General features: G+C 43.1%; 1 long non-coding RNA gene across 1 annotated transcript; it reads right to left on the bottom strand.

Moving 5' to 3' along the window:
• Positions 1 to 35,378: 35,378 nt before the first annotated feature.
• Positions 35,379 to 61,394, bottom strand: LOC112665081 (uncharacterized). Its single transcript, XR_003140200.3, has 4 exons — positions 61,217 to 61,394; positions 56,089 to 56,180; positions 55,541 to 55,631; positions 35,379 to 36,270 (listed from the first exon to the last, which is right to left on the bottom strand). It is a non-coding gene; the product is annotated as an uncharacterized LOC112665081 (long non-coding RNA).
• Between the last annotated feature and the right edge of the window lie 10,695 nt (positions 61,395 to 72,089).

Below are 72,089 nucleotides of genomic sequence, written 5' to 3'. Positions count from 1 at the left end.
TGGGGATCCCTGGGTGGCGCAGCAGTTTGGCGCCTGCCTTTGGCCCAGGGCGCGATCCTGGAGACCCGGGATCGAATCCCACGTCGGGCTCCCGGCATGGAGCCTGCCTCTCCCTCTGCCTGTGTCTCTGCCTCTCTCTCTCTCTCTGTGTGACTATCATAAATAAATAAAAATTTAAAAAAATTAAAAAAAAATAAAAATCTAATATTGACTCATCTTCAATCCACTTCACCCTGAAATCCATTTCATAAGAGGAAACACGGAAGCGATGGTATTGCCTACCACTCTGTAGTGACCAGAGAGTGGCTTAATGGTTTTTAAACCTTTTTTCCCCCCAAAGGAAATATTACAGGGAAGTTCAATACATACAACAGCTAACGGCCAACAACTCTGGGTGAAATAAAGGGCTGACAGGAGCCCCACCCTTTGTTCTCACTCCTTCTGTCCTTCCCACACATCCCTGGGACATCCCTTCTGAACCCCATGGGCCCCATAGAGCATAGTTTGGAAATCACTGCATATGTAAAAAATGTGAGTGAGAAAACCACACGTGAAGAATTATTAGTAAGTGTTCCCATAGCATCATACTTTTACTTAGGGGAATCGTGATTCATTAACCAAATAAGAACTTATTGCCATTTTTTCAAGGGTACTTTATCCAAGGAATGCCGTGTACACAGAATAGATGTATTGCATTGCCATGGTGGCCATTTTAAATTTTAGTAAATACTGCCCCTTTGATTTGGTTCTGCTTAAATATGTAAATTAGATGCATTTTCATCGACCCAGACATGGTGGTAGACCTCACAGGAGTCATTAAAATGTTCAAAACACAGATGTATCTCAAGATACTCCCAATATAGACAGCTTGAAAAAACACAAATCAATATAAAGTATAATATCAGTAAAAAAAAAAAACAAAACAAAAAACTTAACAACTGAAGATAAATGAAGAGCTATTGTAGGATAACATGTGATTAAAAGCCAAAGCCATTGGCCAGGAAATAACCCGCTATACGTCCTCAGTGCTAAAACTGCCGTGGATTACACTGGCATCCTGAATACAGTATCTAGAAAAACAGAAAGGTCAACTTCCACTTCATTTGGGTCTGATCACATCTCATCTGGAATGTTGACTTAGTTCTGGGTATCTCACTTTCAGAGGAGCATGGTCCAAGGGTAATGAATGGGCTCTGATATGAATTCCCGTTCCGTGAAGAAGTGTTGATAGAATTGTAGCTACTTTGCCTGGAGAAGGTAGGGCATCAGTGTGATCTGTTACTTAACTAGGGATTTTTGTGAAAAAGAATATGGCCGATCTCTCTACAACTTTCTTCCCTTCCATCCCTAGTCACCTCTCCAGTAGGGCTAGCACCAGGTGGTGCCATTTACACAGGTTAAACCTTCAAGGGAGTCCCTTATAGCTCTGCCATGTGGTGGCCTGGTCACTGCCATTGCAAAAAGGGATGCGAGTTTTTGACTGGTGGCCCCAGAAAGGTAGCTGAAAATGTAAAGCCTGGAAGACAAGGGGAGTGAAATTTTCTTTTAAGATGAAGACATTCTAACAGTGGGAGAAGACAACTCTAAATGGAAGTATTTGGAAAGCAGTCCAAATCTTTATAGGTGAGCCCGTGCTTCTAGGATTGATAGTAATGGCAGCCATTTGTTAACTGGGCTTTAATGATGTGACTGGCCTTATGGCATTTGACTTTTTTTTTTCCCCACAAGTGATCTCCTTCTTAATCATCACTGCAATACTCCCAGGCAGGAACTACAATTATCTTTATTTTATAGGGAAAGAAATGAAGCTTGGACAAATAGCTTTACTTTTCTAAGGTCATAGAGAGAACTAATGAAAGAATTGGCATTTGAGCTCAGGTCTCTGACTCTAGAGTGTAAATTCTAAGCCATTATGCACACTGATTCTCAATAATGCGGTAACAAAATCCCTTCTTTCTGAATGTGTCCTTCTGCTTGATTGTAGCTAAACTTGATCTACAAATAAAATTGGATCTCGATATTGTACATCAAAGAGTAAGATCATGGAACAGAGGTAGATGAGGTGAGTCTGCCCTGCTCTCACCAGTCACCAATATCTGCATCTTGGACTCAGGGGCAAACCACACACCTGGGCTCCAGATGCGGAAAGCTGTCACACACCCAGCATACACTCCAAGATCCAATTCCATCACTTCAGGCACCCAGCGCATGAAGGATGTGCTGGGCTCACACTGGATATTTTTATTTTGTCATTTCCCAAATGCCCTCTCCAAAAATAACATCTCAGGAGGCAAGATGTGGCCTCAGTGGATATTTCAGAGCCTCTGGGGAGAGCTGAAGGGAGCGGAGCCCATCAGAGCACACCCAGTGGCCACTGTCAGTTTGGAGATGCTGAGATGAAAGGGAGAGCCAGAGCCCTTCACTACATGTGCACTGACAGCTGCCGCTCTGCCATTGCTAGAGCTGTGTCTGCCGTGAAGACCACGGGGAGGCCTCGCTGAGGCTCTGTTAGTGCTAAAACAGATGCTCCTTCAGCACGCACATCTTAGGTGGCCACTTTCACGGGGTGGAAAAGGATAATCTAAACCTTCCTGTTCTTGCCAAAATAACCATGTGTAGGTCTTTGTTCTGCAAGTCTCTGGAACACACAGATAGATTTCCAAGCAGTGGGAACCTCCTGTCCTGTTCAGTCTTTGGACAAACTTGTTCTGCCCATTTCACCCCAGTTTCCTGAAACCCTGGCTGTAGGGCTCCAGTGGCTGGAGCCCATGAGAGGTTCCTTTGTAAGGAGAGTGTTCACAGCCAAAGCCATCAAGGCAGGCAGTGAGGGACATCGGGCTTTAAGCCAATGACAGCAGTGACAGGTATTGCCTTGGCTTTCCTGGGCTGAGAGGTCACCCCCTGTAGGTCTGCTTGCCTCATCTGGCTCCTTTCCAGGAAGGAAGGCGGTAGAACCACTGCCCGTGGGCTGCGGTGGGTACTGCCTGGCTGGGGGAAGGTTGGCAGAGGAACAACTTGTGGCTGATTCACACATTTAGGGTTTCTTTTGCCCCTTAAACTGATGGAGAGAGAAGCTGTAGGGCAAGAAAGCTAATCCTTCCTAGCAAATAATTCAAATACAGAAGCCAGAAATCTATGTTCAGACCTTACCTCCATTTTCCTTCACGAATTTAGGGCATTTGCCAAAGAGAGAAAAAAAAATGGAATGATACATGGATTTAGAAAAGAGAGAGAAATCAGTTAGAGAGTTGTGTAGAGAGGCAATGTGATAAAGTAGAAAGAAAAATAGTCTTGGAGCAAGAAAACTCAGATTTGGCCCTCATTTCTGAGCCTGGTGGCCCTGAGCAAGTTGCCTTTCAGCTCTCGGACGTGGGTCTCTGAGGTCCCTTTCAGCTGTAAGACTAAAAGCTGAGAGTTCTTGATTCTATAAAGAGAGTTCTTCTAAGACCAGAATTATTCCCATAACCAAGAACTATTTATTAAATAATCAGTGTGTGAGTTTTCTGGAGATAAGAGCAAGAGCTGGTCCCTAAAGGTTAGGTAGATCAACAACTATGCATGTGAGAGTCTAAAAGTTCAGCTAAGCTCAGAATGTGAGTTAATAACATTAACATTGTTACAGTAGTTTCCCTCTTATCCACCATTTGGCTTTTCGTGGTTCCAGTTGCCCATGGTCAGCTGTGTGGTCTGGAAGCAGAGAGCCCTCTTTCCGATATATGGTCAGAAAGTCAGTGGTAGCCTAGTGCAACATCACAGTGCCTACATCATTCACCTTGCTTCACCTCATCGTGTAGGCACTTTGTACTTGACCTCGTCACAGGAAGGGGAAGAGTGAATACAATCAGTAAGATACTTGAGAGAGATCATATTCACACAATTCTTATTACAGTATACATTGTAAAAATTGTTCTATTTTATTATTGTTGTTAATCTCTTACTATGTCTAATTTGCAAATTAAACTGTATCATAGGTGTGCATTGCATAGGGAAACAGAATATGTAAGATTCAGTACTATCTATGGTTTCAGTCATCCGCTGGGGATCTCAGAACATCTACCCCAGATAAGGGGAGACTACTGTAGTAAGAATTTAATAAACACGGGTATCCCTTGGTGGGGAGGATTATGTTTTCTGATACTGCCCTTATATGTGGCAATGCTTCCTAATTCCAGGGTGCAGAACTAGCCGTGCCACACCTCCTAGCTATTCTCATTAACCAAGAAGATATCTTGACTACATTTTGCCTTATTTCTTGCCTGTCTCTCAAATACTTCAGAACTTAGATTGAGGGGAAAGAGGTATATATATTGACTTCTTAAATAAATCCCATCAGGACACGTGGGTGGCTCAGAGGCTGAGTGTCTGCCTTTGGCTCAAAGTGTGATCCCTGCGTCCTAGGATCAAGTCCGGCATCGAGCTCCCCACAGGGAGCCTGCTTCTCCCTCTGCTTATGTCTCTGTTTCTCTCTGCGTGTCTTTCATGAACAAATAAATAAAATCTTAAAAAAAAATAAATCGCATCAGTTCTCTTTCATATGGCATTTTCCCCTAGTTGGGTCTGCACAAAGCAAAAGAAAAAAGAAACTACTACAAATTCTCTCCCTACCCACACTATCCCCGTGCTGTACTACAACCCTCATTATATAATGCATTAGTTTTTATTGAAACAGTAATTACCAAACCATTTGTAATCCATATGTCTCTACCCAGGACTGGCAACCAGAACTTGAAGATTAATTGCGAGAGCTATAACGAGGCTTTTGGACATTTCCCCCGAGAGCCTCCACGAATAGCACTAAGATGAGTAGTAAAGACAAGTTCCGTGCTTCTCACTGCCATGTCAGGTCATGATGCCTTCTTTCCTAACCAGAGGCCAAGAGAAAAGGCTTTTCGGATCTTCCAGTGTATGTATGACACGAAGAGCTCATTCTAGTAAAGGGAACCAGACCCCTGTCATCTGACACTAATGAGGTGCCCCTTCCCTTGGCTCACCGGGATTTGGAGGAGGACATGCAGATAACCTTCAGCCTAAAGAGTAATATCATCACCGCTCTGGAATCTCTCTGAAGCATGCCCAGTGACGATGAGGAATTCCACAGGGCGCGTGTCCCTCCTGGATCCCTTCCAAAGGAGTAAGTTATCAGAAGGACCCCATTATAATGTGGGCCCCAGGGACAGTGTCAACCGGCAAGCTCTAGGGTAACTGGTAAAATTCTGCTGCTGGTCCATTCATCACTACATGCTGGCTCCTACAGCTGGGCCTTGGTCGCTTCGAGAAGCACTGGTCCAGCCTGTCACTCACCTCTCTCCCATCCCTTTGTGGCCGGGCTAGCTTCTAACTTGTTCCCAGGGCACCACCTGTGAGCGTCTGACAAAATGAGCCTCTTGCTGGAAATGCCTAATCCAGAGGATTTTCTCATGATCTCTTTGTTGCTTCTCTTACCTTTCCTTCGGCTTCAGGCCATTGGCTTGGCTGACGGAAGTCGCTGAAGGCCCGAGAATTCTACCCACAGACTTGGCCTCCCATAGGGGTCACATTTCTGCCAGGCAATGTCACGATAGTGAGAGGAAGAGCCCAGAAGACCAAGCCTTCAGAATCCGCCTTGAGGCTCTCGCTGGCCTGAGATTGGAAACCCTCTTGGCCGTGTCACCAGTGCAAGCGATTTAATGACAGCTTGAAGAGCTCTGAACTTAAACAGAGATGAGCACAAGGCAGGAATTTGGACCCTGGAAGAATTGCCTAAGCACGGATTATTTTTCTATGGTATTTGACGAGAACAAACGAAGTTAAGAAGTTTCCTTTTGTTCTGGCATTGTTTACTTTCCTTTTATTATTCTACACAGCACTTGGAGCTCTGGCAGTGTTTCTGTCCTAAAACCTTATTGTCAGGAGTTTATTTTTCAGCTGTTTCAAATCATATCTGATAGAGGGAGCGCTTTGCCTGGGCTCATCACTTTACCTCAGAAGAAATAAAGTTCATCCTTTTAAATGACAATCCTGATTGTCTACAGCTTTAAGTTTTCTACACTTAGGCTGTAGGCTTCATTTAAAAATCTGTTTTCCCTCATCAAAAAGGAGCTGTGGTGGAAGTCCTCACTCTGCCGGCGTCTGGGTAATGACCTAACACGGTGTTCTGGACGATCGCTGTGTTATGTCAGATTTTCACGGCATGTGGAGGAATTCTTTGTCAATGGTGGTTTTGTCAACTGTGGTTTTGAGGCAATGGGGTTTTATGCTTGTGCTTGAAGTTTTAAAAATATACAAGCTTTTAACATTTGCAAAGTTTAATTCGGTTCTCTTCTAAAAAGTGGCAATTTGCTATTAGTCCTCCTCCTCTGTCAAGGCGCATGTGGGATAACAGAGTAGAGTTTATGCACGGCCCTTCTGGAACACCGACCGGATATCAGCAAGGAAAAATCATCCCTTCAGCCTCGTGATGATTTGTGAAAAGCTCAGATTAATTTAGTAGGCATTTTCTTGACACCTGTGGAAAGTCAGTGTGTGTGAGGGCGCAGCATAATGGTGATGAGGCCACCCTCTGGAGCAAGACTGCCTGATGGAATCCCAGCTGCTTAGCTGTGGTGGTTTGAACAGGGGCCCTGATCTCTTAACCCCTGGGACCTGTGAATGTGACCTTATTTGGAAAAAAGGTCTTTGCAGATGTAAAACAAGAAGGATCTCTGAGGTGAGAGAGTCCTGGATTATGGGGCAGTGGGTGGGGTGGGGGTTCAACATCCAATGACAAGGGTCTTCATAAGAGACAGAACAAAAAAAAAAAAAAAAGAGACAGAACAGAAAACACAGACATGGAGCAGGGGAAGGCCACCTACAGACCTAGGTGGACATTGGAATAATGCAGCTACAAGTCAAGGAATGCCTGGAGCATCAGATGAGGAAGAGGAAAGAAAAGAGTCTCTGTTAGAGCCTTTGGGGCAAGTGTGGTCCTAGTGATACCTTCACTTTGGATTTCTGATGCTAGAACTGTGAGAGAAGAAAATTCTGTTGTCTTCAGCCATCCAGTTTGTGGCAATGTGCTACAGCAGCCCTAGGAAATGTATACCTCACTTATCAGCTGAGTGACCTTGGGCAAGTTATTTAACCTCCATAAATCAGTTCCTTCAAAGAAAAACTCTTGCCCCAGGTCTGTTGTAAGGATAAGATGCCTTCATTTAAGTGACTGACTTAGATCAGTAACATACCTACATGCTCTATAAATGCTGTATACATATAGCATGCTCTATTTCTATCTGCAGGCAAATGCCACAGATCCAGTAAAGTGCTGGTTGCAAGAATCACAATTCGAGAAATAGAAAACTTCTAGAAGAAACCACTTCCACTCATCTCAATGCCTCAGCCATAGCTCTCAAAGAGTATGAGAAAGGAGCAGGATTCCCTGCAAGAGCCATTACTTAAATGCCTCTAAATCTGAGCAGTTTGGTATAAGTAGGACTTCTGAAGGGTCGTGTGCTAAGACTTCACAAGTACATCTGGTACAGACCGTGTGTATTGTTCCTCCAACCTCCTGCTCTCCGTGAGGTTGGAGACTTCTGCCTTGGTAGCTGTAAGGACTCCAGTCTAGGGGCAAGGGAAGCATGGTGGTCTGCAGGGAGGGGATTTGTTAGAGCACTGGTGGGTGAACTGGTGTCTAGGAAGCTACACTTCCTGTCTTATGTCCCCCTTCCTATTATTACTGGGATCACTGTTCTATTTTGCTGTGGATCCTGATGTCTTAGTCCTTTCGTGTTACTATAACAAAATTATCACAAACAGGCTGGCTTACAAACAACAGAAATTTACTTCTCGTAGTTGGAGGGTAGGAGGTCCAAGATCAGGGTACTGGCAGATTAGGTGTCTGGTGAGGGTCCCTTTGTAATCTAACCTCCTGGCAGAAGGGCCAAGCTAGCTCTTCAGACCTCTTTTATAAGGGCACTAATTCCAACCATGAGGTCTCCACCTCCCAACAGGCCCCACCTTCTTTTTTAAAAAAATTTATTTATTTATTCAAGAGAGACACACAGAGAAAGGCAGAGACATAGACAGGGGGAGAAGCAGGCTCCCCGCGGGGAGCCCAACACAGGACTGGATCCTGGGACTCTGAGATCATGCCCTGAGCTGAAGGCAGATGCTCAGCCACTGAGCCACCCAGGTGTCTCCAGGCCCCACCTTCTAATACCACCACCCTGGGGGATAGGATTTCAACATATGAATCTGGGGAGACACAGACACTCAGACCATAGTACCCCAGAAGGCATGACTCTAAAATGAGAGTATCTTCCAAGAAGAAATCTTAGATATAAAACCTCATGTCAGGGAAGACTCAGGAAGTTTTAGAGCTCCAAAGATCATTGTTCAAATGTTCATCATGCTCAAATCATTTTGAACAACGTTCCCATTTTACAGATGAGGAGTGTGACTCTCAGCCAGGCACAACAGCTGATCCCAATGAACACAGGCTCTGGTGGCAGAAGCCAGCTGCATGTCAGATCCCCTGCTCTAGGGATGTTTGTTCTAGTAGGTAGACCTGGATTGGAAAATTGTGAGGGACCAGAGCAAACATTAGGACTTGGATACTTATTTCTGCTAGCCCTACAGCTTAGTCTTAGCATAGTCCAAACCAAAATTTGGTTTTGTTAATGGAGTGGGCCAACTCTCAGCTCTTTCAACATCTCTGACTTTTCTAGGGTCTCCAGAACAGTCTGGATCTGTGTAAGTGGGCATGTGAAATTCAGCCCTGGGCTTTGTATCCCTGAGCATATTTTCTAAAAGCAACAGCAACACTATTTCCCGTTGAGAATAATTGGGGGAAATTAGAGTATCCATGCCTCTTGACAGCGCCTGATGTATAGTGGGAGGGAGATATACATTAGCTATCATCATTTTTATTTCCACTCACTATGGCTTCACTTTGATCGAACTCCGCACTGTAAAGTGAAGGTCATAAAAATGGTCTACCGGAATAGAAGTGATGAGCATGAACTCAGGAACCAGACTGCCTGGGTTCAAATCCCAGTTACATCCTTTTAAGCTGTATAACCTTAGGTACATTATTTGATTTCCCTATGCTTCAGCTTCTTCATCCATAAAGGAAAAAAAGATAACAATGAATACATGCAAAGCTCTTAAAAGAATGCCTGACTCCTAGTATATGGTCAACTAAGTGTTTACTAGACTAGTTTTACTTATCCCACAGGACAGTCCTGAGATTTAAATGAGATGCATATTTAGAAGGCCCCAGTGTTTTCAGCTGTTAATCATCACTATCGTCATCATCAAGTGATTGAACCTTTCCCCCACCATGGTCTGTTTTTGTATTTGTTTAATACCTAAAGCTTACTGACATGCATTACTGATGCATTTGTGGAAAGCACTGTGCAAAGCCTGTGTACTTAGAACAATACTGAGCTGGAAGCCAGGTTTTCATGAGTTTTCTTAGGCAGCTTCTATCTTGCTGCTGGTGAAGCATGTAAGGTGAGACTGGTGCTCTGAGGGGACATGTCTATAGAAGACCCTAAGTGGAATGGCTGTGTGGTCCTCAGGGTTTCCTCTTTATTGGGAATGGGCTCAATGCAGAGAGTCTGAGATCCAGGGGTCATGTCTGTATAATATGCCATTATCCTCTGGCCATTGCTAACCTACTGTGTGGTGGGCCCCAACCCTGTCCCCAGTCCTGGATCTCAGGAAATAGGATCAGCCTATTTCAGCCTATTTCCCGTGGCATAGCTATGCAATGTGAGGTGGGGAATCTTTAGCTGCTAAGTTTCTTGCCCAGGCTATAGTAGGAGAGGAAGAAATTGATGCGAAGAAAAAACCAGAGTGAGCACATGAGGAGGGCCCTTAGAACATTCAAAGCCATGGGACTTCATAGTATCTTCCCAAATAACGTGGGAGAGCCTGTATCGTTCCAAAACATCTCCTGTTTGACCTATGTGGTATTTCTGCTACTTACAACCAAGAAATTCTTCCTTTTCCTCCTAGAACCAGCCCACATATTTCCAGTTCTAGAATAAATTTTCTGACCCCCTCCCCCACTCCAGCATCTTGAAACTCCCTCTCCATAGCACTCCCTAGACCCCTTACAGTACTAAGCTTTTTTTTTTTTTTTTTTTTTTTTTTTTTAGTACTAAGCTTTTTAAGGACAATGTCTGGGTCTTATTCGACTTAAATTTTCATCCAGTGCTGGTGTCCAATGATAGTTTGACCTTGTTTTTAAATGAATATGTGAATGAGGGCATGCAAATTGCAGCTGATTGACAGGTCAGATTATCTCTATGATCTTTCCCAAACTGGAGACTCTATGGGGCTAGGTTATTTGTGAAGGGGGGACTCTGAAGAGGCTCAATGGAAGGTTCTAGAACTCCAGAAGTTGAAAGTCTCAATTTCATACTATTCAAACTGTACTTCCTCATCTACGTCTTTCTGCTTCATGGCTCCAGGTTGTATCTAGCCACTCAGATGGTTTGGAGTTATGAATCACTAACATCCCTCTTAGACTTACAAATGGAGTAAGAGGAGATGACGAAGGGACAGAGATACTGAAATTGAGAACTGACTTCAAGAAAAGCTAAAAGGAAACGTGTGCTACATCTGTGGGAGAGAGAAATTTCCAGAAGGAGAAGTGAACTGAATTACAAGCTATGAAAGACAAGAGAGGAGCTGGTGCCTGAAGGAACCTCATCTCATCAGTCACTTCAGTGAAACAAACAACTAGATTGACCAAAGCTCTACGATGTTCGAGTTTTCTGTTCCCAGCAACCTAAAAGTTACATTCATCTGCATAGCTTGATCCCAGGGAAAGCCTGACTGGGGACAACCTGACTGCAAAGGGCCACAGATGACTAAGTCTACTTCCCTCAGAGGGAAAGACCTGGGGCTTTGGGCGATTTCTTTGAAGTCCCCCTAGAGGGCTCTAAAGATTGTTAGTGGCATCTGGTCTTTAATCCTGGACATTAAGCTTGTTGATTTTTGCCCCAGACCATCTGTTTCTCAGCTTTGCATGGAACCTCTCCTTTGTGACAAGTAGGGAAAGAAATACTGTATTTTTATTGTATTATATTTTTATTTCTTTCTGTTTTGCCTTTCATTCCAGTCACAGCATTAGAAAGGGAGTGTTTACCTGCCTGCTGATGCTCTGAAAGATTAGACACAAAGTGCTGACCTTGGTACCTAATGAACATTTCCTACAGAATGGGTGCCTTTGTCCTTCATGCTCTGAGAGGAAGTCAGGGATAGTGAGTGCACTCTTGTGACCATTTAATGTCTGTGCCCAGAGCACTGTTTGCACTACTTGCAGCCCTCATAGTTGTGAGGAGTGACTCTGGGACCTGACTACCTGTTTGGATTCCATCTGAGCCTATTCCTAAGCAAGTGTGTGGACAAGTTAGCTAACCCGTCAGCTCCTAGCTTACTAAGTGGAGTAATGACAGTACCTACCTTGCTGCAGCATTGTGAAGGTGAAGGAGATAATACATGCAAAGCATTTTGTTCAGTGTCTGCCACTTAGTAAATTCCCATGCACATCAGTTATTGTTATCTAATATAGTAATAGTATTCCTAATGTTAAAGTGCAGCAAGCTCTACACTTGCCAGAGAATTTGCAACAGGAACAGACCTTTCCTTGAGTTTATCTCACTCCAAAGAATTCAGTGTTGTCATATGTGAGACATGAAGATCAGGAATGGACATTTCCAAACTGGTGAATCCCTTAGGGATTTTTTATCCATTGTGGTTCATACAGTTGTGCCCTTCATTTTCAGTTATCAGGATCATTTCAAAGCAGCCATGAGCTGGGGGACCATCACTCTCTGGTAAACTCTGTGCCACCTTGAATCAAGCTTCTCCATTTCTACAAACCCTAGTGGTAAGTGGGACAGTTGATGCAGACTTCCCTGGCAAATGCTTGCTGGGCATTGTAAAGACCCCTACTCTGAGGGGATTGCACATACCATCACTCTGGCCATCAGAATGAAGGCTGCATTAATGGAGATACCCTTCTGGACAAAAATGGAGGCTCTCTCGTTGAAAATCTTAGAAGACTGATTTTTTTTTCCCCATTGCAACCACTATTTATTGCATGAGATTTCAGAAGACGAAACAAGTTTATAGAGACAGCATGAGATTGTGTAAATAAAATGAAGTCATATCTGGGAAAGATAGACCAAAGAAAATTGAACTTCAAATGTCTAAATTGCAGTTCGTACTCAGCCAAGAGTCCCATTGAATTAAAGCACAGACTGTATAACAGTGTACACAAAATGCCTTTAAAGTTCTTCCATAAATTTAGGGAAAAGGAATAGTCTATTTAGAGCTACTAAAGCAAAATTCTTACTGTGGATTTATAGGCACTAGTACAAGTGGTCCCCAAACACCGTTTTTAATTTTTTTTAATTATAAATAAGAAAGAACAGATTCTACCCCCACAACTTCCACCCCAGTACTTACGGCCTCCAGGCACGAAGGACAGAGTTCTTGGAAAAAAGGAAGGCTGCATTCCAGGCCTGTGATAGTGAAATTAGAGTCTAACTGAACATTAATTACATTTTAAATCCACTACATTTTTTCCTTTGAAATCCACAGATAATTCAACATCTTAGATGCTTTCTGCTGAATTTGTAGAAAAATTCTCCCAGAACTTTTAAGCCTTTATTTTTTTTCTTCATTGGTGAACTCTACTAAACATTTATTTTCTTCTGTATATTTTTTAATTGGAGTTCGATTTGTCAACATATAGTATAACACCCAGTGCTCATCTCGTCAAGTGCCCCCCTCAGGGCCCGTCACCCAGTCACTCCATCCCCCCACCCACCACCCTTTCTGCTATCCACTGTTCATTTCCCAGAGTTAGGAGTCCCTCATGTTTTGTCACCTTCACTGATTTTTCCTACTTATTTTCTCTCCTTTTCCCTATTATCCCTTTCACTATTTTTTATGTTCCCCATATGAGTGAAACCATATAATGATTGTCCTTCTCCAACTGACTTACTTCACTCAGCATAATACCCTCCAGTTCCATCCACGTTGAAGCAAATGGTGGGTATTAGTCGTTTCTAATGGCTGAGTAATATTCGATTGTATATATAGACCACATCTTCTTTATCCATTCATCTTTCAATGGACACCGAGGCTCCTTCCACAGTTTGGCTATTGTGGACATTGCTGCTATAAACATTGGGGTGCAGGTGTCTCAGCTTTTCACTGCCTTTGTATCCTTGGGGTAAATCCCCAGTAGTGCAATTGCTGGGTCATAGGGTAACTTTCCCTCTTCGCAAATGACATGATGCTGTACATAGAAAACCCAAAAGACTCCACCTCAAGATTGCAAGAAGTCATACAGCAATTCGGCAGTGTGGCAGGATACAAAATCAATGCCCAGAAATCAGTGGCATTTCTATACACTAACAATGAGACTGAAGAAAGAGAAATTAAAGAGTCAATCCCATTTACAATTGCACCCAAAAGCATAAGATACCTAAGAATAAACCTAACCAACAAGGTAAAGGACCTATACCTTAAAAACTATAGAACACTTCTGAAAGAAATTGAGGAAGACACAAAGAGATGGAAAAATATTCCATGCTCATGGATTGGAAGAATTAATGTTGTGAAAATGTCTATGCTACCCAGGGCAATTTACATGTTCAATGAAATCCCTATCAAAATACCATGGACTTTCTTCAGAGAGTTGGAACAAATCATCTTAAGATTTATGTAGAATCAGAAAAGACCCCAAATAGCCAGAGGAATATTGAAAAAGAAAACCAGAGCCAGGGACATCACAATGCTGGATTTCAAGTTGTACTACAAAACTGTGACCATCAAGACAGTGTGGTACTGGCACAAAAACAGACACATAGACCAATGGAACAGAATAGAGAACCCAGAAATGGGCCCTCAACTCTATGGTTAACTAGTATTTGACAAAGCAGGAAAGATTATTCACTGGAAAAAGGACAGTCTCTTCAATAAATGGTGCTGGGAAAATTAGACAGCCACATGCAGAAGAATGAAACTGGACCATTATCTCATACCACACACAAAGATAAACTCAAAATGGATGAAAGATCTAAATGTGAGACAAGAATCCATCAACCTCCTAGAGGAGAACACAGGCAACAACACCCTTTTTAAACTTGGCCACAGCAACTTCTTGCAAGATACATCTATGAAGGCAAGGGAAACAAAAGCAAAAATGAACTATTGGGACTTAATCAAGATAAAAAGATTCTGCACAGCAAAAGAAACAGTCAACAAAACTAAAAGACAATCTACAGAATGGGAGAAGATATTTGCAAATAACATATCATACAAAAGGTTAGTATCCAAGATCTATAAAGAACTTATTAAACTCAACAGCAAAGAAACAATCTAATCATGAAATGGGTAAAAGACATGAACAGAAATTTCACCAAAGAAGACATAGACATGGTCAACAAGCATATGAGAAAATGCTCTGCATCACTTGCCATCAGGGAAATACAAATCAAAACCACAATGAGATACCACCTCACACCAGTGAGAATGGGGAAAATTAACAAGACAGGAAACAACAAATGTTGGAGAGGATGTGGAGAAAGGGGAACCCTCTTGCACTGTTGGTGGGAATGTGAACTGGTAGAGCCACTCTGGAAAATTGTGTGAAGATTCCTCAAAGAGTTAAAAATTAAGCCTTTCATAACAGTTTTTATTTCTTAATTTTCCTTTTCAATTAAGTGAGAGGATCAAGTGAATAAGAAATAATATATGTCATCCATTTAATACATAAATTCTGAGAACTATAGCTTTCTCTTGGTGCTTGCCATCATTAAGAGTATTGAAATCAAGCAGTTTCTACATCCAGGCAGACCAGTCCTAGGCCGTGTTGAAAGAGGCATCTTAGTCCTTGCCATAGGAGAGTTTACTGTTGCTGAGACCCACATGTGAGCAGTGACTCGGGGACATGGCTGGTGAAAGAGGCGGCAGTGGCTCTCAAGAGTTATTGTTAAATAGCTAGGGCCACAAACAAACATCCATCCAATCAAGTCATCTCTCCCCTAACACCTGCCATTAGCAAGAGTAATAACATAGAAATAGCCATGCATCCTGCACAGGCCTATTTGCCATCTATGAGTATTCCTTCATTACAGCTCTTAATGCTACTGAATTCTGATTATATGACGTGGAAAAGTGTGGAATGAAGGAAGATTGGGGAGGATCTACCCTCAATCCTACAGCCTCACCATAGATTGACTTGTCTACATACAAAATAGCTATCAACTAAATGGAGACAATGATAGTTATATAAAGGTACCATATCACTGTGCTGGTAAAAAGAATTCACAATCATAATTTCATAAGTCTTCTCAATAACCCTGTGATGTGCATAGGCATTATTATTCTCAGTTTTCCAATGAGGATAGAGTATTAGTACTAAATGTAGGAAAAATCCTCTATATTGCTAGCAATATAAGAATGTGCATTAAAACAAGAGAGTGTATTTTAGCTATCAAACTAACACAGATATGTAGACCATCAAATGAGCAATATTTTAAAAAATAGATAATGTCTTATGCTGCCAAAGTTGCACTGAGATGGAAATTCTCTTTCTACTAGGGGAAGTACACATTGGATAAGCCTTTCTGAAGAGCAGTTTGCAGCATGCACCAGGACCTTTAAAAATATTCATAACTTTGGGTGCAGTAATTTTATGTCTGAGATTTCCTTCTAAGAAAATAATAGGGAACGTGGATAAATTTTATCTATAGAAATATCTCTTAGCAATATTCTTTATAAAGGCAAAAACTTGAAAATAACCTAAATATTTAACCATAGAAAAATAGTTCTGATTCACCTACATAATGGGATACTAGGGAGCCCCTAAAAGTGATGATTGGAAGAACTTTAATGGCATGAGAAAATGCTTAGAGTATAGTCTTAAGTGAAAAAGAGACATAAACGACATAGCACGATCACAGTTTATAAAAGCATGCATGTAAATCTATTCAAACTAGAATGGAAAAAATAGAACTGTAGTTATCTCAGGTTTCTGGGTTATGTATAATTTTGGATTTAAAAAAATTTTCTGTATGTTGCATATTTTTAGAAGGAGGTTGTATTATTTTTACACTCAGAAGAAAATCACAGCGAAAGATCTTAAAAATAAATTAAAATGTAAAAGAAGTATGCTCAGATAGATAAATTGACTTCCCAAGGTCACACAGCTGTCAGGCAGAGGAGCCAGCACCTGAACTCAGTTCTTCTGACTCTTATCTCAGTGTCTCCTTATCCATACCATGGTATTTCTGAAAACACTTAGCTTGAGCAATACATCATTGATGTTTGAGTCACTAGTGTATATATTCGTGGAATTATGCTGAAGTCCATTTACTACTTTGATTAGGTTAAGGATACAGGCAAGCTTTGTGGCCTTGCTCAAGTTTCCAAGTCCTGCAAGTTGCTAACATCCACATTTAAAATACTCAAGTATAAAAAAATAAAAAATAAAATAAATAAAATAAAATACTCAAGTATGTTAAATTCACTGCTAGGACTTGGTTTCCAAAATGTATTACCCAAATGAGATGTAACTCCCTTAACACAGACTGTCATGGAACTCCAACATAGAAGATGACCTGAAAAGCTTATTTATTCTAGCCACTTCCAAATTGAAATAAACAGCAAAATTACCAGGACAATTTTCTAAAAATACAGATCCAGGTCCCACCCTAGAGATTCTATTTTAGTAAGTCTGGAATGGAGCCCTTGGCCTCTGTATTTTTAAAAGCACTCTGGACAAGACCATCTTCAAACAATTCTAGCCAGTGGTAGAAATGTGTCTGAAGAGGTCCCTGTATGCACAGTGAGTCCCAAGTGGTGATTCCACTATTTAAGGTTTGAAAAAAAAATCTTCCTCAAATGAGAATTCACTTAGAATTTGAGTATACTGGCCACTGAGTCCTGTAACCACCTGGCTTATCACTCAATGGTCAATGGAGAGTCACCTTGTCTCTCATGGTTGCCTGTACTGGTTACCTGTTGTCACTTAGCAAATGACACCCAAAATTTAGTGTCTTCAAACAATAAACATTTATTATCTCATAGTTTCTGTCAATCAGGAATCTGAGCACAGTTTATCTGAGTGACTCTGAGTCAAGGACTCTCTAAGGTTGCTGGCAAGCTGTTGGCCAGGCCTGTGGTCTCATCTGAATGTTAGAAAGGGAACAAAAGGAGGAGGGAATCTGCTCACACCCACTTATGTAGTTACTGGCAGATCTCTGCCCTTCTCTGCCAGACTAACTCACAACATGACAGCTAACTCCACAGAAAAAAATGATCAGAGAGTAAGAGAGTGAGAGAGAGAAACAGAGTGAGAGAGGGAGTGCATTCAAGACAGAAGCCACAGCCTTTTTATGATCTACTCTCAGAAATGACAGCCCATTGCTCTTCTGTATTTGTTAGATATAAGGCAGCAAGTTCAGCACACAATAAGGGGAGCGCATTACACAAGGATATGAATACTAGGATGTAGGGGTTGCTGGGGGCCATCTTGGAGGATACTTGCCCCATTGCTCCTAGGCAAACAACAGAATTAAACTTCTATACCAAGCCCACCGTCACCTCTATCCTTCAACGTCTACTTGGTAGGTAGGCAGAGGTGGGGCTGAAGTGAACTCTGCCTGTTGATGGCAATTCAATCAATAGGCCCAAAGCAGGAGAACAAACTTTTGAGTTTAGCATAGGCCAATGCCTGAATTTTCACACATACTTCATGAGTTATGAATGTCACCTTAGGTATCAATGGAGACTCCATTAGTGAGCAGGGTCACTTGCTCTGTTTTTATCTTTTAAAGGATAAAAGGTCCTATTACATCTTTTTTGGCTCCAACTTGTGAAACAATATTCAATATTTTTAGAAAACATAGGACTGGAACTTCATGCCCTGACCTCAAATGCAACTTTCTCAGGGGCTAATATAACTATATATTCCAACTTCTTTGGTAGATAGACAACAAATTTTGAGCAAAAAGAAATATTTTTACTTATATTTAACATGCACACACACATATATATGTGCATTGCATACATACACCCCCTCCACACATGCACGTACTTCACTGGGATGACCTAGGGCACCTCAGTTTACCCCACTCCCTAGGGCACCCTCAGTAGCAGAGCCTTCTAGTAATGTGAACAAAGCTAGGCATCCAGGCACAACTAGTTGAGCCACTTGACCTGCCATCTAAAGTTAATTTCAACTTGCCATCTGTTTGCTGGCTGACCACTACTACACCATTTTCAGCATATCAACTTGTTCTTGAGCCACAAATTAAAGCAGCAACTACAGCTGTTTCATGGCTACTCTTCGAATGGGGTGTTTTCCATCTCTCCCTGTGAAATCACTGGCGAGGAAGGAGTCCCCATTGTCATTTCAGCTGCCAAGACATTTCACGCTAACGAACTGTGAAGGGGAAGTCGCTAATGATATGAAATCCCTTTTTATTGCCAGGGGTGGGTCAAGGCCACCAGCCGGGCCATATTTTTCCCATGCTGCTGGACCACTAGAAAACGTTCTTAACTGCTAAGACTGATCCCTCTGTTCATGGGAGGTGGGAGAAGGACAGGCCCATTCATAAGCAGTGCCCAGGGACTTTGGGGGCATTGGCATTATTCTATAAGCCACTATTTCCTTCCTCTCCAACACCTCAAAATTTTAGAAGGAAGCTTAAATTAGCTTCCGAGCAAAATAAAAGGAGAAATACTTTTGGCAGATCACCTAAGAAAATGAAAAGTAATTCTCAGGGTACCTGTTTGAGTTATGGAAAATCACATAAATATTGCTATCCCAATGGAGCCCCTCTCCATCCCTAATTCAAGCCAGCTGATGACCTGAAGACAAAGGAATTGCCAAGGGAAGCATTTGTGGTCCGATGGAAAGACCCCAGCTTTGGAGTCAGAGAAACTGCTTCCATGTTTCACTTTTATTTCCTGGCTGTGTGACCTTGTGTCACACTGGAACACTGGAACTTTCTGAATTTTGTATTCTTATCAATGTATCATTAACTACTTCATATAATTGTTACGGAATTCAGTGAGATCATAGCCATAGAAATATTAAATAATAAATATTAAATATTAAAATAATGTCACTATTAATATCTTTTACATCATTCTGTCTCTGTGGCAGAAATTCTGCAATGAAAGATATGACTCTCTGATAAAGGGCTGTTTTCCTCTTTTAAAAGCAAACTTTTTTTTTTTAATGGCAACACAATTGATATAATCCATATATTTTGTTTCCCCAGCAAATAGATGTTTTAAGGTATAAGGAATGAGGGTGTGAAGGAACAGGGATTTGAGGGAGCATGGATACTGTCTTTAAAGAACAGAGATGCAATGGGGTATCTGCTCTTGATGTGGAACCAGAAGCTGGGAGGTGCAAGGATATCATAAGAAGGTCTGTAGGAATCCCACCAAAGGACTTTGCACACTGTGGGTGAGCTGTCTATCACTGTATAGTGGCACTGAAATACCAAGGGGCTGGTTTTATTGACAAGAGCAGAAATGACTGATCTGGAACAAAACTTCAGTCCAAACAAGACAAGAAAACAGACCAAAATGTGCCATTAGAATTACAGACATTATCAAAAATATATTTCTTTCTTTTTTAAAAAAATATTTTATTTATTTATTTATGAGAGACACATAGAGGCAGAGATATAGGCAGAAGGAGAATCAGGCTTCATGCGGGGAGCCCGATGCAGGACTCAATCCCAGGACTCCACGCCAAAGGCAGACCCTTAACCAGTGAGTCACCAGGCATCCCTCCGAAATATATATTCAAGAAATTTTTCTCCCCATCAGTGAGACTGTTTTCAAGGAAGTGTCACTTCATTGGAAAGGGTTCCCAAACCAATTTCTGAATCTCTTTCTATGCTGTCTCTAATTCTGCTATACAGTTAAGGCTCCCTCAGCCTTCGGGTAGGGTCCACTTGAAACACACCACAGAAATAGGATCTTCCTCTCCTTTGCCCCCATATCACTAATGTAGGTGAGCACAAGTCTCAGTATAAAAATGATTAAAAAACTAGCTCCTATTTACCAAGCAGAGACTGTATGCCAGGCACAGTGCTAAGCACCTTACATATATTATTTCATTTTAAAAAATGGATTTATTGATACGTGTTAGTGTACAGTAGACTATGCATATTCAACGTGTACAATTTGATAACTTTTGACCTATGTATACAGGCATGAAACCATCACCACAATCAATAATAAACATATCAATTATCCCAAAAGTTTCCTGATCTCTTGCTTCTACACCTGCCTGCCCCACAACCTCATGCTCAGATAACCAACTACTCATTTGCTTTCTGTCACTATAGATTAGTTTATATTTTCTAGAATTTTATATAATTGGAATCATTCAGTATGGCCTTCTAGTGGTCTAACCTCTTTACTCAGCATAATCACTTTGAGATTCATCCATTCTATTACATATAATGATAATAGTTCATTTTTTACTTTGAGTAATATTCCGTTTATATGGCTTCAGCTTAATTTGTTTATCCAATCACCTTCTGGCAAACATTTGGATCATTTTTAGTTTTAGAGCACAGTGTGAGGTAGGGTTTATAACTGAGGTCACTTGTTTCCAACATTTGCTAGAATGGAGAGTCAGAAAATCGCTTTTGGCAATAGCCAGAAGTCCAAAAGTCTAGTCTAACCTCCTTGAAGAGATTGATCTCTTTTCATTAAGAGTCCAGGGATCCAAGGGTGCCTGGGTGGCTCAGTCAGTTTAAGTGTCCAACTTTTGATTCTGATTCAGGTCTTGATCTCTGGGTCATGAGGTGGAGCCTCACATCAAGCTTCATGATCAGTGGAGAGTCTGCTGGAGATTCTCTCTCTCTCGCTCTCCCTTTCCCTTGCTCTCTCTCTCTCTAATAAAAAATAAATCTTAAAAAAAAAAAGAGTCCAGGGTTCCAAATTACTTACAAGTGTCCAGTCAGTTCTTTCTCAGAGTACTCCTCATAACAGAGTGTTGCTGATAGCTGAGTTGATAGTACCCACGGCAGGCTGGTCCAGGGCACTGAAGTGGGGCAGAGGTCCAGTTTCCTGCTTCCCCAGCAACCTAGGCATGAGGGCACCATCTTGACTTAGCATTTGGAATTCTTCAAGACCAGACTGACTTCTAGGCATTCAGTGAAGGTGGCTCTTAGTCTGGCTGGCTAAGTTCCTTCTTAGTAAAGCTCTCCTGATTCCCCCATTCAGCCCCTACCACATGGGCCCAGGGAGGTTGGAATAGAAAAAGTTCTGAAGTCCATCCCCTCATAGACATGACCAATGGAGGAATGATGCCTGTGGAAGGTGAAGGCCCCAAAAGGCAAAGCTCTATTTGAGGGCCACTGCTGGCAGAGGCCATGGGTGTTGGTGGTACAGATTCATGGTTTTCAAGAGAAGGTGATCTTCAGCTTGGTGATCTTGTACCCTCAATCTCCTGAGCCACAATGGTCAGCTTGTGGTTTTCAGTTTATCACATAGTCACCCCTCAGGGTGAACTAGCTCTGCATGAGAACCCATTGCCTTGTCAAGACCCAGAATCATACCTTCTCCCTATGGTGTCTCAGGGCTGGGATAGCCCTCGGGTCCTATTACATCTTGAACTCAACATAATGATGCCAACAGCCCATAACTGATTTAGAAATATGTGTTCTTATCACCACATAGCAGTGGCAGAAATAAATTTCTCTATAAATGACCCTTGGGTATCAAGTAGTCAGCAAAGCAGGAGAGAGGGTTCTGCTGAGTCAGAAGTGTAGTAGTCCCCTTTACAACCAGGGAATATGTTCTAAGGCTTCTAGCAGATGCCTGAAAGTGAGGATAGAACCAAACCCTACATATACTGTTTTTTCCTCTACTTACACACCTATAATAAAGTTTAATTTATAGATTAGACACATTAAAGGTTAACAACAATAATAAGATAAATTAAAGAATTATAACTATCCTATTATAAAAGTTTATTTATCATATAACGATACCATAATAAATAATTATGTGAACGTGGTCCCTCTCTCTGAAAACATCTTAGTATATTATACCCACTCTTCCTCTTCTTGTGATGGTATAAGATGATAAAACACCTATATGAGGAGATGAAATGAGGTGAATGATACAGGCAATGTGACCTAGCCTTAGGTTACACTTGACTTTCTGATAATGAGTCAGAAGGAGGATCACCTGCCTCAGGCCAAGCTTGACCATGGCTAACAAAAATTGGCAATTGAAAACCTGGTTAAGGGTGTGTGTGTGTGTGTGTGTGTGTGTGTGTGTGTGTGTGACAGTATAAGAATATATGTATCTCCACTGCATGTGTCAGGAACATATTGTGAGGAACATGTTTGTTGGGAACACATATGTCAGAAGGACATATGGAAGGAAGTATATATGTCATGGAAGAAACAGCCCCGCCTGTTCTAAGCAAGTTACATCCTGTTTCTTGCTGGGATGTTTGCTACATGGAATTGGTCTTTCCTAAAGCCTTCAGTTACCTAGTTGAGGAGCTGTCAAGAACCAGGTTGGCCATGGAACCTTCCCCAATGCAGAGAACTTTGTTCTTAAGACCAAGGGCTCAGCCTGGGCTGCACAGCCTTGGGCAAGTTGGTGTCATCTTTGTATTCTCATCAATAAAATACGGAAAATAACTAGTTCTTCTCTGAGACTTTATTATGAGGATTTAATGTGATGATGTTGAACAGGGTTGAACAGGGACCCGTCATGCCATAACAGGTCTGATTCTTACTCTGATGGGCAATTCCTCCTGATTTAACACTTGAGACAGAACAGACACTCCCAGCAACTTTCAGGGGCACACAAAGGGTCCCTAGAGCTTTCTCAGAGGAGGAGAGAACTGGAAGAGAGAAATATCCGGTGAGATATTTGTGTGTGAATAAAGATTTTTTGCCTGAACCTGTGGGGCACATATGAAGCGTTAGTCTGGCTTCTAGAAATTTTCTTTATGAGAATATTCATCCTGCACCCAGAGCAACATCTTTCTTTGCCCGTGTGAGTAGAGATTACTAACTGAGAATCTACAAGGCCAGTCATATATAAAGGAGTTTGTATTTGTACTCTTTGTACTGTGTACTTTGCTTCTGAGGGCAAAACATTCCTCCACTGCAGCAATAACTCCCCAAGATATTAATACTAGACATCCATAACCTTGTTTCACATGTGCTTGCACACACACACACACACACACACACACACACACACACCACCTGAGCCTGCTAGGCAATAATTGAGATACTCTCTAGAGAAAAGACCCAGATCTGAGACTTTAGGGCAGGAATGCTCCCTTCACTTAATACAAGCTCACTTTTCTATGCATCCTCCTTACCCTCTCCCTGAAATGCTATAAGCTATCTCTATGACTGTATCTTGGAATGACTTACTGAGTCCCTCAAATCTCAGCCGCAAATGGAAATTGCTAACCTCAACGATGCTCTCAGATCTCGTTCATATTAATTCTGTTGGTCTTTGCTCACCATCTTTTTTGGTGGGAGGGATTCATCTTTATTATGCCCATGACAATTAGTCACTTTCTGTGCTTTGCCAGCTTGGTTTACAATAAGCTTCCTTGGGCATCCGGTCTGGAAGCAAATTCAGTCTCCGGTATGTAGGTGAGTGTGTGTTCGTGTACTCTGTTTCCTTTTATTAACTTAGGGACCATTTCTCACCTTGTTTTCTAGCTTCGCAGCCAAACTGAATACAGGGCTCCTATTGATCTTTGTAGCCTGCTCTCAGTGAAATGAAACATACTCAGATTTGTCCCATGGAGCACGGAGCAAGCAGAGAAATGAGCCATAAATTCAGGTGTACCCAAACAGAGGTGACAGTTAGATTTAGTTCTTTCTTTGAGCGCAGGCCAAGTGCTGCCATTGGGCTTAAATTCGTTGTCCAGGGCAGATTCTTGGAGGTTGTGCTAGGAAATATAATTTCCATTATTCGTCCTACTCATGTGAGTTCTACTAACAAAAGGAGCTACCGCTGCAGAATGTGTACAACTCAGCTTACCTGGGATATTTCCTTGAGCTCAGGTAACTTGGAGGTGGGAGGACATATGGAAAGGGAGTGGTTTTTTACCCTACCCCTGTGGGTTTCACATCACTGGGCCTATCTGTGTTAGGGAAAAGAGAAATGTCCTTAGTCAACTTTGCAGGTGATATTTATTGTTGTGTACTCAACATGGTTTCATGTTCCAAACTCAATGTTCCAAATCAGTAACTTTTAGGAGGGATTTGAGATGCATTTCTGCTGTTTCTTTTCTTTTCTTTTTTGTAAAAAAAGATTTATTTATTTATTCATGAGAGACACACGCAGAGACGTAAGCAGAGTGAGAAGTAGGCCTCCCACGGGGAACCTGATGCGGGACTTGATCCCAAGACCCCGGGATCACACCTTGAGCCAAAGGCAAATGCTCAACCACTGAGCCACCCAGGCACCCCCGCATTTCTGCTGTTTCTGTTAGGCCAACACTACTGAATGACTTCTTAACTCTCTTGTTGGAGTGTTAGACTTGGGATCCTGACTAACACTCACGGTAGTGAATCATTCAGCAATGGGGTTTCACCTGATGGCACCTCCATATTTATGAAGAATGAGTGTATTTCTCACCAAGAAGGAGGGAACCAGCCAGGCCAACCCATGAGGCTGTGCACACTTGGACCTTCCGATTAATTTCCAAAGAGATTATATTCCACAAAACTTGCTAACCTCAGAATCTTACGTGTTGAAAAGAGCAGAGCCTGCAGAGGTCGCTCATTTTAAATATTTTTCTTCTAATTATTTTTTCAATGATATAAAAAGACGGCTGGCTGATTGTTTGTTGTTTTTTAGTGAAACTTCTGTGAGGAGAGTCAAGGTAGAATTTCCTCTCTGTATTTTGTTTGCTTCCTTTCTTCCCACTTCTCTTTGCTCATCTTGCCAAAACTAACGTTTCTCTATGGCTTTGGTATGCTTTATCCGCTAGCAGGACTTTTGATCTTTATATATTTAAAGTTTGGAATAAGCTTTGGTGGCCTTGAGTTAAAAAAAAAAAAAAAAAACCAAAACCTTCTTAATTTCCTTAATATCTTCCTCTTTTGAACTTGCCATTGCTTGGTACTGTGGCTTCCCTTATGTAAGATCCAATTAATCAATTCAAAACAGTGTTGGGCAATTATCTGGTGAATTAAAAAAAAGTGTAGCTAGGCTGAAATAAGCTTTTGAGAAGTGATGAATTCACTATATATGACTCTTAGACCTCTGCTTAGCATTAATCTCGGAGCCCTGGCTTGGGAATCTCGATGGGGCCCTGAAGCAGAGGGAGACTCTCCTCCTTAATTTTCATTGATATTAGCCCAGCAATCTCTTTTTATTTTTTTAATATTTTTAAAATTTATTCATAAGAGACACCTAGAGAGAGGCAGAGACATAGGCAGAGGGAGAAGCAGGTTTCATGCCAGGAGCCCGAAGCGGGACTCAATCCCGGGACCCCAGGGCCACAAGCTGAAGGCAGATGCTCAACCACTGAGCGACCCAGGTGTCCCTAGTCCAGCAGTTTCTTTTCTTTTCTTCTTTTCTTTCTTTTCTTTTCTTTTCTTTTTTTTAAAGATCTTATTTATTTACTCATGAGAGACAGAGAGAGAAGGCAGAGACACAGGCAGAGGCAGAAGCAGGCACTCCTTGGAGAGCCAGATGTGGGACTCGATCCTGGAACTCCAGGATCACTGCCTGAGTCCAAGGCAGACGCTTAACCACTGAGTCACCCAGGCATCCCAGCAATTTCTTAAAGAACCACTGGAATCTTTCTTCCCCCCCCCCCAATCCATTGTTTATCCTCCTTTAGAGAAAAGGGAGGTCTAATTTCCTGATTATTGTGCAGCATTTGAAGCATCAAACCAGTAAGCCCAGTGTTCCTTGCCGATCTCCATGTGGCCAGCACCTGTGTTCTCTCCCCGCACCTGGGCTTGTCCCGGCAACCACACTGCAGACTCAGACCACTGATGGTGAGAGGTGAGCTAAATGTGTGGATAAATTGAGCAAATTCATTCTACTTCTGTAAACCTGCTGTTAGAGAAAAAAACCTAAAAGGTTTAAAAGTCTTTACCAGGCTATTTCAAATTGATATTAAGAATTGTGAAGGGAAAAAAAAAAAGGACTATCTGATAGCCTCTTAGAGTTAGGTCATTTTGTTTCTTTTTTTTTTTTTTTTTAAGACAAAAAGCAGTTTACTTTTGCTGAAGTTGCAAGGCCTTCAGTTCCTGAAATCCTAGAATCCTGATTCTGATAAAACTGGTGTCTATTGGTCAGGGTTCTGAGCTGCCAACAACAAAATCCACTCTGGTTAGCTTCAGCAGAAAAGCGGTTTATTGTGGAATATCACAGGAACCTTAGGAGAGCCAGAGAGTAGCCTCTGCCACCCCCGAGAACAATGCCTGGACCTTGTGGAGCAAAGCTGCCTTTGTCATCACTGCTTTGCCCAGTGGCAAACTTGAGATAGCTACCAGCAGCATTGCGCTGCTGATCCTGAATCTAGATGTCTCTATTATCACGTCAATTTCCCTCTGCACAGACAGTCCCTCCAGATACCAGGCTCTGGTGTGTGGAGATGACCCATGAAATCCAGGTCACCCTAGCCACAGGGGGCACTGGGCACAAAAGATTTCTAGCTTCTAACTTGGGAAGATGCAACTTATAATGTCAGATATTACCAAAGGGAAAAAGAATATCATCAAAATTAAAACCTTTTGCACTTCCAAAAACGACACCAAGACAGTGAAAAGACAACCCGCAGAATGGAAGAAAAGTTTTGCAAATCATCTATCAGACAAAAATGGGAGAAGGATCAGAATAGACATTTCTCCAAAGAGAGTATACAAGTGGCCCATATGCAAATACTATGTCCTCTGTATCATTAGCCATCAAGGAAATGAAAATCAAAACCACAGAGATACTACTATGTACCCAGTAGGGTAACTATAATAAAAAAGTCAGATGGTAGCAAGTGTTGATGAGGATGTGGAGAAAAAGGAACCCTCACACATTGCTGTTGGAAATGTAACATGTTGCACCCACCTTGGAAAACAATCTGGCAGTTCTGCAAAAAGCTAAGCATAGAGTTACCATATGGCTCAGGAATTTTACTCGTAGGTATACACTCAAGAGAATTAAAAACATAAGTACACACAAAACCCTTTACATGGGTGTTCATGGCAGCATTTTTCAATATAGCCAAAAAGCAGAAACAATCCAAATGCCCATCAGCTAATGGATTAAAAAGTGTGGTATACCAATAGCTATTTTTTGGCCATAAAAATGGATAAAGCACTGATACGTGCTATAACATAAATAAACCTTGGGACACCTGGATGGCTCAGTAGTTGAGCGTCTGCCTTTGGCTCAGGTCATGATCCTGGGGTTGAGTCCAGCATCAGCCTGGGATTGAGTCCCGCATTAGACACCCCACAAGGAGCCTGCTTCTCCCTCTACCTATGTCTCTGCCTCTCTCTGTGTGTCTTTCATGAATAAGTAAATAAAATCTTAAACAAAAAAACATAGATGAACCTTGACAACATTGTGTTAGGTGAAGGAATCCAGGCATAAGAAGGGACCTTATATTGTCTGACTCCATTAATATGAAATGTCCTTGAGCTAGTCCCAGATTGGTGGTGTCACCAGCAGAAATTTGATTTCTCTTACAGTTCTAGAAGCTAAAAGTCCAAGATCAAGGTGTGAGCAGGGTTGATTTCATCCTGAGGCCTCCCTCATTGGCTTGTAGAAGACCGTCTTCTCCCTGAATTCACATGATCTTCCCTTTGTGCCTGTGTCCTAATGTTTTGAAGACACCCATCATATTGGAATAGAGCCCTCTCTAGTGACCTCATTTTAACTGAATTACCTTTTAAAAGACTATCTCCGAGTACATTCACATTCTGGGGTACTAGTAGTTCGGACTTCAACATCTGAATCTGGAGGAGACATGACAATTCAGAATAGGCAAATCTATTATAGAGACAGGAAATGAATAGATTAATGGCTTCTTGGGGCTGGAGAGCGGTGGGAGATTTGGGGGATGATGGTTCTGAGGGGTGCCAGGTTTCTTTTCAGGATGATGAAAATGTTCTCCAATTGATTGTGGCAATGGTTGCAAAACTCATCGAAGATTCTAGAAGCCATAGAGTTGTATACTTTGAATGAGTGAATTTTATGATTTGTGAACTAGATCTCAATTAACCCTGTTAAAAAAATAAGGAGAGGATTCAGGGATGTTACGTGGCCACAAATGAAGAACTTCTATTACTGGATCTTAGCACTACCCTCAGTTGAGAAATTAAGAACAAGCCAAGAAATATTCCTGGTCTCCAAGGATGAAATATTCTCCCTCTGCAGCCTCAGTCTCAATTGATGACATGCCCAGTAGGAGCGCTGACATTGCCACTCTTTCTCCATGATGCCGATGTCCTTCTGAAGTCTTTGGGAATAAGGGTGACATGGCTGTGACTGCTGTCATCCCTCTAATATCTCCAGTAAATGTGGCTGCCCTTGTGAGTGCCCCTTTCCTGACCAAAGCTCCAAGCATTTCCCCGAGAATCCTTATATATGAGGATAATTACCTTAGGGATACAGTTTTTTTTCAACCTGGGAATATTTTTATTTCCCAGCTGAGAGTTTTTCAAAAGTGTTTAACTTAGCTCCACAATTATATGGTCAATTAATCTTTGACAAAGGAGGAATGAATATCCAATGGAAAAAGACAGTCTCTTCAACAAATGGTCTTGGGAAAATTGGACAGCTACTTGCAAAAGAATGAAACTTGACCGCTTTCTTTCACCATACACAAAAATAAACTCAAAATGGATTAAAGACCTCATGTGAGACCTGAAATCATAAAAATCCTTGAAGAAAGCACAAGCAGTAATTTCTCTGACATCAGCTATAGCAACATTTTTCTAGATATGTCTCCTGAGGCAAAAGAAATAAAAGCAAAAACAAGCTATTGGGACTACATCAAAACAAAAAGTTTCCACCCACCAAAGGAAATAATCAACAAAATGAAAAGGCAACCTACGGAATGGGAGAAGACATTTGCAAATGATATTTCTGATAAAGGGTTATTACCCAAAATACACAAAGAGCAAATACAACTCAATACCCCAAAAACAAATGATCTAATTTAAAAATGGGCAGAAGACATGAACAGACATTTCTCCAAAGAAGACATACAGATGGTCAACAGACACACGAAAAGATGTTCATCATCACTCATCAGGGAAATACAAATCAAAACTACAATGAGATACCACCTCACACCTGTCAAAATGGCTAAAATCAATAATATATGAAACAACAGGTGTTGGTGAGGATACGGAGAAAGAGGAACCCACTTGCACTGTTGGTGGGAATGCAAACTGGTGCAGCCGCTCAGGAAAACAGTATGGAGGTTCCTCAAAAAGTTAAAACTAAAGCTATCCTATGATCCAAGAATCACAATACTGGATATTTACCCCCAAATATAAGAACACTAATTCAGAGGGATACATGCAGCACTATGTTTATAGCAGCATTATTTACAATAACCAAACTATGGAAGCAGCCCAAGTGTCTGTCCATAGATGAATGGATAAAGAAGAGGTGGTATACACACACACACACACACACACACACACTTATGTACATATATATACATATAACAATACATGTACATATATATGTGTGTATATATGTATATATACACAATAGAATACTATTCAGGCATACAAAGAATGAAATCTTGCCATTTGCAAAAACATGAATAGAGCTAGAGAGTATAATGCTGAGTGAAATAAGTCAGTCAGAGAAAAACAAATACCATATGATCTAACTTATGTGGAATATAAGAAACAGAACAAATGAGCAATAGGGAAAAAAGAGCGAGAGAGAGAAACAGACTCTTAATTATAGAGAACAAGCTGATGGTCATCAGAGGGATGGGGGTAGGATGGTAAAAATCGGGGATGGGAATTAAAGGGTACACTTATCATGATGAAAAAAATAAAAAGCATTTAACTTTGAAAATTGTCTCTGTAAGATTTAACAGAGTCTTCTCTGGTTACATATTTTGACTTTTTATAATGTTATCCCTTAATCCCTATCTGACCCTCTTGCATTACAGGACTTTTTACTCTTCATCACTCTGACCTTACTCAGACTCTAGTCACTTGTTAATTGTGGCTTGGGGCATTTACTTTTCTCCCCCTATGAATTTATTTGAAGTTTTAGTGACGGATTATGGACTTAGGGGTTAATTATTCTGTATCTTCCATGCACTTAAGCCTGAGAAAGAAGCTCTCAATCTTTAAAAAGAAAAATAAGGCTGCTTAAAAAGAGACTATGTTCTATTCATTGAAGTTTCCTTAATCCAAACTATGAAAGACGAGTTGATGGGCCTTCTTGTCAGCTTGCCATTAATGGCCATTCTACCTTGACTGGCTCAGCTGAATTAAGGAGAAGGAAGAAGAAAGAGTGACCGAGGGGGGCTGGAATTCTCTCAATTCAGTTCAAAATCGCATGAGAATTTCTCAGCCCATTTTCTAATCTAAACACTTCCCTACCCATGCCCAATGCAGGGAGGTGCTCTCTGGGTATAAGGAGCTGTAGGTGTATCAAGAATATGTGAGTAAAGAATAAATGTAAATAAAGAATGTGAAGACAGAGGGATTGATAGGCAAAGATGGCTGGAGGAGGAAGGAGGAGCAGCAAAGAATTAGCAGGTAATTCATCACTCAACAAACAGGAACTGAGTTTCTGGGCGCTGTGCTATGCACTGGGTTAGGGGAAGACAAAATCCTGTCTCTAGGAGGCCTAAGGTCTGGAGGAGAGAGACAGACATGCTGATAAATAGGAAACTATAATGTCATTGTTGTTGCAATGCAGCATGCATAGGAGGGGCTACGTGGTTATAGGTGGAGAAAGGAAGGAGAACTGATGAAAGGTTCTTAGAATCTTCCGGAAATGAGCCTTCAAGGACTGATGAGAAAGGAGAAGGGAAGTGGGGAGAGGGGAAAAGTGGAAGAGAGGGAAGGACTCTTCAGGCAGAGTGAGTCATATGAACAAAGTCACAGGATACTTTCAACAGCCTGAGCACAAGGGCAGCTGTGAGTAGTTTGATTTGGCTTCAGTGTTGGCTGAAGAGTGGGTGAGGCAAGAAGTGAAGCTGGACAGGTAGCCTGGGCCAGAGGAAATCAAACAGAGCCTGATTGCGCAGGACACCTCTGCTATGACATACAGAAATTGCTATCAAACTAAAAGGTTGCCAAACCTCATTCAGGGATTGGCTTCTTTTGATTCATATTCAAGGCTGCTAAATTATTCTAGAAAATGGAATCCAGAAACTCTTTTGAGAAGCAATGTATGGAATTGGTCTACATGAGCGTTTACAGTAAGTATCCAGATAAGCTTAAAATCAATGTAGAAAGGCAGAGAAGAAAGCAGGAGGGAAATATGATTACTCAGTTACTATGTGAAACGGAAGGGAAAGCCACCTTCCAGCGCTCCAAGTGGAAGTCTCAGATGGTCCCTGCCCCCACGGGATTCATGAGGAAACAAATACAACCAGCAGGATAAACCAAAAATGGCTGCAAATGTTTCTTGCAAAAGTTTTTAATGATACTCCTCCAACTCTTGTGAATCCTTTCCTTCTACTTTCTGTATTTAGATGTTCCAGCCATGACAATTTATCCAGTTCCATCTATTCTTCTGTCCATCTATCCACCAGGCTTTGAATCCCTACGTACTAGGTAATATAGGCTCTGCTTCTGACTTTTGGTTGGGAGCACAAACACAAGTTTTATTTTGCAACGAATAAGTAAATGCCTAATAATAAAAAAATCAACCTTCTCTGTAAGTGCCAATAAAGTATTTTTATACCAGAGAAACATTTAATGATATCACCACTTTCACTAAGCATCCTACTTATAAACATCCTTACTTCTTAATTAACCTCCCTACCCGCCAGTAAACAAAGCCTCCCTTCCTAACAGAACCACCCACAGCAATTTTTTGTTTGTTTCGTGAATAATTTGTAATCACTATCTAGCTGTTCTTTCTAAAATCCCTCCCCTAAATCTAGGTGATAAATGCCATACTGTCTTTCTTTAATGCACACTAGCTATAACTCAGAACACAGTCCTTTACTCAAGGTCAGGAACCTCAAACTGGGGTGTTTGCCAAAGAAACACCACTCTGAGCCTCTGCCCATCCCAACCCCATCATCTGTGAGCAAAGCGATCTTGCTCCCATTTATGACTCTCAGTGTATATTGTTGTACTCCTTCATTTAGGAAAAGTGGCATAGTGAGGCCATTTCCAGGTTCTATTTTGGGAAACAGGCAAAGTGGATGACTTTTACTGGAATGGGGATAAGAAGCATAGCAGCATCCTGTATAACACATTTGACAGGATCTCACACTCACATCTCTCCTGGAATCCTGAAATGGTAAACTATTTATTTATTTATTTATTTATTTATTTATTTATTTATTGAATTTGAAAGAGAGCACAAGAAGGGAGAGGGCAGAGATAGAAGGAGAAGCAGACTCCCCATTGAGCAGGGAGCCCAATAGGGGCTCGAATCCAGGACCCTGAGATCATGACCTGATCTGAAGGCAGATGTTTAATTGACTAAGCCACCAGGTGCCCTGAAGAAAATTACTGAGAGGCTCCTCCCCGCTGGTCCAATTGCCCCCTTGTACAGGTCCCATAGCCCCTTGTGCTTATATAAATCATAGTACTGGCTCCACACAGTCAGCTGGACAATGCCTCTGTCCCCAAGATATCCATATCCTAATCCCCAGAACTTGTGACTGTTACCTGATATGCCAAAAGGGACTTCGCAGACATGATCAAGATAAGGGTCTTGAGATGGGGAGATTATCCTGGGTAATCCTGGTGGGCCCAGTTATAACAGGGGTCCTTTATAAGAAAGATACAGAAGTAAGAGATATGATAATGGACATAAGGTTGAAGTCATGAACAAGGAACACAGGAAGTCTCCCGAAGCTATGAGAGGCAAGGAAGTGGATTCTCCCCTAGAGCCTCCAGAAAAATCCAAGGTGCCCTGTTGACACCTTGACTTTATTTAGCCCAGTGAGACTGATTTGAGGTTTCTGGCTACCTGAACTAAAAGACAATAAATCTGTCATGGTTTTTAAGCCATTTGCTATAGCAGAACTAAACCTTCACTTATGAACATTTCTGCTTCTAAGTCCATCTCCCTGACTAGAGGACCCAAGTTCATCTTTATCTCCCAGTACTAAGCACATTGCTAGGATCTTCCAGGATACAAGAAACAGAGGCATATTCCAATGAACTTTAATAAAGAATATTCACAATGATACTTGAGAACAAATAAAATTGGCAAAATTGTTTAAGCTGCCCGAAGCTTCCAGTCACTGGAACATCCATTAGCAGTATTCAGTTTTGGTCATTGGAGAGCAGCAAGTCAATACTTCAACACCAACATTAATGATTATTCCTTCAGAAATGAGAGTTCATTTTAGTGACACAACTTCTTTCCCCTGTTGCTACCAATCACCTGCTAAAGTCTGTATCCTTTGCACTAAAAAAGGGAAGCTGATCTTTTGCTCCATTACCACTCAATGTAGAATCTCTTTGAGGACAAAGATGTCTCATTAAATACAACTTCTATGACATTGGCCAAGCTATAGATAGCTGGCTGTGGGCCAGGTGCTGATTCCTGGTTCAAGCAGCTGTGGTCCAAGTAGCAGAGGTATGTTACTAAAATTAACAATGTCTAGGTATGTTGCTGTGCACCAGGTGGCCATGGATTGGCACTCATGTGGAGCTCAGAATCAACTTGTCAACAAATGCTTTTGAGGAAAAGTGACCAAAGGAAAGAAAGAAAGAAAGAAAGAAAGAAAGAAAGAAAGAAAGAATAAAACACAGTCTCTGCTCATAAGGACTTTGTCACCTACTAGTAAAAGGAAAACTTACATAGAATCATTAGTGACAGGACAGCCTTACATTCAACAGCCCAATGTAATAATGTTTTCTTCATTAAATAAATAAAATCAGAGAATATTACATCAGCAATATCCTTTCCTCTCCCCTAATGAGAAATTCTGCTTTGTTTGGTTTGTATAAATTTACTTCCATGCTCTTTTCTGTCAGTTCTGAAGCTTAACTTCCAAATGATGATGTATGATGTAGTAGTGAGGTTTGCAAAGGTTGTAACCCTAGCAGAGTAAACTGAGGCTTTTTTTTTTTTTTGCAGTTGTGGAAAACAAAAACAAGCAGATGCTTAGGGAGAAGCAATTTAAAAATGGCACCTCTAGAGGCACCCGGGTGGCTCAGCAGTTGAGCATCTGCCTTTGGCTCATATCAAATCCCTGGGATCGAGTTCCACATCAGGCTCCCTGCGGGGAACCTGCTTCTGCTTCTGCCTATGTCTCTGCCTCTCTGTGTCTTTTATGAATAAATAAGATCCTTAAAATACATACATACATACATACATACATACATACATACATACATACAATGGCACCTCTATATTTACCTAATATAGGAAAACTTTATAATGGCAGATAAAGTTAGGGCTCTAGGTTCTCATAAACGAGTCACATTAGGTCACTAAAGGCCTGTAACGGAGCCCAGTTGAGAGTATCTACAGAGAACTGAATGCCCACAGTGAGATGTGTTTAGTTTCAGAAATTTGGAAGGAGTAGTCTCAGTACAGAGTGGAAGCCTCCTCACCTTTTCTCCATTGAGGGGATCAGAACCTCTCCTTTGTCTCTCCCTTACTGAGGCTAGCACAGAGGAGTAAGGACACAGATGGAGAGTAGGGAAGACCGACAGGTTCATACTGGTACCTGGCAAGAGCTGAGGATGGAAAGCCAGATGGGACCAAATGGGGAAGCTGCTGAAATTCAGACTGAGGACTTTTCCAGTGATTCATCATGAGAGGGAGTTCTTGAGTGCTCTAGTCTCAGTTTATGTTAAGTTTTTTTTTTAATTTTTATTTATTTATAATAGTCACAGAGAGAGAGAGAGAGGCAGAGACACAGGCAGAGGGAGAAGCAGGCTCCATGCACCAGGAGCCCGACGTGGGATTCGATCCCGGGTCTCCAGGATCGCGCCCTGGGCCAAAGGCAGGCGCCAAACCGCTGCGCCACCCAGGGATCCCTCTTGAGGCCATTTTTAAAGTGATTGTTTTGGGCAACAGTGATGTTGGCAGGAAGTAAGGAGGCATGGGGGCGGAGGGAGAGAGAATAGGAAGAGGTAGTTGAGAGGGTGAGGTGGCTCAATAGACAATATTTCTAAGACTAAAGAAAAATACTTTGACAAATTTACTCAGTTATGTAAGCAAGTTTATCTATTTTGATTCCCTTTGGACAATGTCAGGCCCTCTAAATAGAGGAAAAGTGAAAAGAGGAGAGTAAATGAGTCCTTTTACTTCTGTGGAACCGTCTAGCATGCGTTCCATGGGGAGGTAGATGGCAGTCAATACTGCAGTGGAGCTGAGTGGCTTCCACCCAAGCTTGGACCTTACTAGCTGGCCATCGCAGCCAACTGGTCCACAAATCAGCTATCCCATCCTGAGGGAGCGGAACCCCTGGAGTGAACCCTTTTCAGAAGAACATTTCATCAGGGGTGTGGAGACTGATGGACGGTATTAAGGGCCTCGGTGCCAGACGTTTTTATATATGTTCTGCCATTTGGTTCCCCCAATAACCCTGTGAAGTTATTATTTTCTCAGTTCCAGCTGTGGTAACAGGCTGAGAGCCCTCGCAGGTCACGTGGCCAGAAAGCAGCCAAGGACGGATTTGAGCCTGGTTCTCTCTCGTTCCGGCCCAGCGCTCTGTCTCCCCCATTACTGTGGAGTCTAGGTTAAAAATGAACAAATGGAGCAGAGGGGGAGAAAGCACCAGGATGGGGATCATAAGGCGAGTTAAAAAAAAAAAGAAATCTGAGAGGTGTGTCTTGCTGTTTAGATGCAAAATTAGATTTGGACCTGCCTTATGTGATTCCAGCAGACTAGTCAACATCGAGCAGAGGCTGGTGAATATGCTGTCTTCCTCCAGCATTTGCATTTTCTAAAAGGAATTTCTCTCTCAATCTTTCCTTCTCTGTCTCTGTCCCAGTGGGTGACCCTGGAGGAGTCCTCCTGATGATATGAGCATGCTGGATTGCTTCGAGAGTCTTAATCCCAGGAGATTTATGACTGCGACTTCACTATGAAAACAACACCATTTTCCTTGACCTGTCGGGAAGCATCAATTAGAAGAAGAATGTGAGGTTTACTTTTGACGAAGTGTGTGGGTCATGATAGAGCCTCTATTACAGATGGGGTGATTTGTGGCTAAAATATAAAGGCCATGTGCTAAAAAGAAAAAGAATAAAGAAAGCACAACAGAATTCCAGTTCTCCCCCTCCAGAGCAAGGAAACAGAGTGAGCTTGAGGAATAGAATATGATACATTTTTGCATATTTTTTCTGCATTAAGACACAAGTTGCTCCGCACTTGCAAGTCAGTTTTCTATCAGTGCACATACAGTGGATCTATTTTTTCCTGTTGTTATAACAACATCTCAAGAAATGCGTGACAGTTCTTCAGAGAATGCCACCGATTGCTGGCTGAGCCCCTGCAGATAAGTGCACATTAATATGGATTGCAGCAAGATTAGCTTTGATCCCAATCTGTGCCCGTCTGGATAATGGGAGGTCCAGCTCACTTGTCAGGTAGGTGTAAGGGCTTCAGGCAGTATTAAGGCCCCACAGTGTGAAGTCCGTGCAAAATACCAGTAGCAAAACTACGGACCGAATGATTAGGCATTGTGGAGGCTGTAAAGCTCAGGGTGATAGCCTCCGTCCAGGAGGAAATAGATTCAGATAGTCTGAGGTCATGTGATCAGAGCTATCAGAGAATCCCAGAAAGGGTCCTACAGGAAACAAGGAAAGCTTCATAAGAATTGGTGGATTTTTTTAGGACCTGGTACTATGTACCCCTTAAGAGCAGGAGCCGTGTGTTATACCCCATTCCATCCCCCCAGTGCCTACCATATTGAGATCCCCACTCTGGAACAATGCACATCAAGGGGTGGTTGAATATGTGAACTCTTTGGTCAATATTTATACCCCTGAGCATCGGGTCAAGTGACCAAAAAGAAAAGAAATCCCAATGAGAAAATGTGGTCTCATAGCCTTTTCAGGTGACAAAATTGTCTCTGAGCCCATGATTCTTTCTTTCTTTCTTTCTTTTTTTCTTTTTCTTTCTTTCTTTCTTTCTTTCTTTCTTTCTTTCTTTCTTTCTTTCCTTTCCTTTCCTTTCCTTTCCTTTCCTTTCCTTTCCTTTCCTTTCCTTTCCTTTCCTTTCCTTTTTTCTTTTCTTTCTTTCAAGATTTTATTTATTTGAGAGAGTACAAGCAAGGGGAGGGGCAGAGAAAGAAGCAGACTCTGCGTTCTATTTGGGGCTTGATCCCAGGACCCTGAGATCATGATTTGAGCCAAAGTCAGATGCTTAACTGACTGAGCCACCCAAGAGCCCCTAAATCTTTCTATTTCCATGGTTGAAATCAGCATGGCTTTTTCCACCTGGGTTAAGGTCCAGTTTGATTGGGATGGAGTAGGTGTTTCAGTTTCTACAACTAGACTGGTATGGTCTTAATTTAGTAGCTGAAATCTTGACCTCTTTTTCAACAGAGAACTCTCTGCTCTAGAGTTGGTTAACACTTACTTGCCCAATCTACTCCAATCCATTTCGGAAGCACACCCAAGCAACACACACAAACTAAAGTAGAATGGCAGGACTCCTGTGCAAGGGTAAAAAAAGTGCCTAAGTTATTGTGTAATTTTACCTTTCTTTTCCCTGAGCTTCCTCAATAATTCACACACATTTCCATTAGTCCTTATCATGTGTTGTTTTAATCATTTGATTGCATTAATGTGAACTCTTGGTGGATAGAGACAAAGTGTAGTGCTTGGTACATAACAGAATATCTGTAAACAGTTGCTGATGTTAAATCAAAAAATAGTAAATCAATGAGATGATCATACAAAGCTGAATAGAAAGCTAAATCATTCCAACCTCAATCAGCTCAGTATACTCTCTTCTAGATAGTGTTTTGCAATACTCTTTCCACATAGTTAAATCTTGGCCTAATGTGTAAATTCAGAATGTCTTGGCATTTTATTATTTTATGGTCATCCTTACTGTGACAGCCAAGCTGCTTTTATACTTCCTTCGAGAAAGAATTTGACATTCAGCTGTGTGAAGTACAGTTAGCAGGCAACCTCCATCTCAGTGCCTTTGGGTTCCACCCACAACTTTGGAGCTGAAGTCATGCTCTGCTGCTGCCCCCCTTTCCCCCACCCCCCTGGCTATAAGTGAGCCTTTGGGAGGGGATGCACTAGAGCATAGCCATTTCTGTCCAATGTGGGACTCTTCTAATGGACAATCTTTGTTCTGCAGTTTCCATTGGGTTCACCTGAGGTTTTCCTCACCCAATTTTACTTCCTCTCCCCCTTTCATTTCAGGTATCAGATTTGTATCACCTTCTGAAGATTTTCCCTACCCAACGCAGGGAAAGATGCCCATCATCTTTCATAGGCTTACCTCCCAGGAAATCCCTTACTTGCTGTCTCTTATCTCAGAGTCCGCTTCCCAGAGGATCTAAACGGACCCGCCTATGCAATACCTCATTAGATTTGTTTTCTTCCTTAAATAGGATGGAGAGATTTTGTTAACTTGACTGTGTAGTGTCTCCCCACCACAGCTGCAGCTTTGTGGAAATGAGTCCCAAAGAAAACTGTTTATCGTGACAACAAAGCCTATTCCAAATTGTGTTTTGGGGCCTCATGTTCATACATAAATGCCATCTCCTGGGGGTGGCTCAACTAGAGAATGGGGCATCCTAAATCAGTGCTCCACATACTAGCTGTTCTGCAAGCCTTCTTGAGCTTGGATCACAGCCCAAAAGAAACCTGAGTGCTCCTCTGAGGGTGGGGAGGGGTCCTGAACATGTGGGGAGGTGATAATGAGAGCAATCATGTTTGAATGAGGTTTATGAGGGCTTTCCAGTGGGGCCCTTGAGAAGTCTAGTGCTTTTCTTTCACTTGGCATTTTGCATTTTTGGCACAAGATATGTTAACGCTTGGAATGAGGTTCTCACAAGCTATTTGTTTTGCCAAAGAACCAACTTCAAGTCCTGTGTCTCCTCATCTCTTGTTTGCATCTGCCTTGCCAGGGAGATTGCTCTCGTGTGGCTTCTGGTAGTCCCACTGGTAGCCAACAGAGGCAGGTGGAAGTTGAGTGAAAGATATAGCCAAGAAAATCAAACAACCTGAGTCCTATTGTTTATGCACTTGCTGCTTACCATCTGGCATTCTTACTGACTCTATTGGAACCCTTCTCCTTATCATGAGGTATACCAGCTAGATAGTGGACACATACTTCTCCCGTTATATAATGCCTCAATGCTGAGTACTGAAAATACCAGTTCCTTCAGCTCTGTGACGTTGGGTGCTCAGTTACATGGAGAAAAGGAAAACATTAAAGAGAATCAAATCAGACATTCTTTAATTTAATGCAGCAATAAGATGGGCTGGTATACTGTTTCAAGGAGCAGAATGCCTCCTCCAAGGAGCCTTTCCTGACCTCTCCTTGGCTCCAGCCACTTCAATGCTTCATCAACTCCTACTCCTTGTGTAACTTTGGTTGGTTTTATATATTTTTGTGCCCTGTCTGAGAGTTGGAAGGAACTGGAGAAGTCATATAGAACAACCTCTAACTGAAGCCAGGAAGCCCTTCTCATAAAGAGTAGACATATCCTAAGCAGGCATTAGGTTCCAAAGTAGGGTGAAATTAGGTATTGGTAACATCACCTTTGAAAGTTCTAATATGACAGGCATGTGGGAAGTGGGGAAGTCGGTAGATCCATGTCTCTGGTCTCACTCTTATCCCCAGGCACAAACAACCTTATAAATGGGATGGCAGGGAGAATCATTTATACCACTTAATCATTTTTAATTTGTTTCTAATCAAATGTAGTATTTTATTGAATCAAACTGTTCTACCAGATTGGTTACAAAAATTATCAGTCCCCCACTTTCACATTTCCTTCCTTAGAGGCAATTATTTTCCACTCGATGACTGACTCTCCATATAACTCTAAATAGCACAAGTGTATTGCTACTTTTTGGTTTCTCATTTTTTGGGGCTTTACTGGTTGACTTCCTGCCATAGGAGATAGAGAATTTAGTTCTTTTTCATTCCCTTCCCCCGCAACACATACCTTTCCAGTTCCCCCATCCTCCCATTGCAGTTTTATTATAGTTTCAGTGAGATCAATATTCAGTGTTTATATTTTTATGACTATGTAAATAGTAGTCACAGCTGAGCCATTTAGAAACTTCTTTAGTTTCCTTTCATGAACAACTTTTTACTATGTAAATAGTCACAGCTGAGCCATTTGAAGCTTCTTCAGTTTTCTTTCATGAACAACTTTTTATTTTCCATGGAGCTAATAATTATTTCAGATATATGTATGTGTGTGTGTGCGTGTATTTTTTTGCCTTTTATTTGCTTATTTTTCTATGCACTATGCTAATGCAATCTCAAACTCTCTACCAGTCATCCAAATCTCCTGGCAGTCTGCTTAAACACATCACATGGTCAGTGTTAGCTTGGAGAAATGTCCTGGAGCCCTCTAACCCATTTATGGTGTCTGGTTACCCTTCATGGCTGAATCACAGCAGTTATCCTGGGTCATGCTTCCATATCATCTTGGAAATACCATGGCCTCTTTCTTATGTTGGATCTCCTCTTTTCTGTACCCCAAGCCTTCCTCTTCTTTGGTTTAGTCCCCCATTAGGGTAGAGTATATCCTACAATAACTCTCTGAGAAAGGATGAGGAGGAAATACATTTTTTTTATATCCAAGATTATCTGTAAATGTCCTCCTTTTGTCCTAGCCTTGATTGATGATTTGTCTGTGTGTAAAATTTTAGGTTGCAAATCCTTTGCTTTCTGAATTATGAAGGCATTGGCTCCACAGTTCTAACTTCCAACATTGCCACTGAAAAGGATGATGTCATTCTGATTCCTATTTCTTCGTAAGCATGTTTTCTCTCTGAAAGCATGTTGTAGGATTTTAACTTTATCCCAAGTGCTCTGAAATTTCACAATGACTTGCATTGGTATGGGTCTATTTTTATTCACTGGGCTGGGCACTTGTGTCCTTTCAACATGGACCCTCATATCTTTCAGTCCTGGAAAGTTTGTATATATGTGTGTAGATATTTGTCTAGCTATCATTCAATTTGGGGAAAAAAATTTTTTTTTCTTGATTTCCTCCTCTCATTTTCTGGGATTCTTATAGTTTGTATATTAAACTTCTTAGAGTCCTTTTCTACTTTTCTTAAATTTTCTCACCTATTTCCTATATTTTGCTCTATTTACTGGAAGGTCCTTCAACTTTATCTTTTAACACTTCTGCCAAGTTTTTCATTTTTGCTATCATATTTGTAATTTCTAAGAAATCATTTTTTCTCTAGGAATGTTTCTCTTTTAACCTATTTCGTGATTGCAGTATCTTATCTCCCTAAAGATACTGACATTGAGTTAGAAGATACACACACACACATTCACACATTCTTTTCTTCCTTACAAGGTCTCCACTTCCTCTAAATTGCTTTATTTTTTTAAACTTGTTTTGCTTTCTCTTTCATATGCTTTCTCTTTCCTCATCTGTGTGATGGTCTTTAGTTATCTTTACATGTTTAAGGCTCTAAAAATCTGATTGGAAGCTTTAAAACATCAGTGGCCCTGGCTGAATGTTAGCTTCCTTGTAGCTTCCTTGGAACCCTAATGTCAGTATCTTGGGAGGTTTCCTCTTGGGCTGGACAGGTTTTCCAGGGAAGTCATGTCTATTCTTTTGCCTGGAGAGTGAAGATCTGGCTGCCAGGACACTAATTGCTTCAGAAATTTGGTGGGATACATCGGGTTCCCTTTCCACTTTCTCACAGCTGCCTAAGGATTCAGCTTTCTCGGATTTACTGCTATTGCTTCCACAATGTTGCTACCACTGTCGATCTTCCTATTTTTCCACTCTTGTTGGTTTATGCCTTTAAAAAAAATTTAAGATCTTGAGAGAGAGTGAAAATAGATGTATAGGTTCAATGGATCATCTTAGTCTATCAGAATCCACTATTGTGGGGATCCCTGGGGGGCGTAGCGGTTTGGCGCCTGCCTTTGGCCCGGGGTGCGATCCTGGAGACCAGGGATCGAGTCCCACATCGGGCTCCCGGTGCATGGAGCCTGCTTCTCCCTCTGCCTATGTCTCTGCCTCTCTCTCTCTCTGTGTGACTATCATACATATAAATAAATAAATAAATAAATAAATAAATAAATAAATAAATAAATAAAATCCACTATTGTGTTCTCTTTTCATTTTTGGCTTAGCAACAACAACAAAAAATGGATTTAAGTCATAGTCTCATGTGCTTTGTCTTCCAGGGATTATAGTGATATTTGTTGAGTATCCTCTAGTTTCTAGTTATGTTTCGCACTCTCGAACTTATTTAGTTTTTACTGTGACCCAGTATCATAGCTATTAGTCCTCATTTTTAAATATGAGAAAACTGAGGCTGAGAAAGGTTGAGTCTTAACCAGGTTCCATTAGTTGGTAAGGAGCTGAGACAAGACTCAAAACCAGATTTCTTGGTCCAGATCTGACTTTTATTTTATTACCTGCACCAGAGTCTTTTGGCAAACACTTTCTGTAGTAAACATGCAAAGCACCCTCTCTCACCAGGGGATAGCTGTGGTAGGAAGTTCCTTCTGATTAAGAGCTGAAATCTGTCTCTTTTATATCTTCCCACAGATTCTAGTTCTGCCATCTTTGGCTACAGGGAGGTTTTAATTTTTCTTCCCCATGCAAGGCCTTTCACTATTTGTATCCAGCTATCATGGAGAATAGGTGAAGGGCAGTGGGGTTATAAAAGTTAAGGAACTCTGAAGGTAAGACATGTGCTGAAGTTGTCCTTGGTCATGGCAGGGAGGTGTGAGTGAGTTCCCAGAATCTTCCAAGAATGATGGTAGTAACTGACAAGAGGTGGGCAGATCACAGCAGCAAGGAGGGCAGCGAGGACGTGGTGCACCTGAGCAGCAGGAAGCTCTAAGCAGGAGATCTTGCCTATGGGTGAGTGGTACCCATGCCGTGAGAAGCCTAGAGAAACTGACCCTGCCTCCTGGCCACAGGATTAGGTCACAAAAATTCATGTGTCGGATAAGATGAGGCGGAGGAACCAGTGGGTTGAAGATGTGGAAGAGTTCATTAAAAGGGAATAAGGTTCAAATAAAGTGAAGTGAAAAGAAATTGAGAAGAGAGTTGTGAAAGGCAGAGCTGGGGTAAAGTAAGCTTAGAACAATTCAAGGGTATGTGTGACCTTGAGTTGATTAAAAACACGCAGTTCTTTACTCCTGACCCTAACAGTTGAGGACAACACCAAGGCAACTGGAGCCTTGCTTCTGTCTCTCCCTTCTTCCAATGGGAGAGTAAGCTGTGGGGAAAGCCTGTGTCCTCACCTGTGGCATGCCCTGGCTCGCCACCTGGCCCACAGGGTTCTTTCTTGTCCATCACTGCTAAAGGCACTGGATAGAAGATTTGGTCTGAAGCCAAAGTAAATAGCAGCTGAGAGACACATAACAGTTGGCGTCTGGCTCAGATGGCTCTGGCGCCTTCCTAGACCACCCCTTTTCCTCCAAAGAAGTCTGCCTGGCTCGATGAAAACTACAACTGACGTGTGCAGTGCTTTGGGATTTCACAGGCACTTCCACATACAGGGTCTCATTTTATCCTCCCAACTGCTGGTGGCAAGTTTCATGATTCCCATTGTACAGATGAAGGAACTTCCAGCTCCATCTCATATAAACAAGTGACACTAAGTCATTAGATCTCTTTAACACTAGCTTTCTAGTAAGAGAATGGGAATAAGACTTACAGAAAAGTTGTTTTGAGTGCTAAATAGGATGATGTATGTATAGTGCCTGCACAGAGCTGGCATCCCAGAAATGCTCGTTCTGTATTCCCACTTAAATGATTTACCCTAGTTCACTCAACCAGAGAAAGTCAGAATTGGGGTTTCCATCCATCCTTGCCATGGTGGGGCAGGCCATTCCTAAAGGGTAGGAGGAATAATTTTATAAATTATTATAAAATAATTTATAATTTATATAAATTAATTTATATTTATAATTTATATAAATTATTTATATTTATATTTATAAAATACAGCCTCAGCAACTGTGACAGATTCAAAGGATGGCCTCAGCAATTTCTTCCATCCCTACATGCATGCTTCTTTGCAGTGTGAACTTCTCCTCCCTTCCAATAAAAGATTGACCCTATTTCTCCTCCTCTTGAATCTGGGCTGGCCATGTGACTTGCTTTGATCAATAGCATGTTGCAGAAGTGGCATTAGACCTCAAGTGCCTGATCTCACCTTCTTGGTGCTTGGAGAGCCCCATGTATACCGCCCAGGCTGGTCTCCTTGAGGATAAGCAATCACATGGAGAGAGAACTCCAGTCACCCCCGGAGTTCAAGCTATCACCACAGAGGCACCAGACATGGGACTGGACCAGCTCAACCAGGCAGCCCCTTAGTTGTCATTTCTTTTGCTCCCCAACCCTTCACTTGCCAATTCACTGCAGCAATTCACCCGGTGAGATCAATAGAGAAACTGCCCCTTTGAGCCTGGCCCAAGAACAGACTCCTGAGCAAATATATGATCTTCATTTTAGGCTACTAAATTTAGGGGTAGGTTCTTATGCAGAAATAGATGACTGATTCCTAGCAGTAAAGTGTCAGTAAAATTGCATAGATGCTGAAACAGGTACAAAAGGTACTCTTGACATCATCTTTCTCCTTTAAATTATGTTTTATCCTTCACCATCTTTGGTCTTTTTGACTAAAGAGGGAACTACAAATCTGATGAATTCATGAAGACCTATTCCAAGACACGTAATTCTTTGGACAAATGAATGTCGTGTGATCTTATATCCTGGACTCAGGTTCAGAGTCTCATTGGTTACCACCTCATTTTTCTAACCAATAAAGGACGAGACCATATATGCCTGATAGAGGGTCTTGAGAATATTCCCAATGTCAAGTTGGGAGTCGGCAGTAAAGACTGGGACCAAATCTCTGCATCCTCAACCCCCACCAGTCCCTTTGGCCACATGGCAAGAGCATGCTTGCCTCTTCCTCCTCCAATCAGCATCTCAGAGACCCCTCAGTCATTCTGGAGCAAATAAGGCTTAGAAAAGGAGAGCAGACACAGGGAGGATGAAAACAAGGTATTTCAGGAAAGGCTGGACTGATGACTCCAGCCCTGACCCTGCCTGGATCAACTTGAACGTTTCAAAGGAACTTTGGTTTGAAGGGTTTGAGAGGATTCCTGAACAACTTGACAATCAAAGCAAAATATCCAGAGCAAGCTGTTCTCCAAGCAAGAGGAGCCGTGGTGTTCTTTTCAGGTAACCTGGCAGTTCCTGGCCCGAATTTGCCTAAGGACAAGGGGGAAGACTGAAGTGATTCATGCAGTAGAGAATAGACCACATCCTTCCTGCAATCTGAAAAAGAAGTTGGCTTCATAGAAATTAATCTGCAGGCCATGGGAATAACGCTAGTAAAACATTCACCTGCTCATTAGCTCATATGTAAGTAAAGTGAGATAGATAATGTGAGTCACAAGCCACCTGTGAAGCCTACTTTGCAATCTGGGGTGCAAGTGGCTGTGTAGATTCTAAGGTTCCTCCCTCCCCTTCCTAGGCTGAGTCCTGGTGACATTGTCCGTAATGTCCTAGGATCTACTTCACTCACTCTCTCTCTTCCTCTTTCTTGTTCCATTCGTCAACAGCAGAAGTAAGGCAAAGGAGTCAGGGACAGCTGAAATGGCTGGTTCTGAGTTCCGCTTTCTCTACACACTCCTACACCCATAAAGACCAGGAAGGAGACAGGGAGGGGTGGCAGGCTGGGGACCTCAGTCGCTCAACGCTGGGTGCCTAGAGCTGTGGTATGCAGCCCACTTGTCCAGCCCACAGGCAGTCAGGAGCATTTATGGAGGCTCTGAGGGTGCTCCAGAGGAAAGAACAGACCACTAGAAAGGACACCAGGGGTAAGGAAATCTGGTTCCAGCCCTGACCTACTGCAGGAATTTAGGTGGATTAATAAATGAACATTTTTGGCACACTTTACAATAGGCTTTCAAATATACTTTTGATTAATGATGTGACACGTGTGATACATGATGTATCACATGATTCCTATTTAAGAGATGAAGAAGCTGAGGATCAGAGAAGCAAAGTGATTTGCCCAAAGACACAGGGCAAATAGAACAGGAATTCACTACTTCCAACCCCTCTGCTTCTCCCACCATGCTTGGCCACCCCTTGGATATTAACCTCTCTGAGCTGAAGTTCCATCATCATTGAAATAATGACAATTTTCCTGGGCATTTTCTCTGCGTGAGGTAAGCATGTTCCCCGTGTTAGCTCATTTAATCCTTAAAATAACCTATGGGTAGAAACTATTTTTATCCCTGTTTTAGAGATGAGAGAGCTGGGGCTTACAGAGATCAGCAACCTGCCCAGCCAAAGCCAAAGTTCTTAGCCACCTCACCATATAAGCTCCCATTGGTGACTGGAATGATTTTGCCCACCCATTTACCTCACCAGGCGATACTGAAGGCAAAATTAGATGATGGATATGAAAACACTTTTTGAAAGTTAAACATATCAGGCACAAATATAAGGAAAAATAAAAAATCTCTACTCCTGTAGACCTTATACCATAACAAAGCCCAAAGTAATTTCCAACAACCTGACATAACAAGTCCGCACTGACATAAAGCAGCAGACACAGTTACAGAAAGGAGTTGCAAGGGGAGGGTGATGAAGGTCAGAAGCACCAGTCCTTGAGGTGACTTCAAAGAGGCGAGTTTTGCTTAGGTTCCTGGCAATATGGTGGGGCACAGAACATAAGAGAAGAGGAGGATTCTAAGCAGAAACTTTGGGCCAGCAGGGCCAGGCTGCCCTATCTAGGGGAAGGGAGGCAGGAGTCCAAGCAGGGAGGAAGATTCTAACAGAAGTGAGTGGAAGCATGCTTGAAGCCATAGCAGTGAGTATGTGTGCATGAGAGTGTGAGTGTGTGAGCATGCATGTGTGAGAACATGCATTCATGTGTGTGAGCATACATGCATGTGTACAAGCATGTGTGTGAGTGTGTGTGTATGTGTGACAGGCAGGGCCTCTGCAGTATCATACACAATAGCTTCCTCCATTATCTCAAACACAGACCAAAACTCATCCTCCACCAAGCACTTCTTATTGCCACAATCCTTGATCCCCCACAGAATCAAAATACATTCTCTGATCTTGGCAGAGACTCTTGCTCTCACTTGTGGGCCTTTGCTATGGACTTTTATGTCTCTGTTTATTTTGTGGGTTTCATGAGTGGCTTATGCCTTTAAAGGAAATGCACCAGCCTTGGCCTGTCATTATGGCCCTTTGCTGGCCACGGGCTGTGCTCACCCTGCTCCTGGGATGGGTGAGCCTGGGTTTTTAATTTGCTGTGACAGGAGATAATTGTTGCTTGAATTTCCACCTCTGAAAATAAACCAGGGTGGTACTTCCCGGCTGGGAATCCACAGAGGCAAGCTCATCCCTGGGGCCTATGCCAGAAGAGTCTTAGCCAGGGCTAAAGTGGCCAATTTCAATGTCCCTCACCCCCCCCCTTTCCTTTTCTGGATCTCAAAACATACAATTTTTGTATGTATACCTTCTTTAAGGTCTCAGGATGGCAAAGTTAGGAAAGTTCAGGGAGATTTTCTGATAATGTCTGTAAGAATTCTAGAGGTGGGATTCTGAAATTTCAGACTCTGAGGTTACTAAAACCTCCACTCTGGCCTAATCCCCAGGTATAGCTGCATTCAAGTTCAAGCACATCATAGCCTGCCCACAAGGGCTATACTCCATGCCTTTTTCTTCTTTTTAAAATATGATATCATGCATAGAAATAGGAGGGCAAAGTCCCACCAATCAAAGCACTCTGAATTGCAAGTCAGGTCATGGATTTTGGATAAAAAGCAAGACTCTTCTTACTTATAAAGTGAGGTATCTCAAGATCACCTTCTAAGGTTACTTCTGGCACAAGGAGCCACTCTTCTTAAATTCCGTTCATGGACTTGTTTCACCAGAGCTGAACTGAGCACAAGGCATTGTGAAGCCTGCATGGATCATACAAGTACGGATGCTATAAAGATGTCTGGGGGCTGTACATTTCAGCTATGTCTTAGGACTAAGATAATACAGAAGGAAAACCCAAAAGTAGAGAAGCTCATTGGGGTAGAGAAAAATGAGTCCATGAGGATACTGCCCCATATGTTCTGGAGCCCTGCAGAAGGCTGTTTTTGTGCTACGGGTCATTCTGTTCAAATCCTGTCCTTCCACTCATTAGCTGTCTGACCTTTGGAAAATTACTTAACCACTCTCAGTTTCCCCATCCATAACATGGAGAAGATAAGAGACCTGCCTCCTTGAACTGTGATGAGGTTTAAGATAAAGAGTGTAAGTATGTTGGTTATTTGTGCAGCTCAGTAGAAAATCTTAACTTCCTCCTTTTTTTTTTATCAAGATTTTAGTTATTTACTCATGAGAGACAGAGAAGGAGAGGCAGAGATATAGGCAGAGGGATAAGGAGGCTTCCCACGGGGAACCCGAAGTGGGACTCAATCCCAGGACCCCAGGACCACGACCTGAGCCAAAGGCAGACGCTCAACCACTGAGCCACCAAGTTGCCCCCTTACCTTCCTTCTTTTAGGCTCATGGTAAGATGCTTTCCCTTAGCCCCTTGAAGTTGGAAATATTTGCATGATTTGCTTTAGCCAGTGAAATGAGAGTAGAAGGATTTTGTGTTGGAAAGACTTAATAGCCAGTATAAGACACTGTTGTAAGCTAGCAGTGCAGCTTATAATGGCAGCTAGCAATGCAATAGATAGAATACGTGGAAGCTCTTTTATTCTGGGTTGACATATGAAGAAATGTGCAGCGGAGCCCCCTAGCCAACCTGCAGTAGACGTTTCATGAGAACAAGAAGTAAACTTATTATTAGTTACTAAGACTTCAATGGTCTTTGTTGTTGCAGTATAAACTAGCCTACCCTGACTTTAATAATATACCTAAGCTATTCTAGAATAGCCCGTAGAACATAGTAATCTAATAATAAACCATAGTTCCTATGTTGATTCTACAACAAAGGCCAGGACCACTATTGTGTGAAGCAACCACACAGGATCTGGCATAGTTCTAAGCAAACATTTGTACACTCTTTTATAGTGACACTGGATGAATTCAAAATCATTGAAAGCTACCAGAACCCAAAATCATTGAAAGCCACCAGAACACTATTCTTGTACCCAAGAATAGTGAAATGCTTTCCAACAACGAGAAGAGGAAGACTACTATTTGCACAAAATGTAGAGTTGTCATTATGTCCTTCAGTTTTCACCAACCAGAAAGTAGGCAATAGAATACTGATTCCTGCCACCACCACCCCCAGTAAAGTTATTTCTGGAGCATAAGCCTGATGAATTCTTTGCTCAGAGTAACAGGTAACAGATGCTAGGTATTTGATTCCAATATTTGGTATTGATTCCTTAAGGTAGACGACAAGATCTTTGTTCATGCCAATACATGTCATAGGAATGTCTTCCTCTTAAACTCAGTAAATTATAAAAGTGTAAGAATCCCAGTTATATTAAAAGGAGCCACAGTTAAAGTATCTCTCCATTCTTTCCCAAGGAGTCTCTAGTGACAAAGGAGTTTACTACAAGTATAGAAGAGGCAATTCAGGTAGAAGTTTAAAGCATGATCTTGATGCCCACAAGATGGAGGTTTGCATCCCCATCCCTTCACTTACCCTAAGATAGTATGTGTTCAAGATAGAACTGTTCCTGATACATAAACAGTGGTCATATACAATGGGGTTGGTTGATAATTTTCTATATTTCTATTATTGCTTTCGTCATTCATTCAAAAAATATTTTCTTCAATCTCTTTCCTGTGCCACAACTCCATTTAATTTCCCCAGCAACATTAGGGAATCAGTAATATTGTTCTCATTTTATAAGTAATTAAATGGAAGCACAGAAAATAAGAATCTCAAGATCACATAGCTAGTTAGGTGGTAGAGTTAGGCTTTAAACTCAGATGTGAAATAGAGAAGTCCCACAAAGTCATAATCTACAGAAAGGGGCACTTGGGGGTAAATTTCAAAAGCCACACACCTCCTAGAGAAAAAGAAGAGGATCTTTTAATATCGCCCAGTCTACTCTGAAGCCCAGTGAGTATAAACTTATGGGGGTATTTAATATAGAAAGGTATGTTGACAAAGAGTGTGAGTCATCTCCTGAGCATAAATACCATCTGTGCAGGGAATGTGTGGTTAAATAAGGGAAATATGTGTCATTAAAAAGTATCCAATTCCCCTGGAAGCCATACAGACCCAACATGGCAGCTGAAGACCTGCACTCCTTGCTCTCTAGCCCAGTGGGTTCCCAGAAGGAGGATGTCGACTTGGGTCTCAAAACCAAACCCTCAACATGAGTCTAAAGCTTTTCGAGTAAGGTAAATACTCTCTCGGGCCTCTTGCCTTCTCACACCTTCATTACATAATAACATGATCCTACCTCAGAAAAAAATCATGGTTAGGAGGGGATTTTCTTTTCTTTTCTTTTTTTTTTAAGATTTATTTATTTGTTCATGAGAGACACAGAAAGAGAGAGACAGAGGCATAGGCAGAGGGAGAAGCAGGCTCCTCGAAGGGAGCCTGATGTGGGACTCAATCCCAGATCCTGGGATCATGCCCTGAGCCAAAGGCAGACGCTCAACTGCTGAGCCACCCAGGCATCCCAGGAGGGGATTTTCTTTGTTAGAATCCAGTCAATTAACAGTGCACAGAAAGGGCACATCAAGATCATCAGTATTTCCTGGCTAAAGGGGAGCCTAAAGGGCCAGGGTGGTTCATGAATTAGTTTTATGAATTTCTTTGATAAGTTCAGGCTTCGAGTTTCACTAGCTATTGCCAAGCTGGAGAATTAGTCCACACATTTCAGGGCCTTTCATTCATTGGTTCAACCAATATTGCTTGAGCACCCCTGAAACAGAGTGGGGTTAGGTTCTGTAAGGGAGACAAAGATGAATTTCCTGCCCTGAGAGAGCTTGCTGTCTGATAGGAGAGAGGAGTACCCCCAAGGGAGGTTCCAAAAAGGGAGGGCCCATCACAAAGTACTAGCTGTCCAGAAGTGAAATGCACCAGAACATTTGTGTCAGGTCTTACCAAAGGACCTATTTCCCTAGTGAGTCAGTGCTCTCAGGCCTCCCCGGTTGGATGTCATCAGTGAGGCATGTTAACACGAACACCTACATTTCAGCGCCTCTTGGCCCTTGCCTGCATAATTGCTGTCAGAGCCTCCCCTGGGGATTACTAAGAGCCTCTTGCTGACTCCCTGGGAGGGAGAGAGCTGGAGCCCCATGACAAAACCTGCTTCTCTGCCACTGGGCTGCTGCACCTCTTGCAGCCTGTCAGGCGCTGCCCCTGAGTCAGTACGCAAGTGTGAAGATTGGTAACCCAATCTTCTACCCCAATCTTCTACCCCAAATTTCATAAAATGCCTCACCGATGGAGCCCCTCAGCCTGACTCACCCCGTCTAGGGCTCAGGCTGTGGTGCCTGAAGGTAGAGAAGACTCAAGACTGGGCTCCTAGACTCAACCTCACCCACCTAAGCACAGAGGCTTCCTCCACCCAAATCAAAGGGGCCTGTGAACATCAATTCCTTCAAACAAAGCCTGGGCCTGGGAAGTGACCTCCCCTCCAGGGGCTCTATAATTCATCACCAAAACAGGGAAGGCTGGAGAGAAGCAAGCGGAAACTGAATGGGACAGTAGGTGTAAGCCGGGACTGTCTCAGGAGAACTGGACTGTCGCTGGAACCTGTGGCCACTCTCGTTCCCTATCCCACTGTGTCTGTGTCCCACTAATCCTGCCACAAACTCTGTGGACTCCGTGCTTTACTGGTGCCGCCTTTACATTTGCTGGCCAAAAGCTACAAAATAAAACCATGACCGAATTTCAACTGTCTGCCTAGAAATGTAAGGCAATTATCCAGGGATGTGAAGGAAGGATTGGTGTAGAGGTTTGAACTTCCACCACATCAACTCAACCACCAGAGAAGCCAGAGGTCCCAGGTTAAGAGAGAGCTGTCTGCAGTCCGGTTAGTGGTATTTTGGGGGCAGATGAAGGAAACCCTCTCAGACCAGGTTGCGTTTATCCTTATTTGACCTGAGGAGTTGCTGCCCATTGACGGGACCTTACCTAAGACCAGTCATGGGTTACCGGCTGATACCTTGACAAGCTTTCCCCCTGGACTTGAGAGCACAGGGTATATAGACATTTGTCTTGAGGCCCGTCCAGCAATCTTCCTTCACAGCTGGATTTGCTCTGAGGAGACAGCTGTATAAAGCTCAGCCCAACACTTACTGACTTTTCTGTGCTTGTATCTATGGGGAAATTGCAGTCACCAGCTTGAATGGACGAATCAAGACCTATGACACCCTGTCTGCACTAATCACCACTTCCCCAGAGATCAAAGCCGCCAGGCCATGGAGACAGGCTCTCCACTGCTTTGCCGGCCTCCTTTCCTGATCAGAGTGACGTAGCACCAGAATGTCAGGATCAGCTCGAGGGCTTTTTACTTCAGCTCTCTGGTACCAATGTATTCAGTGATTTTCCGGTTTGAGTCTAGCCTTAATCTGCCTTGTAAACAACCTTATGAAAAAAAAAAAAAAAAGCCTTCTCCATGTGAATCTATGAAACAGAAGGAGAGGATACTTGGGAAATCCAAAAGGCCTCCACTTAGTCCTAGGGATAGACAAGCATGCATTGAGGAGGAAGCGCTGGGCCCATCCGGGTCAAATGGAGCCCCACACTGTGGAATGACTGGGATCCTCTGGCACCAGCTCTCAGAAGGGGTGGCTCTGGGGCATGAGCCCTGGCCCTGGCCCCACCCTCCTAGTTATGGGAGATACCTGTGGGATGCCCCAGATAGAGGAATCTCTAGGGCAAGGCCCAAAAGCCAGGCTCCTATGATCTCCCTAACATCTTCAGAGAATGAACTGCACCACTGTGAACTGGGCACGAGGGCGGAGCCGAGCATGTGGGGCAGCTGCTCAGCAGAGGAGGGTTGCAGACCAGCTCTCCCGGTCACTGTGACCCCACCCCCCAGCAGCTCCATGGTATCAGCTTCCTCTCCATACCGCACCACCGCCTGAGGGTTTCCTGGATACCACCCAAACTCTGGTGCTGAGCACTGCCTGCCTCACCCATGCCCTGCTGCATGATCTCCCAGGGCCTGACCTAGCCGGCCTGGCCTCCTCTTGATAGTTTCTTCCCCATAGTGTGTCTTTAGCACTTGGAGTAGCAGGCCACCAGGAGGGTTCCAAAGGCCCCTAGTAGCAGTTCAATCAGTATTTGGTGGATGGATGGATGAATGGAGGGTGAAGGGAGTGATTGGAGCTGCCTACCACCCACTCCAGTCTGAAGGCTGTGAAGAGAGACTTAGAACCAAGGGAGCATGAGGAGGCTCCTTGGTCGGGATGTCTTTCCCAGTGCTGCAGCCATAGGGCCAGGGCAAGGCTCTCTTGTCAGGATGAGGGCGGAAGAAGCATCTCCAAAGCCCTGGCTAAGTTCAAACAATCTCAGCATTTCTCTTCTGGAGTCTGGATGGTTTTGAGGATACAAAGAACACATGTGATGAGTGCCTCTCTGACTCTCAGAGCTCCCTCATTGGTTGTCTGGGATGGCACAATCTCCCTGACTACACAAACCTTATAGCTGTTAGGTTCCAAAGAAGAGGAGTTTCAACACACCCAGACTCCATCCAGGGAACTAACCTGTCACACTCACAACATCACTAGATAGGGTTGCTAGTGCCCCAGACTCCTGGTGATGAGTCCACCTTAAAGACAGAACTTCATGAAAGCTGGGTGTGGAGGTGGGATGTGTTAAGCCAGGTGTCTTTGGAATCTTCCAGAAAATGTTATAGCCAGACTCACCATGCTGAGTCTAATAAGTGCCAGAGATGGAAAGGGGGGGTCGCATGGCGTCACAGTCAGTTATAAAACTGCAATTACAGGGGCGCCTGAGTGGCTCATCGGTAAAGCGTCCAACTCTTGATTTTGGCTCAGGTCATGATCTCAGGATTGATTGTGGGATCGAGCCAAGCGTCGGCATGCTCCTCATTCAGCGGGGGAATCTGCCCCTCTCTCTTTCTCCCTCTCCATCTGCCACTCCCCCCCACTTGCTCTCTTTCTCAAAAATAAATAAATAAAGTCTGCAATACAGCCTGACTTTTCTAAAAGTTAATTCATAACTTTTAGAATTCAAAAAGTCCCTGACTTTTCTAAAAGTTAATTCATAAGACAAGGATTCCAGAAGAATGTCTGGCAATGGCAGTGGCTCAGTAAATAGTTGTTGATGGACTGGGACTGCGTTGTCCCCAGCTTCCCGGGTACCTGGTGGTACAGAGCCATCTTCGCAGAGGCCAAGGAGGATCCCAGCCGTGGCTCTGACCCACTCAGGTCGAAAGGCACAGGTGGCCTCTCCACTTTAGACACCCACGCCCCGTGTTAGCCAGAAGAGAAGCTCCGAATGGTCACTTAACTATGTTTTAGCATTGAAAAGAGCAAACCCTGGATACTAGCTGAGAGGTGCTGCTTTCCTTGTGGAAAAGTGGGCTCTACGTCAGGGAGTAAGCTCCTTCCTGGCCCAGAAGGTTCGCAGTCAGACGCTTCTAGGGGAGATCAGATTCCCCCCAAGGCCAGGAATGCCTCCGGTCTCTCAGCCTCTTGCAGGGGTTCATTCCAATCCGAAGGAACGGCCTGGAGCAGGCTCGTTAGCAGCCTGGCTGGTGTGGGCCCCGGGCAGCTCGGGGAGCCTTGCGCAGCAAGCACGTGGACACCCGCAGAGGCCACGGTGCCAGGTGGGGAGGGTCTGAACTGAAGGCACAAGGAGATGCTTTTGTGGAACCTCGGGCTGACCAGAAACACCCAGCGCTTGAGCCTGGCCTAGGACTCAGTGTGACCCACAGGACATCTTCAGGGACTCCCACTGGTGTTCTCGAGCAATGGTATTTGCCACACGCTGGCATTGCCAGCACTCGTCCTCCCTCTGACCGCATCTCAGGGGCCACCAGGAGCACAGTAAGCTACCCAGGGTGGCCAGTCAGCTAACGGGCATCCTTAACGAGGAGATGTTCGGCTTGGACTTAGGACCCCCCGGGACTCAGCCTTCCCTCACCCCTGCCTCACCAAAACCCCAAGATCACCTTTCCTGAGAAAGAGCTTCCCTAGAACATCTCAACCTTAGCTCCTTCTGCTTCCCTGCCTTGTGGGCAGCCCCTGGGTGACCGCACTCACCATCACTTCCTGGGTGGTGGTGCTGCACCGGTTGCATGAAGATCACCCAGGATTAAAAATCCGGATTCCTAGGTCCCACACAAGACGTTTCCTGGAGGCGGGACATGGGGAACAGCAATGCACATTCAGACTCATTCTCAGGTGCTTCTAGAACCCTGGTAGGACTGGTTATCACTAACAATTAGAGCATAAACACTTTAAAAGTGCATTCAAACATCCCTGCCTCTGTTAAGAAACTGTGGAAAAGTAAGTTCGACCCCCAGAAACTGTTTTGCTTCCTGACAGCTTTAGAAGAAGCAGTTCTCTCTTTTCCTAAAGCAAGGCTGTTCTCTGGCTTCTTTATACATCCTAGGCCCGCAGGAATCTGCGAGTGGCTCCAATACAATGTGGCCAACAAACCGCCTTCCTGAGCATTCCAGACACCCACGGACACAGCTCCCAGCACGTTCCCAAACTCTAGAAATGAGTGAGGCTATGAGTTTTCCTTGGGGGCTCACTGGATCCCAGAAGCTTCTGGAAGGGGTGTTCCCGGGCTAACAAACACTTACAGCTCAGGAAGAGGTCAGACTCAATGCATATTGCAGAATAAATTCCTGGAAATGGAGAAACCCTCCAGATCATGTGAGGGACAGACGTGTGTCTTAAAAAGAAAAAAAAAAAATTAGAGTGAAGCCAAAGCGTATGTTGCTAACAACAAGACTGAATTAAGGTCTTAGATTCTGCTGGTTGCCAATGCTGAGGCAGGAAATAATTCATTTTCCTTTAACTAATCTCTCTGTTTACATTATTTCCTTTGCTCCACAGGCCTGGCTTAGAGAAGGCCTGTTTCTTTGTTTTGTTTTGCTTCGTTTTTTAGTCCTTGGTCAGTAGGACTTGGTCCCACTGCTCCTCAGCCCCGGGGAGCCCTATGGTTAAAGCCATTGCTGGCATGACCCACCCAGAGGGGAATGAAGGGGGAAGACAGCAAGGCCAGCTGCAGATCTGGTCCTGCAGGTGGGCCAGCGCCTGCCCTGCTCCCCAGCTCTGTCCCTGACTGCTGTCAGCTGCAGGGTGTGGAGGTGTGGAGGACCCCTGTGTTGTGGTGGGGGGTGGGGGGTGGGGGGACGGGGAGCCACACCTGCCTTTCTCACGTTAGTAAGCCCTGTTCTTGGCAAGGGGTTAATGAATACTGAATACAAGATTGGCAGCATGAGGGAACAGCAGATGATTTCCAAAGTGGGCTGGACACATTTCTATCTCAGTCTCTTCACCCAGCAGGATGGGGTGAGGGAGGAGGGAGGGAAGGGGAAAAAGAGAGGGAGGGAGGGAGGGAGGGAGGGACAATGAGCAAAGCATCAAATCAGAGATGTTGCCAGGGGGTAAAGGAGGGTCCCATCATCGCATCTCAGAGATGCGAAGCCCATCAGCTGCTCTCTTCACTTCATCCATTCTACACCTACAGCTTGCAGAGTTCAAAGCAGCCCATCGTAAATGGTTCTAAGTCTGGAAAGGCAATGTCTGCCCAACTTGCTCCTCCCCTGTGGTCTCTGGCCCCCAGAGTGCCCCTGGGGAAGCATGCAAAGTCCTGCTTCTTTCATGGGTTGGTTCTTTCTCTCTCTCTCTTTTTTTTTTTTCAAGATTTTATTTATTTATTCATGAGAGACACATAGAAGAAAGGCAGAGACACAGGCAGAGGGAGAAGCAGGCTCCCCGTGGAGAGTCCCATGCAGGACTCCATCCTAGGACCCCAGGATCACGACCTGAGCCAAAAGCAGGCACTCAACCACTGAGCCACCCAGGGGCCTCTCTTTTTCTCTTTAGACTCAAGAAGCCACTGGTTTGGTCTCTGGTTTACCCACCTTGTGACATCTGGGGGCCTGTGATGGGTGAGGGGAGAGGCCCAGGAGCCAGTGTTCACCGGGCAACTAGGATGGTACCCGTGACCCCTCCCTTCCCGACCTGCGCTCTTCCTGGCAGAGGCAGGACGATGGCACGACGATGTCAGCTCCGTCCATCTATGCGCGCGTGGCTCTACCGCACTGCAGATGCCCTCGATGGAGAAAGCTGCCCTTCTCATGTCCAATGGAGAAATCCTACTTTGTAGACATTTTTCTACTTTCAAATAACAGGAGAAAATTGCTGTTCTTTTGGCTCAAGCAAAAATAAAACAGGGTTGTTTTTTTTTTTTTTGAAAACCCTATTTAAAGGGTTCATTATCTCACAGGCTGCTAACTATATACTCTGCGCCACACTCAATAAAAGCTTCATATAACTGTCTTTGAAATTAACAGCCACCTCTTGTGCTTTTCAAGTTATTAAAGACGTTGGCATGGTGGAGAGACTGTAAACTTTCTATACTGGTGATTAGTCAGCGGGACCACATCCCACCAAATCCCCCAGGGCGTTCCTAACAAAAAGTTCCTTGTGACCCAAGCACCAATTTTTCTTTCTTGTCTGTTCATTCTAATTCCACTCAATTACTCCTGAGCAAGCTGTTTTATTCCTGTCAACTCATGTTATTTACTGGAGCCTGTCAGGAGGACTAAAGTGGAGGCTGATATTATGTAGGATGTTTTGAGACTCATTAAAACACTTTAAAACAATCACCTATTGTGATATTCACAACCCTGTATAGGGTGGCCTTGCCTAGGCCATTTGGAGCCTGGATCACTTTATTTATATGCTATTAAAAGTTTCAGATTAGAATGGCTATTCTTGCTATAGAAATTTTGGACCTGGGACCCAAGACCTGGTCTGGGCTTCTGGAGGCTTCTGGGCAAAGATCCGAAAGTAAACAGATTAAGTGTGTGTGTGTGTGTGTGTGTGTGTGTGTGTGTGTGTAAGGGTGTTATCCAGGAACAACTCTGCCTCTGACTAATGAGCTGAAGAGGAATGGGGGTCAACAGGCAGCCCCGGATAACCAGAGAGGCTAGGCTTCTGGAAGAGGGAGGTTTCCCTGGGAGAGCGTGTATAAGAGCAGTTTTCCTCTGAAGATGGGAAGGTTCCCTGCTGTGTCACTCTTGATACATCATTATCCCATCATTATTCATATAATCACCAAACAGTTTGTAGGAACAAGGCACGATGCTTAGACTTCCTGATGGTGTAAAGCAGATAACTTCATAGTTCTTGCATCATTCAATGAAGGATCTGCTTCACTGACGGCATGTGGAGTGTCAGGTGCCAGGTGAGCACGTGCAGCCAGAAATCTGAGCTGGTGAGCCACGGAAACAGCCCTCATTCTGTTTACCCACTCAACCAGCTTCCTCTTGCCTCCCACTGGGGCCTCCTGTGCCCCTGCTTCTCATCCTCCCTTCTCCTACACTATCCCTGGTGACCCCTGGCAGCCTAGACAGCCCCTGGGGACAGAAGCTGACTCCTGTGTTCTAGGCACTAGAATCCAACAAGGAGGCTGTGCTCAAAATGGGGTGGAAGTAGAGAATTTGTCCTTACCCAGCCCCAAAATTTAGAATTCCTTATAGGGGAGAAAAAGGTCCCTCCTTTCTTCAATGATTCTAAGATGCTTTATGGTTTCAATAGTTGCCATGATCTTAAAGCAAGGCTCAGAAAAAATCCAAGTCAAAACACTGTACATTACCTCACATGCTCCGAGCACATGGTTTCCCCACAAGTGCCTCATCTGTTCACACATGCCATCCTCACCCCAAGCCAGGAGATGGAAGAGGCCAGCCCAAAGCAGCCGGGGCAGGGGAAGCGAGTCTGTGGGTCTAGGAGCTCTGAGCACTGTCCTCAGTTCTCTTTCTTCAAATGCACCAAGAGGAATTTGAACTAGACCAGCACTCTCCTGTGTTCTTTAGGCAGTGAGACACCCTTCTGTGCTCCAAGAAGTTGCTTTCCAGTCAGACCCACTGAGGACACACTGCCTGCTACAGCCCCAGTCCCTAGACTCCCAGCCCTGCTCCCATGAACTTAGAAAGTGCTAAAGGAGCTGAGCTCCAGGATCCTTCCCAGCTGGAAATTCTAGGATGCAAGGACTAGGCAATGTATGTACCAAAAGTTATAAGGCATTTGCCTGGGGCCCTGGTTTCCACCCTAGCTGTGCATAGCAATCACTTGGGGGAGATGCATGAAAAATAAAACTCACATTCATCTTTCGATGGACACCGAGGCTCCTTCCACAGTTTAGCTATTGTGGACATTGCTGCTATAAACATCGGGGTGCAGGTGATGAATGGATAAAGAAGCTGTGGTTTATGTATACAATGGAATATTACTCAGCCATTAGAAATGACAAATACCATTTGCTTCAACGTGGATGGAACTGGAGGGTATTTGCTCAGTGAAGTAAGTCAGTCGGAGAAGGACAAACATTATATGTTCTCATTCATTTGGGGAACATAAATAATAGTGAAAGGGAATAGAAGGGAAGGGAGAAGAAATGGGTAGGAATATCAGAAAGGGAGACAGAACATAAAGACTCCTAACTCTGGGAAACGAACTAGGGGTGGTAGAAGGGGAGGATGGCGGGGGGTGGGGGTGAATACGTGACAGGCACTGAGGGGGGCACTTGGGATGAGCGCTGGGTGTTATTCTGTATGTTGGCAAATTGAACACCAATAAAAAATAAATTTATTATTAAAAAAAATAAAATAAAACTCACAGACCTCTCTCTCGGCCCAGGGGTTGTGGTTCACCAGACCTGGGGTGAGCCAGCGAGCCCAGCATCTGCATTTCCCAACAACTCCCCAGCCAGCTGTGACGGGTAGCAGGCGTCATACTGATCATTTGGGGCCCAATTTAGAGCCAGACGCTTTCACAGGGCAAGAAAACGAGGAAAGAGCTAAAGCAAGTTTTTAAATTGCTCACTTCTGTTCACAGGAAGGCTAATTGAGCCTGGTGTGGTTTTTAGAAGCCACTTCACCAGAAATCAACAATCTAAAAGGCAGCGAAGCAGAATTTGTTTTGTTTTGTTTCAAACCTCAGACTGACACTCAGACCGTATCCTAAGGGCAAACATCTTCCGGCTTAATTGGTAGGTAGCCATCGCCTGGAGCCAGACGGCAAGGGATGCTGGCTGCCCACCCCAGGAGCTCTGGGACCCGAGAGGAGACAGCCCCCTGGGATGTGGCCTTCTCAGTGGCCCTGGCTACAAGCAGAGCCGACCCAGCCTTCTGTCAGGGGCTCAGAGCTTCAGGGCAGAGCAAGCAGGGGCCAGGAGGAGGGCCAGGTCAGCTCCCCAGGCCAGGGACGCTAGTTCTCACAGGCCAGGCCAAGTTCCTCAGCGAGGAAACCATGGCGGCTGGTGTGTATCCCTGTCCACACACACACACACACACACACACACACACACACACACGAGCAGCACGGCCCCCTGCCCCCGGGGCAGGTGCCCCGCCTGCTGACAGAGGGAGTCTGGTCTCCTCAGGATAAACCAGAAGTGATGAATCTTTCATAGACTGAAGTTCAAGGTGAAGAGCAAGCCCAGAAAATGAGTCTTATTACTGCTCCCTCACATACATCCTGCAATCCAGACGAGCTGGATGACTCACTGCTGTTTACACAGATTCTGTTCTCCTCCCTGAGCATTAGCTTCTGTTGTTCCTTTCCCCTCCCTGTCTGTTGGACTCCTACACATACTTCAAGGCCTGTGTCTCAGGCCTCCTCCCCTGACCTCTCCATAAGATGCGGCGATATCACTCCCATTTGGAACGAGCAGAGTATATCATGTGTACCTACCAGCTGGCATTTTTCTTACACGGTTGTGTTTTCTGTCTCCTTCTACTGTGAGCCCCTGGCCCCTGCATGTTTCAACATTGTGCTTTCTATGTAGCAGGCACCCAGTGAACACTTATGGAATCGAAGGTATTTTCCTTGCTGACAGTACTTGAAAAGCATCATGGTCCCGGTTACCTGTTGGTTGGCAACCCCGGGCACCACCTCCATCTCTGCAGCATTGTGCCATCATCAAGCACGTGGCACAATATCGAGCATGTGGGGGGGAGGGGGTGGCTCCTGAACAAAGCCAGCATCTTGATTGGGGGTTTGGATTCCTTTGAGCTCCAGGCCCACGTGGCATTGAAAGACACTCTAGTCTCCATTGAGTTTGGAATCCCCCTCAAGAAATAATGAAAAAGAAATGGAAATTTATCCCACTGAGAATAAAGCCTGGGTATATACATGGATCACATTTTGCAACAGATGTGTTAACTTATCTGATTCATTGGACTGACCACTTGTCATAATGTAATACGTTATTTCCCATCTCTATTATCTAGAGTTTTCATGTTTATAAATCTTACCTCCTTAAGAATGACTCAGCTTCCTAAGAACAGAATAAGTGACTTGCACAACGGTAGAAAAGCCATGGGTGTTAGAGTCCGACAGATCTGGATTCGAAGCTTGGTTTCAGAGCCAAGCAACCCTCGGGCGGGTTGCTGTGCTTCTCTGAGCTAGTTTCCTCATTTCTAAAATCAGAACAATAAGTCCCATCCCTATGGAAGCTAACTAAACATATCAACTGTGCAGATTTCTGGTGCGTTACCTGTCATAAACTGGATGATCCATGTCTACTCTGTCCCTACTCTCCTCCTCTGCTTGTCCTTTAAAATGTGCAGATGCCCCAAGATTTTTGCAACTGTGCTTTCTCAGCCTAAAATCAAGAGCAAATGATTCTAGTGCACTTGTATAGGATGAACACACAAAAATATTAGAAGTTAAGACTGTCTCAGGAAATGCAGGACATGTGGCAACTGTCTTAGGACTCCTTGTTGATGAGGGTGAAACAAAAATAAAAACACTCCAAAGCAACTCATGCCACATATCAGGTCTCAACATGACTTCCAAACTACCACTTCACTTTGGGCCATGAGACGGAGCCTACAAGAGAACAGGAAGGCCATTCTCCTGTTCTGGGCCCCATGATGAGAGGCACCTTCTCAGATTCATCACCTGGAAACTCTTCATTTCTATGACTCCAAGGAGAAGGTTTATATGCAGTCTGCCCACCTGCTGGCCCTGGGTCACAGTGTCCCATCTTCTGTGCACACTCCCATTTGTATTATGTTCTGTGGTGTTTGTCTCAGAAGCACTTGAGGACATGAGACATCTGCTATGTAGTCTATGACCTGACACTCAAATTAAGAAAAACACATGAGCTTACACTGGCCTTGGGTATTTCCAGTAGTTGGAAATTCCCACTGCTGGGGACCTAGTGAACTCATCTCAATCCAGTATTTTATAGATCTGGCTGCAGGAGCCAAATCACCCTGACCAGAGAGGTGGGCAGAAAGAAAACCTGTCAATGATCAAATCTCTTTTAAAACTCAATGGCTATTTTTGTCTTGATGGTGTGTTGTTTTTCTTTCCCAAAGTTTCAGAGACAAGAGAGGCACATCTTTCATTCACTACCCAGGAAACAGCCAGTGTGGTTCTTCTTCCAAAATCCCCAACCAAGAAGCTGACAGCAGGACTTTGAAACAGACCGCCTGTAGGCTCACCACGAAGAGGACTTTATTTTGACCAGGGCCTGACAAAGGGACTTAAAGTGCTCTGACCCTTAAACACTTTGGCAGTTGTTAGCCAAAGTGGATTTAACACACAGCCTCAAAGCCAGCAGCTGTCTTTGCCAGAGATGTTGCCCCCGTCCTGCAGATAGACAGGCATCGCGTGTAATTACCCGGAGCATTTGCCACACTGCCTAGTAAACTCAGGGTCTTCCCACCGGGGACGTTTCTGTGATACAGTGGACTGGATTTGGCCTGAGAAGGAATAGTTGTGGTGTACACTCCATCCCAACTGCTTGTTCCCTCTCCTTGACCTACCCTTTGTGGGAAGCCAGGAATGCCAAATATTTCTTGCAGCTCTGCTCAGGCCTTTACTTTATTTACACTCCTCCCCACTCTCCAGCCCCAGACCCGGCCCTCTTCCTGGCCAGCTCACGGTCCTCTGCCTCTCTCCTTGCTGAACAACTGCATTTTTGTTGGAGATGGTACCTCAAACGTATTTCAAAGAAAGAAAGAAGAACGCTTTTATGTTTTCATAAAATGACATCCACTGAACAGCCCACCATGGTCTGCCAGAGATGATGCGGAATCCCCACATGATGGACTTCCTTGATAGTGACAAAGTACATCGAAGTTTCTAGGCTGTAGATTCAATAACTTTTTTCAAAAATCCAAAAGAAATGAAAGTCAGTCAGAGGCCGACCAAATGAACAGAAGGTGGAAAATGGATGGGGAACATTTTTAAAGAACCCACTGGCCACTCTGTGTGTTTGTTTCCTCAAGGGCAAAATTAAGCCCTTAGATCAGGTCTTTCATTTTTTGGTTTTGTTTCTAATTCTAGAACCTCCTCCAACCACACTGGGAAGGCAGAGTGGGAAGAGGACTTCTGCAGTTATTGTTACACATTTATGAGGACATTTTCTTCAACAAACCTGTTTTGCCCCAAAATACCTTCTCAAAATTATTTCCAGGCAGTATAACTCTGGAGGTGAGGCCTCAGGGAAGCTCTAAGTGTCTTAATTGCAAACCTCCTAAAGAGAAAATGCAGGCATCCTGAATAGGTCTCCTCTGGCTAGCATAGCCATGTGTCCCCATTCGCCTGGGAGAGCCTCCATTCATATCCGTTGACCTGGTGTGATTATTAATAGTGCCCTCTGTCAAAAATGTCTAGTTTGGATGATAAATTACATGGACATCCTGCCTGTCACCAAAGGTACCCAGTCTATGTCCATGTCAAATATTGCATACAAAGAACTGGTTCTGCAGCTGGTCTGGCAGTTGGCCTGGCTCTCCAGAGAGAAGGGAGGACATCTGAACACACAGGTGGTACAGTGGTCTCAGAGGCCACAGGGCTGCTCATCCCTCGGGGCAAGTCCTGAGCTTGGCACCCAGCTGCAGGACACACAATGACAATGAGATTTTTTTTAAAATCTTGGGCTTACAAATAAGACACTTGGCTTTAGATTAGAAAGCAAACTAGTCCACTGCGTCTCTTTCCCGTCTCGAGTCCTCATGCTCCCCAAGACTCCATCAACATCTGCAGAGTGGATGATGACCCTGCTGGCTGGGGCAGGGCCCCACTGGTCCAGTTTTCCTTCTTTCCCAGGACAGGTGGAACATCCCACATAGAGAGCAATAAAACAAAAAATAAAACAACACCAATACATCTTTATCAGCAAATGTCTAAAATACATTAGAGTTTGGCCTGGACGTTACTGCTTGCCTGGCTGAGCTATTGAAACGATTTCGTATCCTATGTGAGTATTTAGGTGGTGGGAGAAAAGTCTAGAGACAAGGAGGAAAGGAGCAGAGAAGGGCCTGACTCATGGTTGTGCCCCAGACTCTGGGCTTGGAGCTTGACTATTTGCTTAATGAATATATGGATAATTGCATTGGGGCGGGAGGATTTATCCCCTCTTGGTTATTTTGACATTAGAGGGTTAACAAAAATACATAGTAACATATGTAGTCATTTGTGGACATTTGTCCTAAAGATAAAGCATTTTGATGTGTTTCATTTTCCTCCTTGGGCAAAACTCATTTATCATTCCAACAGTGTGCCTACAAAATTAATATTCAAAAAAATCTGTTCAGTTTATGTCATTTTTTTCTCTTAACTGGAGTTAATTTTAAATGGACTGAGAAGCAATTTAGGATGCTGCAAAACGCTTTGCCAGCTTCCAAGCCAGTCCTGATGTTGATGGACACGAGACATGTAGGGTCTGTTACCCATACTTGTCTACCAGGTCCCACTTGGTTGACTTCCAAGTGATGCTGCACAAAAGAAATAGTTTAGATTAGATTCTAGGGCTAAAAGAAGTTTAAAAAAAAATTGTCACACCAATCCACAGCCATTTGCATGTGCTGTGATACCACAATAGGGCAAGACATAGGAGCATTGAGAAAACATGTTGGTTTTAATGAGGGAATCTTTTTCTTCCTTGTTTTATACCTGGGCTAACAGGCTGTTGGCAAAATAGTAGAATATCCAGAATTGGAAAAGTATCAATGGACGCTAAAGATATCTCTGAGTTGTGTAATCTACTTTGGAGAGGCCTTCTAACAGAGGGCATGCACCAATCAAGAAGGAACGCACACAGCACAAAGAGCCAAAATAAACCTCAGAGCGGATACCCACACACCGGTGAGCTGAATGACCTGGAACCAGTTTCTGGTAATTTACAATAAGAATACCTTTGTTGGATAAATGGCTTTTTTTTTTTTTTAAGATTTTATGTATTTATTCATGAGAGACACAGAGAGCGAGAGAGAGAGGCAGAGACACAGGCAGAGAGAGAATCAGGCTCCATGTGGGGAGCCCGATGTGAAACTCAATCCCGGGACCCCAGGATCACACCCTGGGCTGAAGGCAGGCGCTAAACAGCTGAGCCACCCAGGTGTCCTGATAAATGGCTTTTGAACAATAACTTTTTTTTTTAAGATTTTATTTATTTATTCATGAGAGACACACAGAGAGAGGCAGAGACATAGGCAGAGGGAGAAGCAGACTCCATGCAGGGAGCCTGACGTGGGACTCGATCCCGAGTGTCCAGGATCACACCCTGGACTGAAGGCAGGCGCTAAACCACTGAGCTACCCAGGGATCCCCTGAACAATAACTTTTCACATCTTCTTTACTACACGCTTTATCACATACTGTCTCCCTCCTTCAAAGAACGCCTCCAGTAGCTGCCGTGGGACTCAGGTCACAGCGAGCACTCTGTTGACCAACTTCACCCACTGCCTCCCTTTCCTTTTACTCATTAACATTCTTGACATCTGACTTGACAGTAGCGTTAGAGAGGCCACAACACACAACTTTTGTAAACACATAGTGTCTTCTTGATGTGAGTTATTGCTGAGTCAGTACTGTTTCCAAAATATGGTTTAATTTGTCAGTTACAAGTTTCTAAGATTTCTGCTGTTTCCTCTTTGCTTCAGAGCCCACCAGGGAATTCCTCTACAATGAACCTGGTATGGTATTATTCAGCTCTTTTTAAAAATAGCTGCCTTTGTGAGACAATTGGAACATATTGGAGTCAACTTATTCATACATGTAAAGAGAGTTTTGGCATATGGTGTGTGATATGATAACATTTTGTCATGGCACCAAAATGGATGTAAAGGATGGTAGAAATATACACTCTCTATACATATACACACATACATCTATGCATATGTGTGTATAATATATATGTATAAGTATATGTGAATGTACATATGTATATATACAGTGCTTCTCTTCTAAAGAAAGTGCTGTTTCACCTTGGACCAAATGGTGTTCCCTCCATGAGTCATGAATAGCAGATGACATCCTTTCTGATATCTATTTTGTATTTGCCATGTTTTGCTACACAGGAGATGAAATCTAGTGTTCAATTTCCTTTATTTCTCTGATTAAAGTAAATGTAATCTTTAAAATTAAGCTGGAAATATATTAATAATTACTTTAGAAATATGTAAATATACACATGGCTGTTTGTACAGAAGGTAGAATTGATTTGGTCCCAGCAGACCAACCATTATCAACATATAAATGACAACATAGACATTAAACATTGCAGACATTAAACATTTACATCAATAGGTTTCTTTCTCTGAATATCCCCGAGATCTAAAACTACGAATCAGAATGAGTGTACACCTAATATTTATTTACTAGATGCATTAGTTATTAGTCATTTTTAACTCTTCATTTATTTCACAGAAGAAAAGTTTTACATTTCAAAAGTAAGATCAAAATCCAACTTTCTCTTCACATGATTTAATATATCTTTGTCCTCTTTTCTAGCTACATTTTGAAATACTTTTAGAGGCAGTGCAGACATAGTACAGAAAGTTCCCTTGACCCTTCATCCAACTTCCTCTGTTGTAGCATCTTACACAACCACAGCACAATGAACCAACCAAAGGATTAACATTGATACAACACAAATAATTACTCTATAAACCCTACTCACATTTCAGCTCTGTTCCCACTAATGTCCATTTTCTGGCCCAGGAGCCAATTCAGGATTCCACATTGCCCGTGTAGCCTTCCAGCATGTCCCTGTCCTTTTGTGAGCACTTCCTTATTATGTGTCAAGCTCTTTTTAAAAGACTGGTTTTTATAAAGTTGATATTCATGCATCACAACAGATTCAACAGAAAACTACAAAGAACAATGTAAAAACGATAGGAAATTTTACTACAAGCACATTCAAAGAAAAAACAGCTATGAACATTTGGTAAGCACTGTTCCTGGCATACCTTTCTGCATATATATGGTTAAGAGGGTAGATGGTTAAATTGACAGAATTTTGATGGAAAGGTATTATTTTTAATTAAAGTATTAATAACAACTAATAAAGCTATTTTTATAAAAAGCATTAAATTCCACATGAATTTAACAGAAGAAGAAGAAGCTAAAATACAATTAGATGGACTGAATTTCAGGTAGACATTTCCTTATAAAATAAATGCATGTCCTAAATTATCTCTCCAAAGGCAAGAAAAAGATTATGAAGAACATTTAGATATTTATCAGTTAGATTTTGTTGCCTCATGAACTACTCTAAAGCTTTGTGGCTGAAAATAAACACCGCTTCTCATAGCACACAGGTCTGTGGGTCCCAGTCCGTGGGGGCAGTTCTGCTGGTCTGGGTTGGCTGCTCTTGGGTGAATTACTAAGGGTCTACAAACAGGACGTTGGTCTGGAGGCCGGCTGCCCCAGGATTGCTTCATCACATGTGTGGTAAGAGTTGGTCATCTCTCAGCAGGGGCAAAGTAGATGGTGACCTGGTTATGTGATCTCTCATCCTCCAGCACAATAGCCCAGGCCTGTTCACATAATGGTAGCAGAGTTGCAAGAGAGAGACTGGAAGGACACAAAGCCTCTTGGAGCAGGTTTAGAGCTAATACAATATGCTATTGGTCAAAGCAAGCCACGGGACCAGCCCAGATTTAGCGTTGCCTATCCATATTATTCTTATGTCCTGATGTCTATCATTCAAATATCAAGTATTTATGATAGCATTATTCTTTCAAATTTAAGCCTTCGGCAGATTTAAGCATTTATTGTAGGATTGTTTTACCTATTGTATTTTTTAAATCATATTTTCTGTTTTATCTGTTTGTTTCTTTTTGCAAACACCAATTGTGTATTTTTGGATACTCTTTGACTGCCACTCATGTCTATCCTGTTCCTTATAGTCTTTGTTTACTATTATTATATACACCTAGAATATCTATTAACCCAGGTTTCAGATAAAAATGTCACATGGTTAGAAACCTCTCCTGGTAACTCAAACTAAAGAAGACCTTTTTTTTTTTTTTTAAGATTTTATTTATTTTTATGATAGACAGAGAAAGAGAGAGAGGCAGAGACACAGGCAGAGCGAGAAGCAGGCTCCATGCCGGGAGCCTGACGCGGGACTTGATCCCAGGACTCCAGGATGCGCCCTGGGCCAAAGGCAGGCGCCAAACCGCTGAGCCACCCAGGGATCCCCTAAAGAAGACCTTATATTCTTGAAAGAAAAAGGACAGGGAGGGGACCTGGGTCGGTAGTTTGAAAAATGCTGTCTTCTTCCAGTTTCTTCATCTTGCCTCACCTCTGGTTGTGCCCACAGCTCAAAAAGTTAAGTAGTGGATAAAAACTGGCTTTTGCCCTGGTTTCTCCTTCATCTCCATCTGCCGGGAGCTGAGGTGTCGAACTGGGTCTCTGTGGAAAGAGTCTTCTCTGGCAGTGGCCTCTGTGCCCTGGATCTTACATGGCTTGGAGAGTCCTTTCATAGGATTTCAGGGTAACCTCTTGCCTCGGGAGAGATGTCCATCCTGCCCAAGGTCTGAGAATACGTTGTTAGTTCTCAGTGTTCTTCCTCATTTTGGTCCAGATTTCACAGCATTTGGCAGGTTAGCTACATTGTTTATGGTTCAAGAATGTAGTCATATCCTTATTTTATTGGCAACCAAAATATATCTCCATTTTCTGTTCTTTTTTTAGATTTTTGAGGACGGGGAGGAGGATATTTAATGTCTGTACACCATGATCTTTAACCAAAACTCATTCTATACTCTTTCGATTGCATTCAGTAAATTTGTGTGATGTGGGCCAGGAGAGGCCCCGAGTGCCATTCACCTACCAGGCTTAGAACTCAGGTCTGAATTCTCACCAAGTTTATCTAAGCTTTCATGGCACAACTTTGCTCCCATCATTTTTCTTCTCCAATCTTTTTGCTCTGCTTTACTACGCCTCCAAATCTCTAGAGGTTTTTGGTTATTTATTTCTTTATTTATTTCTTTATTTATTTTTGCCTCCCAGTACAGCTCCATATCCTTCTTTCCTCCTTTGATGGTGATTTTCTTTGTCATATTTGTAGCCAGAGCTTCCCCAGCCCTTCATCTCCCTACCTTCTCTAACGTGAGCCCCAGAGCTGCCTCACCTCAAACAAGTAATGAATTGATAACAACCACCACCCGCACTAATTACTGCCTCTGCTCGTCTGCATTTCCTTTATTCTGGTAATGCTGCCAGAGCTCCTGCAAGGATTATTCCAGGTAATCCTCTCAATGACCCCACAAAGTAAATAGGATAACCTGTAATTTAAACATAAAGTTGTGAACGGGATTTTTTTCCCCCTAAAACCGGTTCCAGGATTATACTCAGAGATGCCACTGTGTTTTTTCAAGAAAATACTTGGGAAGATATTCTTGGGGTGGTTGAGCTCACGATGACAGAAGAGGGGCTGTGGCAGAGGTTGGAAAGGAGAAACTGTTGCTTTACTATTGGAAAGAAAAGAAGAAAGAAAGGAGAGGAGAGGGAGCCAGGAAGTTAGAAGCCAGTTGTGAGAAAAGAACCAGTAAACTCCTGGGCCTGTTCTCTTTGAGGTGTTAGAATGCTACTCCTGTACAAGTGGGCTGGGCTCCTCTTGGGTCTCTTCTCATCCCCACATCTTCTGGCTGCTGTGCACACAATTGCCAGGACCAGGTGGCTTTTCTACACCTCTTACAGAAAGGCCTCCTTGATCGATGCCTCAGGAGTCAAAACTACACATCCTGGATGTGTAGGGGCTGGATTGCAGAGAATCCTTCAGGAAAGGGAAAATCTTTGAGCTGGTGGGTTTGGACTTCTTTTTAGCCACAAGATTATGGTGTTTGTGGTGGTAAAGGTAGGAGGATAGGAGGATGCATCAGGCTAGTTTTTCCTCTGTCTTAAGAGAGAGGCCACAGGGTTTTATGACATCTAGGTTTTATGTCCATAAGAAAAGTGAGGCTCAGAGAAAACAAACAACTTGCTTGAGGACACTTGAAACATGGAGGTCCTTCTTGTCACATAACAGACATGCCCAGTTCTTTCTGCTCAGGATATTTCAGGGGCATGTTTTTTCCCAAATCTGTGTATTGCCAGCTCTTTCTTATCCTTTAGAATTCTACGCAAATCACTTCCTCAGAGATGTTTTCCTCTCCTTCCTGTCATATATGCACCCACACTCTGTCTCCAGCTCCTTACCATGCTCAGTTTTTCTGAAGAATGGCAGATAGCATTACTGGAGAGAATAATCTCTAATAGGATATAAGGTTCAGTATGTAGCTTATATCCTACATACTCTTCAGTATGTAGAGTTTACCATTTAGATGATACCCAATAAAGATTTAATGAATACACTCAAGAAATGCTATAGGGTGCCTTCTTATATGTATGTATGGTCTCTTGTCTTTCTCATTTCCAACTGATCAATGCAACCATAGTCCACTAGTTTCTAAACTGGTCATGCAGACCACCTATTTGCCTCAGTACTGAGCCAAATGAGGCATTATACCTATTCTCACAAGGAGCTCCCTCTACCTGATGACTTGCTTTGAAGAGAACTTCAAGAAGCTTTGGCGAGGAACTACCACAACTTCAGTCAGATGCTGAATATCTTGTTGCCTTGTCTCATCCACACATGAGGCTGTAAGTTTATAGGGCTGGGCAAACTCTAGCCACATGGATTGAACTTTATGCAATTTTCTCTGGAGCAATCATATGCCTATTTCTAAATTCCTCAGGCTTGCCCTCTGGGCTACAGGTCAGCCACCAGTGGGTGGAAGATACCAGGCAGTCCTTGCAAAAGACTTCTCCTTCCTTTGGCCAAGGAAGAAAGATGTCAAAATGGAAAGGACACTTCATTTTATTCCAAGTTTTCCCTCAGATATTTCTCACTTGTGTAAAATCTCAGCAGTGATGCTAGAGGCACAAATGAAGTGGGCCACACACCCTTTGGCCATGAGCTCCATCCACTCCATCTTTGAGGAGCTGGAATAACAATACTAGGGTCTTTGCTCACCTTGAGATCATGCAGCATTCTCTCAACTCTCATTCTGTTGTCTTATTGAGATCATCTACTCATCAGTGGGATGAATCATTACGTTGGTAAGATTTTGGAATGTCACATTTCCCAGAAAATTCCTCGGAAGAATATGGTCATAAAAATAAAATCACACTATTGGGGGAAGAAACAAGGAGCACCAACAACAGACCAAAACATCAATTAACACAATAAAACACATCTATTAGGAATGACTGGGGCAAGCCAGAAAGCTCTTTCTATAGGCCAAACTGAAATGTTCTACTGAGGTTTAAAAAATCA

Source organism: Canis lupus, chromosome 17, assembly GCF_003254725.2.
Source record: "Canis lupus dingo isolate Sandy chromosome 17, ASM325472v2, whole genome shotgun sequence".
Classification (NCBI taxonomy): Eukaryota; Metazoa; Chordata; class Mammalia; order Carnivora; family Canidae; genus Canis; species Canis lupus.
Note: the sequence above shows the minus strand (reverse complement) of the source record. Positions and strands in the feature narration are given on the sequence as shown.